The sequence below is a fragment of the Diachasma alloeum genome, unplaced genomic scaffold, assembly GCF_001412515.2.
Source record: "Diachasma alloeum isolate Michigan unplaced genomic scaffold, Dall2.0 Dall_scaffold_00206, whole genome shotgun sequence".
NCBI classification, from domain to species: Eukaryota; Metazoa; Arthropoda; class Insecta; order Hymenoptera; family Braconidae; genus Diachasma; species Diachasma alloeum.
The window spans coordinates 1666441-1738529 of record NW_021680371.1 but is presented as its reverse complement, the minus strand read 5'-3'; the positions used below and the strand labels follow the sequence as shown (position 1 = coordinate 1738529).

The 72089-nt window shown below is 34.4% G+C and overlaps 4 protein-coding genes across 6 annotated transcripts in view; 2 read left to right on the top strand and 2 right to left on the bottom strand.

Annotated features, from left to right (window-relative positions):
• Positions 1–17238: 17238 nt before the first annotated feature.
• LOC107036191 (katanin p80 WD40 repeat-containing subunit B1) lies at positions 17239–47423 on the bottom strand. Of its 2 annotated transcripts, XM_015253969.2 has the most exons (9): positions 46941–47423; positions 46368–46843; positions 43185–43788; positions 39755–39808; positions 39161–39478; positions 33233–33974; positions 28810–28884; positions 21938–22057; positions 17239–20439 (listed from the first exon to the last, which is right to left on the bottom strand). In XM_015253969.2, exons 1-9 carry the CDS (start codon positions 46972–46974, stop codon positions 20307–20309), a joined length of 2556 nt encoding a protein of 851 aa, XP_015109455.1. In that variant the 5' UTR covers positions 46975–47423; the 3' UTR covers positions 17239–20306. The 2 variants fall into 2 exon arrangements, with proteins under 2 accessions (XP_015109455.1, XP_028981788.1); XM_029125955.1 differs by lacking the exon at positions 39755–39808.
• On the top strand, positions 46458–51713 carry LOC107036193 (UPF0598 protein CG30010). Of its 2 annotated transcripts, none has more exons than XM_015253973.2 (4): positions 46458–46578; positions 48524–48572; positions 48823–49028; positions 51115–51713. In XM_015253973.2, the coding sequence occupies exons 1-4, from the start codon at positions 46561–46563 to the stop codon at positions 51364–51366; spliced, it is 525 nt and encodes a 174-aa protein (XP_015109459.1). In that variant the 5' UTR covers positions 46458–46560; the 3' UTR covers positions 51367–51713. The 2 variants fall into 2 exon arrangements, with proteins under 2 accessions (XP_015109459.1, XP_015109458.1); XM_015253972.2 differs by lacking the exon at positions 46458–46578 and adding an exon at positions 47460–47884.
• LOC107036192 (angio-associated migratory cell protein) lies at positions 51362–56823 on the bottom strand. Its single transcript, XM_015253970.1, has 6 exons — positions 56732–56823; positions 56406–56583; positions 55457–55713; positions 54364–54508; positions 52828–53392; positions 51362–51559 (listed from the first exon to the last, which is right to left on the bottom strand). Exons 1-6 carry the CDS (start codon positions 56735–56737, stop codon positions 51490–51492), a joined length of 1221 nt encoding a protein of 406 aa, XP_015109456.1. The 5' UTR covers positions 56738–56823; the 3' UTR covers positions 51362–51489.
• A 9616-nt stretch (positions 56824–66439) lies between these two features.
• The window catches only part of LOC107036146, a 10173-nt gene continuing 4523 nt past the window's right edge, over positions 66440–72089 (top strand). Inside the window, exons 1-4 of the mRNA XM_015253893.1 lie at positions 66440–66582; positions 66665–66770; positions 66829–66911; positions 68428–68532. Coding sequence (XP_015109379.1) covers positions 66561–66582; positions 66665–66770; positions 66829–66911; positions 68428–68532 — 316 coding nt within the window. The 5' untranslated portion in view covers positions 66440–66560. The remainder of the gene's footprint in view (positions 66583–66664; positions 66771–66828; positions 66912–68427; positions 68533–72089) is intronic.

Here is a 72089-nt window from a genome sequence, read left to right as displayed (position 1 = left end):
TGGAAATTGAAAGGAAGAAAAAGAAACGTTGCTGAGATCAATTCGTTGAAGAAAAATGTAAAAACAGTTGCAGAATAATCAAGTATGGATAATGGCATTTTTTCTATAAATGAGTATACACTGTTAGAGAAAAATGAAATTTTATGGGCAGTTGACTACCAGTTTTCAGGACAGTGTCACTGATCGCGATTTAGGGAAAAAAATCATGAAATTTCAGCTTTCACTGAAAATTCAGTAAAATTCTAGAATTTTAAGCAGCATAAAGACGAAAATTTGGTAGTTTATTTGAATTTCCAATCTAATGGAAATTGAAATCTGAAATTTTATAATTTTTTCCACGTTTTTTTCAAGAATATATTTACCAGAATTTTCTGGTTTTCTACTCATTTTCAGAGAAAAATGGAACTGAAATATACAGTTCTGTTTTTTCCATAAAATTCTGAATTTTCAATGACAAGATTTCCTGAAATTTCAGTGGAACTTGCACACGATAAAAATTTCCGGAATTTGGCATGGAAAATTCAGATAAAAATTCTTAATAGTGTAGCTTATACTTTGAATCTGGAAATTGAAAGGAAGAAAAAGAAACGTTGCTGAGATCAATTCGTTGAAGAAAAATGTAAAAACAGTTGCAGAATAATCAAGTATGGATAATGGCATTTTTTCTATAAATGAGTATACACTGTTAGAGAAAAATGAAATTTTATGGGCAGTTGACTACCACTTTTCAGAACAGTGACAGTGAATGCGATTAAGGGAAAAAAATCATGAACTTTCAGGTTTCACAGAAAATTTAGTATAATTCAGTAGCGAAGCGGTAAACCGGTTTAAATCGATTTTGACTATTGTCCAGTTTTCGACGAATATTTCGGAATCTAACAGAGATAGAAAAATGTTTATCATGACCTTTTTTGTAGAGCAAATTAAGGGTTATAAAAAAGGTCATGAGAAAAAATTTGCGATCTCTCTTAGATTCCAAGATATCCATCAAATACTGACCAAAAGTCAAAATTGACTTAACCCGGTTTACCGCTTCGCTACTGAATTCCAGAATTTTAAGCAGCAAAGAGACAAAAATTCCTTAGTTTATTTGAATTTCCAATCTAATGAATATTCAGTGCCAAACTACATTGAGTTTTCAGTGAAATCTGAAATTTTATAATTTTTTCCCCCCTAAATCGCATTCAGTGTCACTCTCCCGAAAATTCGAGAATATATTCACCTCGTCTCCAACCAAATCCATTCGTTAACAATAACCAATCCTTTCTATCAGTGTAAAGTTCTTCAGTTNATATAGTTCTGTTTTTTCCATGAAATTCTGAATTTTCAATGACAAGATTTCCTGAAATTTCGGTGGAACTTGCACACGATAAAAATTTCCGGAATTTGGCATGGAAAATTCAGATAAAAATTCTTAATAGTGTAGCTTATACTTTGAATCTGGAAATTGAAAGGAAGAAAAAGAAACGTTGCTGAGATCAATTCGTTGAAGAAAAATGTAAAAACAGTTGCAGAATAATCAAGTATGGATAATGGCATTTTTTCTATAAATGAGTATACACTGTTAGAGAAAAATGAAATTTTATGGGCAGTTGACTACCAGTTTTCAGGACAGTGTCACTGATCGCGATTTAGGGAAAAAAATCATGAAATTTCAGCTTTCACTGAAAATTCAGTAAAATTCTAGAATTTTAAGCAGCATAAAGACGAAAATTTGGTAGTTTATTTGAATTTCCAATCTAATGGAAATTGAAATCTGAAATTTTATAATTTTTTCCACGTTTTTTTCAAGAATATATTTACCAGAATTTTCTCGTTTTCTACTCATTTTCAGGGAAAAATGGAACTGAAATATACAGTTCTGTTTTTTCCATGAAATTCTGAATTTTCAATGACAAGATTTCCTGAAATTTCGGTGGAACTTGCACACGATAAAAATTTCCGGAATTTGGCATGGAAAATTCAGATAAAAATTCTTAATAGTGTAGCTTATACTTTGAATCTGGAAATTGAAAGGAAGAAAAAGAAACGTTGCTGAGATCAATTCGTTGAAGAAAAATGTAAAAACAGTTGCAGAATAATCAAGTATGGATAATGGCATTTTTTCTATAAATGAGTATACACTGTTAGAGAAAAATGAAATTTTATGGGCAGTTGACTACCAGTTTTCAGGACAGTGTCACTGATCGCGATTTAGGGAAAAAAATCATGAAATTTCAGCTTTCACTGAAAATTCAGTAAAATTCTAGAATTTTAAGCAGCATAAAGACGAAAATTTGGTAGTTTATTTGAATTTCCAATCTAATGGAAATTGAAATCTGAAATTTTATAATTTTTTCCACGTTTTTTTCAAGAATATATTTACCAGAATTTTCTGGTTTTCTACTCATTTTCAGAGAAAAATGGAACTGAAATATACAGTTCTGTTTTTTCCATAAAATTCTGAATTTTCAATGACAAGATTTCCTGAAATTTCAGTGGAACTTGCACACGATAAAAATTTCCGGAATTTGGCATGGAAAATTCAGATAAAAATTCTTAATAGTGTAGCTTATACTTTGAATCTGGAAATTGAAAGGAAGAAAAAGAAACGTTGCTGAGATCAATTCGTTGAAGAAAAATGTAAAAACAGTTGCAGAATAATCAAGTATGGATAATGGCATTTTTTCTATAAATGAGTATACACTGTTAGAGAAAAATGAAATTTTATGGGCAGTTGACTACTACTTTTCAGAACAGTGACAGTGAATGCGATTAAGGGAAAAAAATCATGAACTTTCAGGTTTCACAGAAAATTTAGTATAATTCAGTAGCGAAGCGGTAAACCGGTTTAAATCGATTTTGACTATTGTCCAGTTTTCGACGAATATTTCGGAATCTAACAGAGATAGAAAAATGTTTATCATGACCTTTTTTGTAGAGCAAATTAAGGGTTATAAAAAAGGTCATGAGAAAAAATTTGCGATCTCTCTTAGATTCCAAGATATCCATCAAATACTGACCAAAAGTCAAAATTGACTTGACCCGGTTTACCGCTTCGCTACTGAATTCCAGAATTTTAAGCAGCAAAGAGACAAAAATTCCTTAGTTTATTTGAATTTCCAATCTAATGAATATTCAGTGCCAAACTACATTGAGTTTTCAGTGAAATCTGAAATTTTATAATTTTTTCCCCCCTAAATCGCATTCAGTGTCACTCTCCCGAAAATTCGAGAATATATTCACCTCGTCTCCAACCAAATCCATTCGTTAACAATAACCAATCCTTTCTATCAGTGTAAAGTTCTTCAGTTAAAACTTCCCAAACCCCCGAAAGCCAACAAAAACCCAAAGAATCCGAACGGTTTACCCGTCGGCACTCCGTCAAAGGGCATCCGTCGCGGACGACGCGACAAGAAAACGCGCTGAACGCCTTCACCAAACGCAAACATCTCGTCGCAATAAAACAGCGCCTCTCGTCGATAATAAAACCCGCCGTATGGGCACACGTGTTTGTTTGCTAGTCTACGACGTCTGGCACAACTATCCGGAGTATATTACGGACCATCCCGGAAAGTCGGAGAAAAAGTTCTCCGAAGGGGAGCGAGAGAGCGAGAGAGAGCGCGAGGGAGCGCGTGGACGAGGCGGATTCTCCTTCCGCTTCTTTGCCACGAAACGCCGAACCCTTTCCACGACATTGGGCCCCAGTCCGTGGAAAAGCCAGAGAATTTTTAAACACCCGCAGAATCCCTTATGTGAAATAAAATTGGCTTTACGTAACGACGGTTTAACGATCTGACGCCATGACGTAGACATTCTTTTTATAAAGGGGGAAAGTGAAATCATCATCGTCGAGTCGTTGGTGTCTTTAGAGACTTCGTAGTGGGCGTTGATGCAAAAAAAAATCAGAGGGACCTAGCGAGGAGAAATGTATTGGCATCACCTGGTGCAATCATCCATCAAGAGTTATTATAGGGCTGAAGATGTCGTGCGAGGGTGGCGGGTTAATTTGTCCGCGTCACGTATTTTTTTCTCTCGTTTCTTTCATCGGAAAGGGTAAGCTCCCTCTCCCGATCGCTGCGATGGAACAGAGCGGAGTAGAACAGAACAAAAATGGAAGAGACTTGAATTTATGAGTAGTAAACGATGAACTGCGCTTGAGGATCGTAAAACGCACCCGGCGCATCCTCCATCGATTTCACGGTGGAAATCAAAAGAGTTTATATTCAGTTTTAGGTAACAGGGGTGAGAATTGAGTCAGAGAAAAGGAGAGGAGTTGAGGGGGCAGCGCGAGAGGGGCATAAGGTTCGAATTTATAATTCTACAATTCTCGTTTTAATCAAGTCTTTGTAGTCGCTTTGTGCACAAGCGTTGGGCATTGTTTTTAGTTTGGCAGTTTGTGCCTTTCAACATATCACGCCGGACCTTTGTTTTTTATAATCAGCTTTTACGTGGATTGAGAATGGGTAAATAGCATTGTTTGGGGGAGAGACAAAACGAAATGGAAATAATTAACACTAGAGGGATATGCAGTGAATGTACACACAAAATGTTCAATTCATCCTTTCTTTTAAATAAAAAACTTCCTTTATTTGATGCACAGGGGAAAAAAGTTTCCAGTTTTTCAGCCAAAATTTTTGAATTTCAGAACGAGGTTGTACTGATATTTGATGAGCAAAAAATCGGGGAAACAGGTAGAATTTTCACTTCTTTTAAGAAAATCTTCCCTGCGAAAATTCGAAATAATCAATTTCCTTTTTATAGTTGGAGAAAGAATAATTTTTCACTGAAAAATATCATACGGAAGATGAGTAATAAAAGATATAATGAGTCTAACATCCACCATTTGCTAATATTTAATTGAAAGTTCATTTATTAATCCAATTAATTGGATTGATTCATTTATTAATTAATTAATTCAGAAATTAATTAATAAGTAGTTTCTTATTTTATTTAAACAGTTATTGTTGCTTGCATCAACAACACATGAGGATAGAAAGACTCAATAACTTTTGAGCATACAATAAATTAAGTCATTTATAATGTTCTACTCTAAAAAATGAAAATTTCGTGAAAACATTTCTTATTTGACTAAATAAATTAATCAACAAATAATTTTTTTTTTATTTAGTTATTGTTGCCTTCATCAACAATACATGGTGATAGAAATACCTTATGAGAATGCAATAAAATAAGTCGTTTATAATGTTTCCGGAAATCCATAGCAACTAACTTTCAATGAATCACTGAATTAAATTTGAAATACATCGTCATAGAAATTCCATTCGTAAGCAAATTGCTAATTCATTAACAAAAATATATTAACGATGTTATGACGAAAGAAATTTTCCACCTGTCTTACATTACAACTAAAATAATAATGCAATGTAGATTGATAAATTCAGAATATAGTGAATTTTTTGAAAAATTTTATAATATATCGTTTTTCCGACATTCCACTCTAAAAAATGGAAATTTCGTGAAAACATTTCTTATTTGACTAAAAAAAATTAATAAATAATTTTTCTTTGATTTAGTTATTGTTGCCTTCATCAAAAACACATGGGGATAGAAATACCTTATGAGAATGCAATAAAATAAGTCGTTTATACTGTTTCCGGAAATCCATAGCAACTAACTTTCAATGAATCACTGAATTAAATTTGAAATACATCGTCATAGAAATTCCATTCATAAGCAAATTGCTAATTCATTAACAAAAATATATTAACGATGTTATGACGAAAGAAATTTTCCATCTGTCTTACATTACAACTAAAATAATAATGTAATGTAGATTGATAAATTCAGAATACGGTGAATTTTTTGAAAAATTTTATAATATATCGTTTTTCCGACATTCCACTCTAAAAAATGGAAATTTCCTGAAAACATTTCTTATTTGACTAAAAAAAATTAATAAATAATTTTTCTTTGATTTAGTTATTGTTGCCTTCATCAAAAACACATGGGGATAGAAATACCTTATGAGAATGCAGTAAAATAGGTCATTTATATTTTTTTCCGGAAATCCATAGCAACTAACTTTCAATGAATCACTGAATTAAATTTGAAATACATCGTCATAGAAATTCCATTCGTAAGCAAATTGCTAATTCATTAACAAAAATATATTAACGATGTTATGACGAAAGAAATTTTCCACCTGTCTTACATTACAACTAAAATAATAATGCAATGTAGATTGATAAATTCAGAATATAGTGAATTTTTTGAAAAATTTTATAATATATCGTTTTTCCGACATTCCACTCTAAAAAATGGAAATTTCGTGAAAACATTTCTTATTTGACTAAAAAAAATTGACAAATAATTTTTTCTTTGATTTAGTTATTGTTGCCTTCATCAAAAACACATGGGGATAGAAATACCTTATGAGAATGCAATAAAATAAGTCGTTTATACTGTTTCCGGAAATCCATAGCAACTAACTTTCAATGAATCACTGAATTAAATTTAAAATACATCGTCATAGAAATTCCATTCATAAGCAAATTGCTAATTCATTAACAAAAATATATTAACGATGTTATGACGAAAGAAATTTTCCATCTGTCTTACATTACAACTAAAATAATAATGTAATGTAGATTGATAAATTCAGAATACGGTGAATTTTTTGAAAAATTTTATAATATATCGTTTTTCCGACATTCCACTCTAAAAAATGGAAATTTCCTGAAAACATTTCTTATTTGACTAAAAAAAATTAATAAATAATTTTTCTTTGATTTAGTTATTGTTGCCTTCATCAAAAACACATGGGGATAGAAATACCTTATGAGAATGCAGTAAAATAGGTCATTTATATTTTTTTCCGGAAATCCATAGCAACTAACTTTCAATGAATCACTGAATTAAATTTGAAATACATCGTCATCAAAATTTCATTCGTAAGCAAATTGGTAATTCATTAGCAAAAATATATTGACTACGTTGTGACGAAAGGAATTCCCCCCTTGTTTTCCATCAAAACTGAGGTAGTAATTAACAAAACTCACTAGCGCGATAAATAAACCCCTTCCGATTTCGAAATTTCAGTGCGGTCTCCCCTCAATCATTCAAAAAGCGGCTTTAAAAAAACAACTGGTGATTGATCCAAAGTATCGTTTCCAAATTGGCGTGTAATTATCCCTAGAAAGTCCGGACACGTGGACTCCCGGAAATGAAGTCGTGTTTGCTTCTGTTTACACAGGCTTGACCCTGTCGATTCGGATATAAAGCTCCTCAAGAGGCTCTACTTGTGCTGGAAGAAAAACGAGACTGACTGCAGATGTTTATTTTCGATTTTGACACTCTTGCTGGTCTCTCGGCTCGCGTCGGTCAGGGGTCAGCAAAATATTTCTGGTAAATTTCTCCCTCGTTTCCAAAACATGTCCATTATTTGACTGAAAATCCAAACAAGCCCTCGTTTTCTCAATCGTAAAATTATTCAGGATCATTCGTCATGGACTATTTCAGTGTTTCTCTCTCGATTACACGGTTACTTTGGTACCGTCAATGAAGAGACTAGTGAGCCCAGAAAGACAGAAAAGCAATCAGCCCTGGACGTCCAGAGAGCTCTTGTAACCGCACAAAGGATATCGCTCGCTTGCAGATGCAACCGTTGCACATTTTTTTTTCTCTTCAATTTCTTTATTCTTCTCTTCCTTTTCCTCGAGCGATCCTCGCCCGGCGAATTGCTCGGGCGTTACTTTTCGAGGGAACAGTTTCTTTTATTTATCTTCTTTGTATTTTTTTTTCCCTCTCTCAGTTTTCGCTTTTTTTTTAGTCTAACTTCCTCCCTCCTTGTTCTTCGGGAGTGACCGCAGGAAATTTTTTTCTCCCGGGGTATCGATTCAAGACGCCGGATAATTTGATATCGATAGGGTAATTCAATATCCTGTTGAGAGAAGGTCTTCTCTTGTCTCCTGTTGATGAAATAAAAAATACGCTAAGGGTAATTTGAAATTAAGGGGATCCAAGCATTTTTGTAGTTTGGTGCAGAATGCACTGTAGATTCAATCATTTTTAATTAGCAAAGGTGTCAGTTAAATTGCGTGAGAAAAATATGAAAAAGTCAGAAATATTGAGCGTCATTCAAATTACAGTTTGCACAGAATTATCATTTTTTCAAACATTCGTTGTTTATAAATCAGTAGCGAAGTGGTGAAAGGGTATAAGTGAATTATGACTATTGACCAGTTTTCAATCAATATTTTTTTTGTAAATTCAATCCTGCTCTGTCTACATCGTCCACATGTTATTCCCTCAAAGATATTTCGCGAATTGTTCGACAAGTGAAACATCAGAAATTTTCAAACGAGAATAAATTCATTTTAAAATTGTTGCTGAAGGATTTAATCCATTCAATATTTCGATTCGTATGATTGATAATAATATTGGAGACAATTTATCTCCGGAAATATATCAACTCTTTTTTCCTTGCTAGAGCAGTAGGGAATGAAAATGAACTGTGTTTTAAACTCGAAAATAAGGAACAAGTCAAGGAAAGCAATGCTTTCGTTGAGTTGAACGCCAGCTGTGTGAAAGGTCCTTGCTTTGAGTCTCAAGTTTTTGGCGTTTGATGCACGTACCAAAGCAGAACTCCGGCATCCATCTGGCGCGTGCGTGATCTCCTTGAATTATTGAAACGGCTCAACAAAAGTACTCCGAGAATCAATTTTTTTGAAATTTCTCCTTGCACGGAACTGAATCATTGGGAAACTGAAATTACTGTTGAACAAAACGTTCTTACAGAGTGAAAAAAAAATTCAACGCCGGAACTGAAACTAGTTTTTCTCAAAAAATAAAATTAATTGAAAAAAAATAGGGCAGAAATTATTAAACTCGACGTGTACTATACATGACATTTACAAGAAGTTCATTTTAAAAAATTGGATTATTCCAAAAATTCATTCGGTATGTAAAAATAAGGGGGAAGATTATTTAACCGCAGGAATTGTCAATAGTAATTTATACATAAAAAAATTTGTATTGCATTATTAACAATTTTTAGCGGAAATTTCCGGTGCAGTTCTTGGAAATTGTTATTAAGTGACAGCTCCGCTGAATTTTCAAGGAATTTCACACTGAAACCACAACGCGATGAAAAAATCGGTGCGAAATGCATGTTTTAGTTCAATTTTTTCGTGAGAATTAATATAAATCTGAAAAATGCAGTTAAAGAGACACTGTTAAAAATTTTTGTTTGAAATTTTCGGTACACTTTACGGACAACCACATTTCGCTTCGGAATTACGGAAGATACATAATTCTTATTGAATACTTCTCTCCGTGTATTATTAATTATTTCCATTTTTTACATGACAGCCCAACTTGTTCAAGAATACAACGATTAAATAAAAATTCAATTTTGTTCAACAATTATTGGTTTTTTAAATAAAAATATCTCATGCGTTTAGATAAAACATCTCATAGTAGGTCTTTTTGATTCTCTATCGGGAAATTTCTCATTTTCTAGAGGGAAGAATTTCGATTAATTTTTAAACAAAAAAATATCTCACGCGTTTAAATAAACTATCTCGCAGGATTAGAACATCGAACAATCGGTAAAATACAAGGCTTCCACTCGGAAGCAAAACGAATGTATGCACGACGAAATAGTCCAAAATGAATGACCAAGTAAATGAATAAAGAAATAAAATAACAACCCATTTTCGAGTGCACGTGATCAGAGCCATCTCCCTCTACTGTTGACCCTCTCAGCGTTCTTTTTAACATTCGTTTCTAGTTTCTTTTTGCGTTTCCGCCCCTGCGCTCACTCTTCACAATTTTTCTCCCCTCGTAATACGATACATCCCCAGCGAAATGCTAAAAGGGGTGCCTTTTCAGAGAGACACCCCAGCCCGTCGTGCGCGCGAGACCGTGTACAGGGTGGGGTTGATCAACCCCCCTTCAGGAGCACGGCCTCCACCAATCCCAGCCTCGGAAATCCCGCCCCATTATGCTGCTCACCCTCGGTGATTCTTTCGTGTGTAATTAGCCAATGGGATCCACCCGGGCTCTCCCCGGGGGATGACAATTTTCGTTTCAGCCAATCGGTTTAGCCCTTCGGGATATAAATAATCTACGAAATTCCGGTTTTTGTTTATTTAATGCGCTTTGGGGACGCGCCATGTTACTCTCTTGAATGGGACAAAGAGAAGGATTTTTGGCGTGTTCTTTAGTTCACGGGAAATTTGCGAAAATTGGCATTCGATATTTCGGGGACGCAGGGTGAATCGGCGGGTATTTGGGCGAATAAAATTCCTTGAATAATTATCGGTGATCCAGCACATGGAGCTTGATAATAAATTGAAGCTCCAGAAGGTTTGTAAAGGCTAATTCAATTGTTGAATATTTTAGTGTTACGCGGAGAAAGAAACGCAGGGAAAATTACGTGACAAAAAGCTAAAGTGATGTGAATCAAAAAAAAATTTGGAGGGCAAAATAAATTTTGCCTCTTAGGTTTGGAAATTCTAGGGATCGAAGCGTAATTTTTATATGTTGAAACTAATGTCTCGTGATGTCTCATTTCGCGAGGCATGAGACATCTCATGAGTCATGAGACATCACGAGACAAAACTTTGGAGAGATGATCTCGGTCTCATTGAACATGGAAATCTTTGCTGTCGTTTCAGTCTAAACATACGCAATATCGACTCCTCTCGTGATGACACCGAGTCAATTTGTCTCATCTCGGCTTCCAGTTGTTCGCGTTTTTTTTGTAGAATACCGAGATTTTATATTAAAAAACATGACAAACTTGAGACCGAGACAAGATAAATTGACTGGGAGTCATCGTGAGAGGAGTCGATATTCTGTATTTCGAGACTGAGACGAGAGCAATGATTTGCGTGTTCATTGAGAACAATGACAGGCATATCCATTAATCATAATTACCATTAAATTGTGAAGTTGTCAATTTTTAACATAGAGCCTTCAATTTTTGAGCTACAAAAGATTTTCTTTTTCAAAAATTTTTGAAAAATGCGTGGAACAGCAATTACGAGCCAGTTTTTTGGAATTGGACTCCTACACAGCTGATTTCGTTTTTTTTTCATATAAAAAAGTTCGCTATTTGTGTAAAAAATGCCAAAAAGCAAATTTAGCCATGCAAGAGGTGAATTTGAAAAAAACTAGCTCGTAATTGTTATCCCACATATTTTTCCGAAAATTTTGAGAAAAAAATCATTCATAGCTCAAAAATTGGAGGCCCTGGACTGTTTTTGGCATTTTAAGCATTTTCGGACAAACGAACAATAAAAAAATTTTTTTTTTGCACTAATTATTCGTTTTTAGATCTATATAATCGATCGTCAACGTATGAAAAGTCTCACTCTAATAACCCACGGCTTTTAAAACTCACAGTAGTCTCCCCTTAAATTAACCATCAATTTGTACATTTAAATTTCGAAATATTCTGTTAACCAATAATTTAGGTAGGAAGATTGAGGATTATTTATACTTGATTCAAGTATACTTGAATCAGAATATTATGATAACAAAATTAGGATCAAAATATAAAAGTAAAATTACGATTATTTATACTTGATTCAAGTATATGTACTTGAATCAGAACATTAGGATGAAAAAATTAGGGTCAGAATATAAAAGTAAAAAAAGTGGGTGTCAGGCAATGTGGGTCATTGAGGGCTAAAAACGGTGATCAAGCATAATATATGACTTATATTTAGACCCTCATTGGCTGACGCCCACTTTTCTTACTTTTATATTTTGGCCCTAATATTTTGACCCACTCTGACCCTCATTCCTTCACCTTTACATTCAGGCTCTCAGCTTTTGACTCTAATATTCCGACCCGCATTTTTTAACCTCCACTTTTTGACCCTTATATTCTCACACTTGGTGTCTCACCCTTATGTTATACTTGAGAGCGTTTGGTACAACCCTGGCTGATACGAAATAATCATCCTCGAATTGAAACCCCTAACCCCCATTCGAGTATAAACTAGTGGATTGGGCTGTTGGTCGCTCGCTACGCTCGCTCCCATTGCGGATGCGTTGGTAGCGGATGTATTCATGTGGGTCTGACCCGTCGGACGGGTCGCCCCAACAACTTCTCGATATTATTATTCCTCCCATTTTGACTAAAAGAATCCTTTTCAACTCTCAATACTCTCTTTATTTGTTCATGAGAAACCCTTGTCTGTGTTCGTTGCTTTTTTGTCATTTTGAGATTTTCTTTCCGAGAACACTCAAAAACCACTAAACAGATATCAGCCAAAATCTAATCCGCTCTAAGTTGAATGAAAATCTATCGATTGAAAAAAAAAAAGTCAAATCGGACAATTCGTTCACGAGAAATCGTCAACCAAAATTTTGACCACGTACATACCTAGTAACACACACACACACACAGACCGACATTTTGTTTAAAATTGTCTAGGAACATCGAAAAGACCTTGAAACATGGAGATTTGATGAAAAATCGATTTTTGATTTTCAGGGCCATTACAATAACTTCCCTGCCGGGAAGTTAAATATACTTGAATCAAGTATATTTTATTCTTCAATCCGGTTTATGCATATACTCAATTCTGGTACAAAATATACTCGATTCAAGTATTTTTTTCCGTGTATGCAAGAAGTATTATTATCTCTTTTATTTTTTAAATAAAATTTCCCCGTTTTGCCAACAAAGTTGGTTGATTTACCACTTCTCAAAAACAAGAAAAACCACTGTTGAATTATAATAGACACTAAATCTTGTTCATAGATTCCATCATTGATAACAACATAATAATGAAATTGGACGTGGACCCTTCGATGAATGCGCCAGTGAATTCCGTGAAGCTCTAGAAATGTCCATTCAGGATCCGGTCAATGCAGATTTACATAAAATAGTAACTTTTTCTCCTCATTCATTTTTTATTTATTTATTTATAGATTATTCAAGTCAAGACAGCCGAGGCCAATCACAAGACTTGTAAATAGTGTGGAAATATCAAACGCATTGCGATTAAATATTCACATTAGGTAGTAAATGTAAGATGTAACATAATAAATGGTATCTACAAGTGTTCAGCAGCAAGGGAGAATATGAAGATAGTAAATATAGAAATGTGGAGATGATCATTATAAAATTAACATCAATATAGTATAGTTCGATACGATTGCGGGAAAGTGTTTTTGGGCTCGTGAGAGGTTTATAGCACGATCCGAAGGCAAGTGATATAATCCCACGAGTATAAAAATATTTTTCCCGCGAGTATCGAACCCTATTTTTCATCACAATGTGTGGGAAGTGGGGTTTTGCGCACGCTGAGCGTGCGTAAAATGTCATTTTACACACAGCGTGATGAAAATAGGTTTTTTGTGATACCTGCCTCAAAAGTGCACTTTTAGAAACGGATAAGTGTGCGTAAAGCGGTTATTTTCCACACGGCGTGCGTAAAGTTCAAGAGCGTGCGTAAAGTTTTTTTTGTTCACGAGTGCGTAAAGTTCAAGAGCGTGCGTAAAGTGAACTTTACGCACTCGTGCAAAAAAAACACATTACCCCCACTACCGTTTCAAAAAGTGAACTCGGCAGGTACCACGAAAAATAGGATGTGTTACACGTGTGTGTGAAAAAGTGGAACTTTACGCACTAGTAACACAATATACTATTTACCGTGACACATGCCTTATTTACTAGAGAATCCATAGAATCGTTGAAAATATCAACATCGGGGTACAAACTCAATAACAAATTCAAAGCAATACCTGCCTGATGCATTGGAGAGGATAGAGCCAGGTTATTCTTTGGTTTGGGAAGATGAATTTTTTATTTAGGGCGAGTGACTAAACGTGAAAATTTCAAATTCACGCAACCCAGCAATTCAGGACAGTCAATATTGTTTCGAAGAATTTTTATTAAGAATATAATCAATATCTTCGCCCTCTGTTGTTCAAGACTTCCAATCTCTTTCTGCAAAACAGCATTTTTCTTCAATACTGCATCGTTTATTCAACGAAAAATCAGTGGTATCACTGTGACAATTAAGTACTAGAGTATTAAATATTGTTATGATTTTTTGTATTCACCATAAGCTATGAAATACTACCACCTAATCCCCTTTAAAATAGTGTCCATACAAATAAAAAAAAAACGCAGAGATGAGAGGAGATAGCGATTGATGGACTCCCGGAGAAGTGAAAAAAAAATGAGGTTGGAGAAAAAACTTAAAAAATTTGAAGCAGTCGAGTGGGTGAGTTTAAATTTACGTTACTGACAATAGCAGGCCATTGCAGAGGATAATAAAGAGACACGGGAAGAAGAGTCGTGTGTATACATACCGGTATCGTTTTCTCGGGAGTTAGGGGGAAATAATCCGCTTACGATGTAGTTCTACCTCTCAGGAGTCTCTGTCCTCCCCCGAGAGAGCCCATAGAGGATGATCGGATGGATCATTGTTCGGCGTTTTGTGAGAAAACAGCATTTTCGTCGCTCGAGGTGACGACAAGAAGGGACTTAACTTATCTCCGTCACAACAGCGATCTCTACCGATCTCATCTCCCATACATTTCTTTTGGAGTTCCTTCGTCATCGCATGTATATTTTTCTGCTCTTTCGGCACTTAATCCTCGTTTTACTGAGCACCTGATTCATTCGACAAGTTCAAAAATACTGATTGCGCGGAGGAAAAATCACTATGTATGAAAAAACTTATTATGGAACATAATATTAAATAAATAAATTTTGCATCTTGAGAGACTCTCGAGCTTAAGCAATATCGTGGTTTTCAATGGTAACGTGACAGTGTATTTTTAACCGTGAACTATTCGATCAGAAATCTTCAATAATCAATAGAAAAATAATTCACGTATCGGTATCGTAATTTTTCACAGGATTCAGATAAAAATTACGGAACGCTGCGGAAAAATTCAGAGACAATTCCGTAAAATTTCCTACAACCACATTTCGCTCCGGAATTACGGAAAAGATACGTAATCTTTATCAAATCTTTCTCTCCGTGTGGTGCACGCTATATTCTTTACTAAAAATTTCTGATTATAAGGAAAATAGCGCAGTGTTTTATCAAAAAATAAATGAAGCCAATAAAAAAGTCTACAATTTTTTCTCCATTTCCCTCCATTTTCCAAAAACTGATCTACACGTAAAAGTAACACATTCCGCTTTATTCCTCCACTATTAAGTCGATCTTTCAATCAAAATCACAAATTAATGAATCGCTTTTTCATTTGAAACTGCCCAACATAATTGAAAGTCTGCGGATACTTGAAAACACGCATTTGCCGCGTATCACGGTATAAATCCTCGCATGCCAAGTAAATCTATATCATTAACCTGTTGGAGTATAATAACATATAATGCAACATTTCCCTTGGCACTCGATTGACAAGAAAAAACTGTTTCACTCGGTGAGCAAAGGGTCACACCCCTTTACCACCCGTTCATGCAATAATCCTATGAATACGAAATCGCCTGGGCAAACAGAACGCGGCACGCGCCGGCCTCGGCGTTATGTGCTCGCGATATTTCACGGATTTAAGCGATGGCTTCATTCAACTTTTTTTTTTCACGCTCTCTAATCGCTGACACCATCGAGATCGATGCTCCATGTTTTTTTCCAACTTTTTGTGATGTAAACACCCAGGAATTGAATCCAACTTCTCTTCCGTTTTGCCGTGTGCAGTAAAAAACATTTCACGTGATGGATGACTGATTCTTTATCGGATTCATTCGGGGAATAGTGAGATGATTTTTTTCTTTGCCAGTGGACGCTTTTTTTCATCGAACTTCGATTTCGAAATTTTGGGTTGAATGGCGTTGAATGATGTGAAAAGCTGGAACACTATTCAGCTATTCACTATTTGCTATTAGCTATTCATATTCACTATTTGTTATATTAAGTTATTTTATTGTTTTCTTTCCTATTTTTCTTTGCGGTTAGATTAAATTAAATTTATTGGATTCTATTCCCATTGTAGTATACAAATTGTGGGAACAGTTTTTCTCATTTTCAAATGAAGAGATATTTATGTTAAATAATATCAGTATAATATAATAATTCCTCTCAATGAAATCAGATCATGAAAATGAAAAATTTCAAAACAGATTTTTTTTTAATGACGAAAAAATATCAATATATTCCCTTTCTATGATCTGATTTCAATGGAAGAAAGTGAAAAAAACAGATACGTGATCAGCAAGAAAATAAAAATTTCGATTTTTCAATGTCTCCGAAAAGTTTTAAAATTGATATATTTTTTCAAATAATGAAAGAATACCCATCAATTCAATTTCTACCCTCACATTTTGATAGAATGCACTAAAGAAATAGCAAAGAATAAAAATCGGAGACGAAAAATTTTATCGGATTAGTATAATGTAATGCAATAATTACAAAGATTTGACCCTTACATTATTGAAGGTTTAAAATATGTTGATTCAATTCTTCAAATAATATAATATTAATAATCTGATTTTTTACGAATAATGATGTATTCAAAATTTAATATGAAACTGTAAATTTACTACTAAGTGAATAATTCAAATTTCTTGAAAGGGGATTTTCGATTACACAGGTAATCGCCAATCTTCCTACCTCGAATTATTGATTGATAAAATAGTTGAAAATTTGAATATTTGAATTGATGACACTTGAGTATTCAAAAAATGTCAAGAGTGATGTTATCTAATTAAGGGCTACGAAAGTAACCGTAATAAAATATCACAAATATGGCTATCCCTGCTCCAATTTCCCTCCTTGAGATCAAAGTGTTAATCAAATTAAATATTTAATAGTATCATATTCGATAATATTCAACTCTCAGCAACAAATTCTACAATTGAATATAGTCTTCATTGCAAAGGGGGAGAACTATATTCTTTATGAAATAAGAACTATCCCATTTCATAAAAAATCAAACTAATTTTCAACATTTCACCGAAAGTCAATTATCCATTCTCCCCTTTTAAAAATATGCAATTGTTTAGAATAAAATGACCAAATTCTGGGTGAGGAAATTATTTATTACATTTTCTTCATTTTCCTGATTTCCACAAATTTTCATGGAAAAATTGAGCTGAAATTCATAGTTTCCATGAGTTTTTTCCCTAAATTGAGAATTTCAGTAAAAAATCCCATAAAAATATCATAAAAAATTGACTTCATTTTCAATATTTAAACAGAAAGTCGAGTATCCACTCTCCCCTTTAAAAAAAATGCAATTGTTTGAAATAAAATGACAAAATTCTTGGTAAGGAAATTATTTAATATATCTTCTATCTGTTTCTCATTAATTATCATTGACATTTTCTTTACAATACGATTGGTCGACTACATTAAAATATTATTACAATTGAAAAAGTTGTTAATTTATTAATGCCATTCGACAAGCTCATGATGAGGATATGTACCCACGCTAACCCCATGGGGGATAAAAAAATAAGGAACCCAAGATAAAGATAATTTCAGGAGATCGTTATTGAAGCCCATTGAATTAACACATTATCTACATTATTCAAAGGCGCATTTCATAAATTAAATGTACACACGTTTCACACTTCTCATCCCCTCACCGGCAGTAAATACTCAAAACAATAAACTGAAAATAATGAATATCAGAGTGAGAAGACGGGATTTACAGTCTCGGAGCAAACAACGGAGTATTTCATTAATCAATTAAAATTGAAATCAAATGTGATGCAATTGTTTCAACATGCCACTGAAAAATTGACAGAACAAAATCAAAACAAACGATATAAATATGACAGGCACGCTTTAAGTACATAGAACTCGCACTCATTATTTCGTTATTATAAAAATTACTTATTGGACGGACTTTACGAGTTGACTCGTATTTTTTCACATTTTGTTCATCGATCATCATCATACTGAAATAATACTATTATAATTGAAGGAATATTTGTTCTGGAAATTCAAATATGCTGAAAATAACATTTACTCTTCATTCAATATTAATTTAATCGATAACTTCAGCCCTAAATTTTCTATTTAACAATAATATTCAAATAATGGAGCCAATTTCCCAGAGTTCGAACCCCTTGAGGGATTTATTCTAAAAGTCAATTTTAATAGTTTTACAAAGAATTCTATATTCATTAATTCAAAAAGACCTTTTTGTTTTTATCGTAATTGAATACAATTCCTTTGCAGTAACTCTAGATGAACTAATATTACTTCAAGATTAATAATAACATACGAGAATAAATCAGCTTTGAAACATTTCACATTTTATTCGTGGATCATTATTATACTGAAGTGTTACTGCTTAAATTGAAAGAATATTTCTTCTGGAAATTAAAATATGATGAAAGTAACATTTACTCTTCATTCAATATTAACTTGATGGATAACTTCAGCACTCAATTTTCTATTTAACAATAATAATCAAATAATGGGGTCAATTTCCCAGAGTTCGAACCCCTTGATGGATTTATTCTAAAAGTCAATTTTAATAGTTTTACAAAGAATTCTATATTCATTAATTCAAAAAGACCTTTTTGTTTTTGTCATAATTGAACACAATTCCTTTGCACTAACTCTAGATGAACAAATATTACTTCAATTTTAATAAATCGCCTTTAAATCATTTCACATTTTGTTCGTGGATCATTATCATACTGAAATAATACTATTATAATTGAAGGAATATTCGTTCTGGAAATTAAAATATCACGAAACGCTTACTCTTCATTTAATATTAATTTGACGGACAACTTCAGCACTCAATTTGCTATTCAACAATAATATTCAAATAATGGGGCCACTTTCCCAGAGTTCGAACCCCTTGAGGAATTTATTCTAAAACTCAATTTTAATACTTTTGCTAACAATTCTACATTCATTAATTCAAAAAGACCTTTTTGTTTTCATCGTAATTGAATACAATTCCTTTGCACTGACTCCATACGAACAAATATTGCTTCAATTTTAATAATAACTCAGACAATGCATATCAGTTACTCACATACGAGAATAAATCACCACCTCTCGTCATCGGTGACCATTAGTCTTCTGAATTTACATTAAATTAATACACAGTCTACAATAACTCCAATCATCAATATCTTTTTACACGCAGTACCGACAGAAAACAGCTGATACCGTGGAATAGATAAAAAGTTTATTAGGAAAACAGTTATCTCTTTTTACTAGATTTCTACCACTTTTTATCTAAAGTAAAAAAAAAACAGGAATATCGATTAGACTTGAATCATGCTTGATCGGTTGTAAAGAAACTAGAAAAGGTGACGGAAAAGAGGAGAACGATGATCGATTTGTCTCGCATTATATTTCTCATTTTCTCGAATCAATCGACATCGGAGAAAGAATTTGAGAGCGTACCCGCGTAATTTGTCAAATCAATCAATCGCAATCGGAATCTCGTGATTGTCTCATTTACTTTATCTGTTTGAGTTCACTGGGCTCATATTTTTGTTCACTGCCATTCACAATACATAAATAATTAAAAATTACATTTTAATATTTTATAAAAAAACCAAGGACTAATACCTCACATCAATCATGATTCTATTAGACTGATTAATACATAATTATTTACATAATACCAGCGACGCGATTGGATCAGCAATCGTTTCAACGTCCCAAAAATACATTTCAATTATGTTCATCTCTACATTCATGCAAATCATTCATCTAAATGTCTTTAGGCATAATTGTGGAATTGGAGTGGAATAAAGAGGTAAGTTTCGAGTTTGTTATCATCTGAGGATTTTACCTGCTAGTGGACTAATGATTAAAATACAGGATTTATTATATTACGGAGAAGATGCTCATCGGTAATGCCGCCTGCTCTTCAATAGTTAATTCATTACTTCAATGATATGATAATTTTATTGGAAATTCCTCCTTTTATCCTCTGACTTATCTCTTTCTTCTACTTCATCACATGATTCTCACAGAGACATGGGGCAAAATGGTATCCGAAAATAATCAACGAATTAACGTCATTCTGTCCCTCATCTTCCCTTCAGTTTTGAGCGAAAGACATGTCGCTTATTCATTTTCTCGTTCTCATTCTGTTATTGAGTCTTAATTTTCGTCACTCGGTGTATGGCGTAGCCAGTGACTGCAGTAATTAGTAAATTAATAGTTTACTTTAATTGATTCGAAGATTAGTGTCTTAGATTCTCATGGAAAGGGACTAGCCGGCAAGATTATCGGCCACACTGGCCACCAATTGTCTGGGGCACACTGCTTGCAGATTATTTTTGTTTATGTCAGTCTCGATTCACGTGCTTGGCAATGTTTGCACTTGAACGTGGAAGATCGACGTGGCATCGGCGATACGACCGCCTGCAAACGCCTCGGTCACACCAGTGTGTTCATTAAGACATTGAGCTCACGGAAAGAGGCACCCATTTGACCGGAGGATGACTGTTTCTTCTGGATTATCGGCCTCAGGGCTTCTAGTCTCTCGTAACATGACAAACACTTGTGGTATCTGGGGAAGAGAGGAGGAATTCTTCAGTCGGTTTGGTCGAAATGAACGTGCTTTCTTGTTTATGCACCCGGAGAAATGATTCATTTGAATTAAGGGGAGACTACTGTGAGTTTTGAAAGTCGTGGGTTATTGGAATGAGACTTTTGAAGATCGATTATATAGATCTGAAAACGAATAATTAGTGCGAACAAATTTTGCTTTATTGTTCGTTTGCCCGAAAACGATTAAAATGCTAAAAACAGTCCAGGGCCTCCAATTTTTGAGCTACAAAAGATTTTTTTTTTTAATTTCCGGAAAAATGTGTGGAACAACAATTATGAGCCACTTTTTTGGAATTCGACTCCTACACAGCTGATTTTTTTTTTTCATATAAAAAAATTCACTATTTGTGTGAAAAAATAAAAAATAACAAATCTAGCCATGTAAGAGGCGAATTGAAAAAAAAATAACTTGTAATTGTTATGCTACATATTTTTCCGAAAATTTTGAAAAAAAAAAATCCTTCGTAGCTCAAGAATTGAAGGCCCTGGACTGGCATTTTAAGCGTTTTCGGGCAAACAAACAATAAAAAAAATTTTTTTTTGCACTAATTATTCATTTTTAGATCTATATAATTGATCTTCAACGTATGAAAAGTCTCACTCCAATAACTCACGACTTTTAAAACTCACAGTAGTCTCCCTTTGAAATATTTAAAATATATTCTCGAGTCTTTCAGAAATATTTTGAGGGGTATTTTACACGAATTGTGCAATTTTTTATTAAAAAGAAATTAAATTAGCTGTGTAGAATTTGCATTTCAAAAAACTAATTCGTAATTGTTATTGTACACATTTTTTCAAAAATTTTTGAATGATTAGCTACAAATAAATAATGATTGGTGAGCAAATTTTTTTCTGGGCAAATTAGTCTTCTCATTTCGCTACAAAATTACTCAATTAATAATCCTATTCAATTTTTTCTTTCGTAATCAACTGAGAATTCTTTTTCGCAAATCAGAAAATCATGAGCTGGATATCCTTTCAACATCCCTTTTCCTTAATTGAAATAAAATTCAATTGCAATCCATGAATCATGAATTACGATGAATTAATCTTCATGAATGATTATTCATAAATAAATAATGATGAATTAGTCTTCTGATTTCGTTACAAAATTACTTAATCAATAATCCCATTCAATTTCCTCCTTTCGTAATCAACTGGGAATTGATCTCTTCTTCAACTCGACAAAATTGAGGCGTTCGCATTTCCAAATGTGAATAAATGCTAATACGAATATTTCGATGGCTAAAAATTCATTGAAAGAATTATCTGCATCAAAATTATGAATATTGATTCCCCCCAATATTAATTAATCAATTCTTCTCCTCAAATCTGAAAATCTTGAGTTGAATACAATCTTAACGTGCCTCATCCTTGATTGAAATAAAGATCCAATCGCAATTCTTGAATAATGAGTTATGACAGATTAATCTTTATGAATGATGGATCATTACCTCTCCTCACGTGAAACATCCACTCCAATGCTGTGCAGCGGCGCCTCAACGTTCGACTTGATCACCGGGGCAAAGTTCCGTAGGATCAGCTTCAACGCAGCGGAACCGACCGTCACGTACCTTTCATCAAAACAGAGAAAAAAGTATAGAATTTTCACGATCGGTGACCAGTCAACTAGGGAAGATATTTATTGCTTGTGAAAGAGGGTATTTCGCACCGTGCGTTACACATTTCCTCGGGAATACACATGTAATACGCGGGCCCACCCACTGTGCTACGCCTCGTTATTTGATAACCCTTTTATTATCCCGTAACGATACTAATAAATAATGTGACACACGCGAGGCGTTTACGCATTCGATCCGCTCGAATTTTGACTCGGCGATAAAGGGTTTGTGCGGAAGTATTGCAAGATGGGGGACATCCGATCACCGTGACTGATTTTAATGGGAGGCCATGAATTTTTCGGTCGATCCACCGAGTTCTGAAACGAAATTTTTTACAGGGTATTTGTCATCGAGCCGAGATTGCAGTTCGAACGATTTTTCTGGCGATAATAGGAAACTTACATGGAGCTCAGTTTTCGTAAATTTTGTTATTCACTCAGTCTATATAACTCATAGATGGCTAAACGAAAAGAATTGTGAAGAAGTATTGGTTAGATGGTTTATATTAATTGATTGAAAATCGGAGGTTTTTGAATCCCACACAAAAAAAATAATTTGAATTTGGGACTTACGATGCCAAATGAGACTTATGGAAGTCTTAAATTGAGACTTTCGAAAATCTTAAGGGGATACGTCGGTGAAATTTAAAAATCTTCACTGGGCCTTGGGACCCATTGAACAGTTTGTGATATATGGCGGAATATGGGAATAACTGGGGAAAATCGTGGACGCGATCGATTTTGCCCCGTGTAACCAGGAAAAACGTCATTTTTTCCTGCTTTTACTCTCAAAATGCTCCTTGCGCTGTAGTTTTCATACGATTCTCGATTTTTTTAAAATGTTCGTTACACTCCCAAGTAATACTCCATACAAGTAATTCTCCTTAGTAATACTATAGAAATTCGTGTACGTGAAAGAACACATCGATTCCAATCAACTTGAATAATAAAGTGCTGAATCATACAAAATTTATCAAATTGTCAGGCGCGCGGAGCGCGCCTTCAATCTCGTTATAGAAATTGAAATTTACACTACATTGGATTCTGAACAGAGCAGATTGGAGAGTAATTCGAGCAGTTGCTTGAGTTCTAATCATTTTCCGTGTCATATCACACTGATATTAAAATTTGGTTGAATTTTCCGGAAAGTCCTTGACTTCGATTTAAGAGGAAAAAGTCAAGGGACTTTCAAGTTTCTCTGAAAATTCAAGTAAAGTCCCAATTTTATAGCGGCGGGAAGACGGAAGTTTCACAATTTACATGAATTTTCAAGTGAAAATGAATTTTCACTACCAAATTCCCTGAAAATTCCAAGGAATTTGGAATTCAAGGAGAGATTTCTCTGAATTTTCCTAATTTTTCATTAATTTTCCCAGATGAATTAAACTGAAATTCACAGTTCCCAGGGATTTTTCCTTGAAATTATGAATCTTCAATGGCAAAATTTCAAAATTTCCTTGAAAATTCAGTGTAAATGTAACTTGTTAGAAACGTCCAAGACTTTTACCGGAAATATCAGTGGAAAATTCATAACAGTGTAGATTAAACCTTGAATTCCCATTGAATGCTCGGATGGATTAGTTATTAAATATAAAAGGAAAAAATGTAATAAGAAATTTGATGTGAAAACGTTCAAACATCAAGTCGATCTGATCAAACATCAGCGCGATATCGCAGTACCTCATTGACGAATGATTTCGAATGAAAATGTAAAAAGACAGTGAATTCCACTGACAATGATCACTTGATGTTAATTGGCCTCATTTACTCCTCACTGAATCGGAATTAATCCGGGAAAATGTGCATTCAATGAATAATAGGATTCCACTGATTTTCCCTGCGATTACGCCGTAAAACACAAATCGCTTCCTGACACTGCTGTTACTTCCTTGCTGGGGATTCAGTACATTCAAAACATTGTATTATGTATGGATTCTATCGTGCTGGATGAGTTTAATAATCAATGAGAAATTCCACATTTCAAACGATAAAATGAAGATTCGATAAACTTTTTATTCATTAAATTTGACGAGAATATTATCGAGATAATTGTAAAGCAGGATTTTGGCTGCCAATTGGCCTCAACATCCTATTAAAGTAGCTTTTCTCTTGCATGGAAAAAATTTAAAAAAATTCATACGCAGTCAGTATTATCTAAATTAAATTTCACAAAATATTCATATTTTTTCAAACATTTCCCTCTTATAAATAAATAATAAAACTTGTTTGCAAAACGGTGGATTATTTTTTATGAGGTGTCAAAAAATTTATTGATTTTTTCGCATCTAATGAAAAAAATTCAGATTTTAATCTTTGATTACAATGGAGATGTTGATTTTCACATAAAGCACTGGGTTAAATCCTGATTTTTAAACATTTCTTCTTTGAAAACTCAAAACAATAATTAAATTGAGAAAAGAATTAGAATCCCGAATCTAATCGAGTTTTCTGGAATTTTTTTGCAGTTTTCAATAATCTTTGAATTTACCATAAGGGTAGAGCTTTAAGTATAACAATTCAAATATTGCAATTTTCACCTATTTTATCAATCAATAATTTGAGTTAAGAAAATTGACGATTACTTGTGTGATCGAGAATCCCCTTTCAAGAAATTTGAATTATTCATTGATTAATAAATTTACAGTTTCATATTAACAAATTTTAAATATATCATTATTCGTAAAAATCAGATTATTAATATTATATTATTTGAAAAATTGAATCAACATATTTCAAACCTTCAATAATGTAAGGGTCAAATCCTTGTGATATTACAGAAATTTAATATTGATGGGAATCCCTTGGGCCAAGTGTCCTCTCCTAGTCCTAGTCCTTAGAGAAATGCGAATTTCTCAGTCATCAAACACCCCAAAAACATACTAGTGTATCTAAAGAGGGTTTCGAATGTATTCATCGTTGTCACATCTATTTTTTTCTCACGCATTTGGGTCATGCAGAGGCCGTCGGCGTGGCGAACGAACCGTGAAAACGTCGAGTAGTTATGCAAACTCAAATACGCCCAAAATGTCCCATTCAAATGTTGACATACTAATCAAACCGACAGATTCATTCCACACTGATTCCCTCAATTCTCTTGAAAAACAATGAAAAATCATAACAAACTTTGAAAAAACGCCGCAACAGCTGTTAACCAGTTGGTAATTAGTAACATTCCCATTTTTACGGGCTCCTGTCATGATTGACGCTCAGTACGGTAAAAGGGCTAATTTTCAGGCTGGCTGACTTCAAAATCAACCGGATGCACCTCGACTGACATCCCCGAGGTGATTAAACGTCGTTTTACGTTTTCTCGGTGGAAACAAAAATTATAAGTATTTTTTCGAGCACGTTTATGGTGTTTCGTGTTATTTGGTGAGTCAAATGGCGGTGGGCGGGAGGAAGTGCCTGTTAAATTCTGGGGCAACAGCTTGTGACTGCGAACAATACAATAATTCATGTTTTCGGAAGCAGAAGAATACAACAGAAGAAATTAATGTAAACGAACGGTTCAGTAATGAAGTGGTAAAATGTAACAGAACGAGTCAATCCTCACGTCTCGTTGAGGATATTGAAGTACTCTGGTAATTGTTTCTCCGTTGAAATGATTTTTCCTTCCGAGTGGAAGTCTTGAATTTGACGGATTTTGCGATTTTCTAATTTTGATTGCAAATGGTCTAGATAACGGTCACGGGGGTCAGGTTAAGGGCCACTGGGGTTAGATTAAGGGTCATGAGGGTCAGATTAAGGGTAATAAGAGTAGGAATAAAGGTCACGAGGGTCATATTGAAGGTCATGAGGGTCAAAATAACGGTCATGAGGGTTGGATTAAGGGCCACAGGGGTTAGATTAATGGTCATGAGGGTCATATGAAGGGTCATGAGGGTTAGATTAAGGGCTACTGGGGTTAGATTAAGGGTGATGAGGGTCAGATTAAGGCTCATAAGGGTAAGAATAAAGGTCACGAGGGTCAAAATAAGGGTCACGAGGGTGAGATTAAGGGCCACAGGGGTTAGATTAATGGTCATGAGGGTCATGAGGGTTAGATTAAGGGCCGCTGGGGTTAGATTAAGGGTGATGAGGCTCAGATTAAGGGTAAGAATAAAGGTCGCGAGGGTCAAAATAAGGGTCACGAGGGTGAGATTAAGGGTCACAGGGGTTAGATTAATGGTCATGAGGGTCAGATTAAGGTCCGCAAGGGTCAGAATAAGGATGATGGGTTGGTGAGCAGAGCGAGCAGGGGGCATAGCCCCCTTGTATTATTATAATATGATATTATAATATTAATTATAATATTAATAATATAAAATTTCTGCGTAAAATAAATTGGTGCTGACACACCTCTCCACTACTTAAATAAAGAAACAAAACGGACCATAAAAACGGATGAACAACTAAACAAATTAACTGAATGACGGAAATAAATTGCATATAATAGTCAGTTTTATTATTATTTGAAATAAAATAGAATGTCAGTCGAAAAAAGAACGAAATAAAATTGTGGAACACAACACGTGGCGGAGTAACACAATTTATCTCCTTGAAGAGCATCGTAAAAAAAGGGGTCATCGGCATATGCACAGTGGGACGAGCCCTTCAAAAGAGTTCGATGCGTCCTCCGAACAATGGCGCTCGCGTTCAGTTTGAATTTGCATCTGTCACGGTCTCACATTGTCTTGGCTAATTTTCTCCACGCCCCCCCTATCCCGAGTTTTCAAATCTCGACGCAAATTAGCTATTCCCATTTTAGATTCAAAATTCACACGTCAGACGAGTGGATATGTGTGTTTTTTTCCTTCTTTAATCTTTTAATGCGAAACGGGAGCTCTTTCGAAAGCTTCACGTCAGTCAGCGAGAGAGATATCATATTCATAGTGAATTGTTTCCCCCCACACTCGGGGTTTTCAATGGCGGATGGACTGCAACAAATATGCAGATGATGGTAGGTTGCGCAACTGAGTGGAACGTCGATATCGCCATAAATGGAAAGCCACCCACCTTCGGGCCAGTGTGCTCTCGTAGAAAAAATTATTTTTATTGAGATGTTTTTTCCTTGGAACCAGTGTTATATACTTGAACCAATTTCAAATCAATAAAATCTCAATGGTGAATATCAATTATTCTTTTTTGAGATACATTTACTTGGATCAGATGCAGAAGGAAAAGTTCAATTTTTTTAGAGAAACTTTCAGAATTTTGAAATCAAGATACAAAAAAATCAACTTGTAACCACTCATCGCGGCATTAGCTACAAAAATTTAGAAATAGATCATGTTTTAAATTCAATAATATTACACCAGTCTTTTTGCCTTGTCGCCCACTTGAATTTCATGGTCAAATAGGAAAAAAGCGTGTTATCTATCCAAAGATTTTACATCGTAATAATAAATTCAGAGGGGAAGAAGTGAACGCTTATGAATTGAATTTAGAATTTCAATTGATTTTCATCGATGTCGATCCATTGTTTTTTAGTTCAAAAAAATTAAAGTAGCTCTACCCTTACGGTTAATTCAAAGATTATTGAAAACTGCAAAAAAATTGCAGAAAACTCGATTAGATTCGGAATTCTAATTTTTTTCTCAATTTAATTATCGTTTTGGTTTTTTAAAGAAGAAATGTTTCAAAATCGGGACTTAACCCAGTGTTTTATGTGAAAATCAACATCTCCATTGTAATCAAAGATTAAAATCTGATTTTTTTTTTATTAGATGTGAAAAAATCAGTAATTATTTTGACACCTCATAAAAAATAATCCATCGTTTTAAAAACAAGTTTTATTATTTATTTATAAGAAGGAAATGTTTGAAAAAATATCAATATTTTGCGAAATTTAATTTAGATAATACTGACTGGGTATGAATTTTTTCAATTTTTTTCCATGCAAGTTAGTTGAAAAATTAAAAAAATGAAAATACCCAAAAGTACAGCGTAGCCCGGCCGAAGGGTAGAAGAGCTACTTCAAACAAAAAATGTCGCCTGGTTTTTCTCCCTAAACAATATTATATTCATTTATCACAAAAATTCAATATTTTCGAAAATCAAGATAGGAAAAAATCGACTTGTAATCATTCATCGCGTCATTAGCTACCAAAGTTTAAAAATAGATAAAGTTTTTAATCCAACACCATTACATTATGTTTTGCCTTGTCGCCCACTTGAATTCTCATGATCAAATAAGAAAAACGCGAGTCATTTATCCGAAGATTCTACATTGTAAACAAAATTCAGAGGTGAAATAGTAAACGCTTGTGAATTGAAGTTAAGATTTTCTTTTTTTTTCCTGATGTCAATAAAAAAAAAAAAAATATCGTCTGGTTTTTCAACCTAAACAATATTATATTCATTCATCACAGAATTTCAATATTTACCAAAATCAAGATGTAAAAAAATTGACTTGCACCCATTCATTGCGTCATTAACTACCAAAATTCGACGTTAGATAAAGTTTTCAATCCAAAACCGTTGCATCACACAAAAATACTTGGAAAAACAGCTATGAATTCGGCATGCAGACTTTCTCTCCATCGCCAACGCAGTGTAAAAAAAACCGAACGCAATAGGATGAAAAAAATATTATGATGAGTCTGTGGTTGAAGGATAAACCGCAGAACCACTGGGGAAGATTCACGCACGACTCTCGTGGTCTCGTAACTTTCAAGCCATCGTGACTTTGAAGATTAAAAAAAATTCAGCATAAACTTTACTTACATTTCATATTTGCTTTGAAGGAGCTCGGCTATTGGCCTCAGGAGAGAGTTACACATGTCTAGATTCCACATTGTTCTAGAACATAATAAAAACACATTTGTCATGCCCCTCCTACATGAAGCTTTAGCCGGAAGTGAAATAAAAATGAGTCTTTATTGAAGTGCGATGTTGAGGATGACTCGGGCATCTCATTGGACGAATGTTTGAGGCCTTCAACAAAGAACTTGATTTTTTCTTTATCGAGAGCATCAAATGCGTATTAAAAATTCATCATGCTTTCGTCATATCAGGCTAGATAACTATCTGCGGATTATTATCAGCATTTAATGCACGGGGAAAAAAGTTGCAGAAAAGTACCGTGCACTGAAAGAAAAACGAACAAGTCCTGTATGGGCCAACAAAATCGTTTGTTGAAAATTACCAAAAAAATTACAGGCGGCTGTATCTTCGATACAGCTATACTTGTACGTGGACACGTCCATGGTCTTTCCTTCTTTCTCGAATTTCCTAGAAACTCCCTTGCATTCCCTCGAATTTTCTGGAAACTCCTTGAATTTTTTCGAAATTTCAAGAAACTTCTCAAATTACCTCGAACTGTCCCGAATTTTCTAGAATTCCAATAGATGGCCCTGCACATAAGGACTATTTGCCAAAATGATCCCCCATATTGAAACCATAGACGTATCCACGCCAAAAAAATTAATTGTTTATTGTTCGTTTGCCCCGCAGACGTGTAAAATGTTAAAAATAGTCCACAGCCTCCAAATTTAAGCTACAGAGGTTTTTCTTTTATTTTTGAAAAAATGTGTACAATAACAATTACGAATTAGTTTTCTGAAATTCGACTCCTACTAATTTCTATAGCTAATTTCGTTTTGTTTGATATGAAAATTTGCGTCATTCATGTGATATAGATAGAAAAATTATCCTTAAATATTTAAAATATATTCTGGATTCTTTCACAAATATTTTTCGAGCTATTTTACATGAGTAGAACCATTTTTTATTAAAAAAACGAAATTAGCTGTGTAGGAGGTGCATTAAAAAAAACGAATTTGTAATTGTTATTGCACATATTTTCCCAAAATTTTGAAAAAAAACCCTTCGTAGGTCACAAAATTGGAGGTCCTGGATTATTTTTAACATCACGGACGAAAAAATTTAATAGAAAAACCTATCGAATTCGTTAGAAAATTCTATTGAATTTCTATTGAACTGTTCTATTAGTTTTTGGCCGATTCTATTGAAATGTTCAATAGAAAATATTCAGTCGGAAAGTCAATAGAATTCAATTTTTCTATACAACTTATTCTATTGACATATTTTCTATAGAATTTCCTCGGCTCAAATTTTCTAAGTTTTTTCGTTTGATTTTCTTGATGAGAAGAAAAGAAAAATAGAATGAAAAAAACTTAGAAAATTTGAGTCGAGCAAATTCTATAGAAAATATATGAAAAGAATAAGTTATATAGAAAAATCGAATTCTGTTGACTTTTTCTATTGAATGTTTTCTATTGAACATGCCAATAGAATCAGCCAAAAACTAATAGAAAGTGTAATAGAAATTCAATAGAATTTTCCAGCGAATTCGATAGGTTGTTCTATTAAATTTTTTCGTGTGTGATTTTAAGCGTCTGCGGGGAAATGAACAATAAACAATTAATTTTTCTGCACTGATTATTAGTTTTTAGACATATATAATCGATCTTCAATGCATGAGACATCTCACCCCAATAGCCCGCGAATTTTAAACCTCATAGTAGTCTCCCCATAATATTTCCAGAAGAGGGAAAATTGATGAGACCTTTACCTCGCTTATTTTCTCCGTAGGACGGCGATTCTCTAACAAATGTAAAGAATCTTTCCAATCTGTCTCAGGCGGAGATTCATATTTATTCCTGATATGAGCCCGATTTGAACAAATACGAACGTCTGCCTCAGTCTGATCACACCGAAACAAATATCTGAAATCCGTCCGAGACAGATCCTTCATATTTCTTGAAAGATCTTCGTCCGACGGAGAACATGATCGAGTCAAGAATCCCATCTGTTTTCGCTTCAGATTTTTTCCGAGTTTACAAGTAAAAAATTCCGAAAGAAAATTTCGCATCACTTTTACGTTTTGTCACGTAATTTTTCCAGAAGTTTTTGCTCTGTGTGAAAATGAAATGAGATTTTAATCTCCTCAGAGTCAAGATCCAGATATTGGAAAATGAGTGATTATTGTGAACATGCTCCACACCGACATAGCATCTCCTCGCCAAATCTATTTTCTCATTGTGTTAAGAAAACGGTATGTCAGTATCAAAGTATGCCTCGTTATGCAAGGTTGCGCGCCGCATATTCGATTTTTACATTTTTATTCACACAAGATCTATGCGCGCGCTCTCGCGCGCGCTGCTCTATTCATTTGTTGAAATGAAGAAATGGAATTCATTGAATTTCATTTTCTCATGAATACCTTATAAATATTGATAATGAATCAAAGAGAATTCGACTAATGATTGAAGTGAATAGCGAAGTAGAGTAACAGAATCTATGAAGAATTTTTCATTTGCAATTAATTATCTTCAATTTTTTTAAATAATCGGTCTCCATAACAGGACAGAATTTATTAATTTCACCGATGATATATATACATATGAAATATATATATTATATGACGTGAAAAAAAAATTGACCACTGAAGAATTTGAAAATGCCGTGTTTTTTTTTGTGAATAACTTCGTGTTACATATTGACCAATCAGAATTAAGGATTAGCGGTCCGGCAATTTCGAGATATTTCGATATAAAACAACTTCACGTTTCTTTCATCTTTAGTAAATAGGATTATGGATTACTAAACTTCGACAATTAGCACTTGGGAGGCATGAAATTCTGTACTACTAATATGAAATTGGGGGTCTTGGCAGCATTCAACTATTTCTTAATTGAATTATTCTTTATATTGTTATTTTCACTTCAAATAATTTTTTTCTGCTAAATAAAACATTCTTGAAGGTATGGAAGCCATCATATCCCCATTTATGTGATTCTTTTATTTTAGATCCCACCACGAAACTCGAATTTCCCTTAACCGTCCAGCAATCGGCCTGTTCACCCTATTTGCTTGTTTCAATGTTCGCGTCAAGGATTCCGTCAGTTTTCGCTTTAGATTTTTTCCGAGTTTTTAAGTAAAAATTCCCGAAAGAGAATCACTTTTACATTTTGTCACGTAATTTTTTCTGATTTTTTCTCTCAGTGTGATGATGAAATCACATTTTTATTATCAATTTTTAAAAAATCCAATTTTCTAAATAGAAAAAAAAAATTCATGGATTAACTCAAATTATCCAAATCTGTCAAAACACGTGTTTATCTTCAAATTTTTGAACTTATCGAGTCCCTTCGATTCGAGTGACTAGTATAAAATTGTGACAAATGACACATATGTATATTATTCTCCATCAATAAAAACAGAATGTGTCTTCTTTACAATCCATGAACGACCCCGACATCCTCTACAAATTCAATAGTGAAGTGATAAAACGCTGTGACTTAATTCAGCTCAGGGTTTTGTCTTAACAAAGTCTCTTGGAATGCAAAGTAAATAACAGGATTTTTGTCTAAGCCTCTATTGTACCTCTCATTCTACGCCGAGGAAAAAATATATTTTTTCCAAATATCCATTTACTTGAGAGAAGTATTTATTTTTCAATATCGTATTTCTCCAACTGACTCACTCACAGGCAATTCTCATTAGGTTTAAATTATGACAAATATATTGTTTTAGAAGATGATCATGTTAGTTATGACCTTGAGTGAACTCCCTCAATAATTATCAACATTAAAAAATTAGTCGGAATTCTTCCCTTTAGAAAATGAGAAATTCCCCGATAGAGAATCAAAAAGACCTACTATGAGATGTTTTATTTAAACGCATGAGATATTTTTATTTAAAAAACCAATAATTGTTCAAAAAATTGAATTTCTATTTAACCATTCTATTCTTGAACCAGTGGGCTATCATGTAAAAAATGGGGATAACTTAAAAAATTTGAAGTCCTGGAACTCGGTCAAAGTTCATTAATTTCCACGGTATATGAAAAACGTGGGTTTTTTCAACTTCTCATCATAGTAACGCAGAAACTATTGGATGAAAAGAAATGAAACTCCGTATTGAAGTAGAGTAATATTCAATCTAACGAATGAAATTGGCTCCACAGTCGTGCGATTTTTTTTCATGAAGATGCAAGCCTCCAAAGTTTACGGACTACATTTTTGAAAAGGATAGACTCATTTCGCTCCACGATTACTTGACTTGTTTGGTAATTTTCCTCCAACGTTTTTCTCCATGCAAGGATCAATTCTTAAAAATTAGAACTTTTCTCTCCGCATTAAAAAAATTGTAAAAACTGCATGTAATGATGGAAAAAACTCACGGTTTGAGTGTGAGCACCCCAAGCAGATCGACGATCACCGAGAGATCGTTCATGGTAACAGCCGAGTCAATGGCCGATTTCACGTCCTTGCTGTGCCACAATGAATAAATAATCTGAAGCGACCTGTGCCTGTTATTCAGCACAGTCATCATGGACTCATGACCCCGCATAATGCTGTTGATGACCTCAGCCTCGGACATCTCGGGGAGTCCCTGGCTGCATCCCAGTCTAGCCGGGCCCCCATAGCTGTTGGGCAAAAAATCATCAACATCCAGGCCCACAGCTTTATCAGGTGACATGGGCACAAAGTCATCCTTCTCAGTGGGCTCGACATTCGGCCTCAGCTGGGCAACTCTGATCTCCACTTTTGGATTAGGTGGCACCTGCGCTCGATTAATTTTCTTTCCCCCTACCGAGTTTCTCGCCGAGAATGCCCCAGAATTTATGAAATTCCTGGCCATCGAGGTACGAGTTTGCCCGGTATTCGGCCTGTTCAAGGCCGGATCAGATGGACTGTGTCTAATACTCGTATTAATTTTCACTGGGAAATCACTCTCGTACCCCTCACCCTCCTTGCAACTTGTCTGGCGTTTTAGAAAGTGTTTCGGTGAGTCTGGACTGGGAGCTCGACTCTTCGACTTTCCATCACCCATAACTGGTGACACTGCTGCCATTGGAGCTACTCGGGATGTCAGCGTTGAGTTGGAACGCTGGGGACCCATCGGTTGACTCAAGTGATTCACTGAAAAACGAAATGATTTTTTTCCTTCAATTCCGTCTCACTCGTGTCGAAATGTACTACTTCCATGTAGGGTAAACAGGTCGATTTCTGGACGGGGGTTAGTTTCCGGACGATTTCAACTTGCATTGATAAATAAAATGAATTCGATCAATAAAATGAAAATTGTTATGATTATTTCATCTTTCAATAATATTACTTTTTCAACGATTTTTTGATTGTACCGTCATAATTTTTGGAGACTCCAGGGCTATGGGAAACTGAATAGCAATTGGAGATCATTTCAGATTATCAAAATAAAAAAAACAACCAAGATCACGGTTGAAAGATAATCCACCCGGGCCTTAATTATTTTTTGTTCTGTTATTTTCTTTTCAAATATTTTTTTTCTGCTGATTAAAACATTCTTGAAGGTATGGAAGCCATCATATCCCTATTTAGGTGACTCTTTTATTTTAGATCCTACCAGGAAACTCGAATTTCCCTTAACCCTTCAGCCTGCTACCCAGAATAGAGCTTGCATGAAGCTCAATTCTTTCTAATTCCCCTATTCACACATTCCTCATAACATAAGGATAGCTAAACGGCGGAAATTATGGAGAAATATTGATGTGTAGATACATAGATATGTAGGTGATAAATATGAATTAATTCCTCTGCACTAATTGGACAAAGTTAAGAGACGATAAACAGAGATGTAATTACTATAGTCTAAGATACCACCACTGATAGTAAATAAATCACACGTGAGAATTTTACACTTTGAATAAACAGAGACAAAATCGAGAGATTGAAGTGATTGAAGGGTAAAGTGAGATAAGTTTACGTGAAAACAAGTTTGTGATAAACATCTCAGAACGTAAGAGATACAAATAGACTTTTATGAAGACTTTTTTTATAAAAGAGAATGTAAGCTACAAAAGAAGAATTTCCAAAAATTCCGGAATCTGCATTGTTTCTAAGATATTTAGAAACAGGTTGTTATATCACAGGAACTGCTGGATCAAAAAATTGAACCTATTTGTGCAAAATTGCACTAGGCAATATTCAATTTGAGAGATATATTCAGCAGCGATCGGCCGACAATCATTACATTTGTAATATTTTGTAATATTATCAGAATTTGAAAGTTTCCATTACTATGATTTTATTATCTTACTTGAAATTTGAAAATATTAAAATAATTCGTAATTTAAATTTTCTATTAACCGCTGAGTAAATAATTTTAAATTTCAGAAAAGGATTTTTCAATTATACATGTAATCGTCAACCTTCTGAGCCGATTACTGGTTAATAGATTATTTCGGAATTTGCATATTCGATTGATGATTAATTTGGTAATTAAAAATTGTCGAGTGATATTATCGGTTAACAGAAGCTAAATTGAACTTATTTTGAAATTGATGATTATTCTGATCTCTGAAATTCAGACAAGTTAAAAATCGACAAATAAAATTTGTCGATTACTGGTTAATAGATTATTTCGGAATTTGCATATTCGATTGATGATTAATTTGGTAATTAAAAATTGTCGAGTGATATTATCAGTTAACAGAAGCTAAATTGAACTTATTTTGAAATTGATGATTATTCTGATCTCTGAAATTCAGACAAGTTAAAAATCGACAAATAAAAATGTAGATACGATAGTCTGAGATATACCACCGACTGTGTAAATACATCACTTGTAAAGCTCCTGCACTTTGACTAATTAAAAAACAATCGAGAGTTTCCAGCCATTAAGCGGTACGACGAGAAAAGTTTGCTTGAAAACAAGTTTCTGACAAACATGCCGGAACCTAAGAGAGACAAATAAATTTTTCCGGAGACTGTTTTTTTATAAAGCATGATGTAAGCTACAACAGAAGTAATTGCAAAAATTTCGATATCTCTGTCGTTTTCCAAGGTATTTAGAAAAAAATAAACTCAAATTGATACAATAAGAGGCTATCAATGCACCGTTGGGTTTTCCATTGATATCTTTGAGTCCAGAAGAAACGGAAGCAATATTTTTTCCGGAAGAAATAGAAATTTGGTATTTCGAAGCATTTCCTATTTCAAACGTATTTCAGCACCTAAAACGTTCAGAATATTGGACCTATTCATGCAAAACTGCACAAGTAAAATTTAATTTGAGAGATAAATTCAGACAGATTAAAAATCAATAAAAAAATATAGATACGATAGTGTGAGATACTACCACCGACTGGATAAATAAATCACATGTGAAATTCCTGCACGTTGATTAAATTTAAAAAATCGAGGTTCTAGTAATTAAGTGGTAAAACAAGATAGATTGAAAACAAGTTTCTGATAAACATCTCAGAACCTAAGAGAGACAAATAAATTTTTATAAAGACTTTTTTTCATAAAGCAGAATGTGAACTACAAAAGAAGTATTCCCTAAAATTTCAATATCTTCATTGTTTTCTAAGATATTCCGAAAAAATTGAACCAAAATTGGTACAATATGATGCAATCAACGCAAAGTTGGGTTTTCCATTAATATCTTTGAGTCTACAATAGAAGTATATGAAAAATGGAGAAATATGCGAAAATCACACGGTCGTATTTCAGAACGGAAAATGCTCAGAATATTAGACCTATTCATGTAAAACTGCACTAGTCAGACTTAATTTGAGAGATATATTCAGACAGGTTAAAAATCAATAAAAAGATGTAGATACGATAGTCTGATATACCACCACCAATTGGGTAAATAAATCACAAGTAAAACCCATGCACTTTGAGTTAATTTTTCAAAAATCGAGAGTTGGCAATAATGAAGTGGCAAAACGAGAAAAGTTTACTTGGAAACAAGTTTCTGACAAACATCTCACAACCTGAGAGAGACAAATAAATTCTTATGAAAGCTGTGTTTTGTAAAGCGGAATGTAAGCTGGAAAAGAATTATTTACAAAAAATGTCAACATCTCCATTGTTTTTTGAGACATCTAGGAACAATTGAACTCAAATTAGTACAAAAAGATGAGTCAATGCAACGTTGGGTTCTGAATAAATATTTTCGAGTCTAAAGGTGATAGGAAACTATTCCAGATGTTCGAACACATTTTCTTTGATGCTCGTGTGATCATCATCCGTAATATGACAATTCAGCTGTCGATACGTATTCAATCGATTAAATTGATCTTCTTTTAATCGCTAATACTCTAATATTTCTTTTGAATAATTACGGCGTCGAAAGAGAATTTCCATAACGAGATTTTTGTAAAAAAAAAAGATTGTATTAAAATTTAGCTATCTCCCTTCAATCTCGAGATATTCTCCAAAAACGTCTTGACAAAAAATAGTCCTTGAGGAAATTTCTCTCTCGCTCTGGGATTCATCAAAGTTATTCAACAGAAACTGACCTTGAATTGGTGAAACGAGATGATTCATCTCGGCTCCACAAAATTTCTAACGAATATCTTCGAACGTAATGGTAATAGCAAAATTCTCCTAAGAATTGTTTTTAGTCAGCAAGAATTGTTTTTAGTCAGCATAAGGGCCACGAAAAATATAATCTCGAGAAACTCGCCATCTCCTTCCAATTCATTTTAAATAACAAGTGGATAAATGTATTAAATAACAAGTGGATAATTGCATTTTTTATGACTGAGTACAGTTATTGTTGCTAATAAATTAGCAATTTGCTTCCGAATCGATTCTTTTTTTTCTCATTTTTATTTTACTATTATCTTCTTCTCGTTTTTAATGTCATAGTGTTATCATCAATTGAAATGTCATCAAAATCTTTGCCTATTATTTTGTTCTCTCAAATGATTCTATATTCAGACCTTCACAAGATTTGAATTGGGTCTTGGGCAGGGTTTAATTAAGGTTCAAGCAAGGTTTAGTCAGGATTTAACCGGAGTTCAATCCCTGTTTAGTCAGAAATCGGGACTAATACCAGAGTTTAATGGAGATCGAGATAAATAAAATTGTCAAGCTCTGAGTTAATAGATATTACTAATGATTCTTTCAGTAGTCATAAAAAAACCATTTTCTCGTTCAAATCGAAAAAACAACAGCAACGAATAGTGGAATGAAGATAGTATTGATATACCCGTTTTGAGCCATTAATAATTTCGTTTTGATGACAATTTTTTGCGTGATCGTTAAAAAATCGATTTTTAGAAAAATGTAATTTTTTTCAAAACTTCATGAAAAATTTAAATTTGATTGATCTCAATGTATACAGCTTATTAAAATCTATACTCATGAAAAAATGAATGGAAATTTGATAGATCCCTTATAAGAAAATTTCGAAAACAAATTTTTTAAGACTAGATACATATAAACATACATCACTAAAAATCTTATATTCGGACTCAAACATTGGAAATTTAGGAGAGAGTGGGGCAAAATGAAACAGTCAAAAAACGACTGTTGACGTAATTCGAGCAGAAAAAATGTTTATCAACCATTTTTTTTCTCATCTTTTGTTTATCAACTTTTGTCATTATTGGAAGTACTGATGAGAATAATAATTTTTCATTCAGTAGAATGGAAAATTATTGAGAATTTTTAACTGGAGAAGATTTTGTCAATGCATTAATAGAAAAGAAAATGAAACAGCAAAAATCCAAAGACCCGAGGAAGCCCCAGGGGGCGACCCAGAGGGGGAAAAAGGAAAATGTGATGCTGAATTTCAATCGAATGAAAAAAGAAAAGTGCAATCGCTCTGATCTAATCAATTGAATTACAGATGAAATATTTCATATTACCTGAAAAGAGAACTTTGGATAAAATTAACGAAAATTATTAATATTGTCGTCTCGATATAAGAAATATATGAAAAACCTTCGGGAGCTTCGAATGAAGAGAGAACATCGACTCAGCGATGACTACACTATACTATAGGGCTTTCGAATATTAGTGATTTTTTCGCACCGCCTGTTCTTTTCTACCGAATAGAAAATTATTACTCTCATCAGTACTCCCAATAATAAAAAAAAGTTAATAAACAAAAGTTAATAAAAAAAATTTTCTTTTGCTTGAATTGCGTCAAATAGTCGTTTTTCATTTAATTTCTGTATCATTTTGCCCCACTCTCCCCTAAATTTGAGCAATTACAAAGCTCCCATTCGGAGCCAAAAACCGAAAGTCCAAATGAAGCTCATCTCGTTTTACGACTTCACGCCTGACTCAATAAAAAACAGGTTCTCCCTGAAACAATTTTAACATACCTGAAGATTTCCTCCCAATGACTGGCATGATACTCTGCTTCATAGGAGGCACTTGCGCAAAATTCTTGGTATTTTTCGCAATATTGTTGGCCTGCAGATTGGCCTTTATCTGACTGGTTGAGGTGAACGTGTGCCTCTGCAGTGGTGGTGACGATTTTATTGGATTGACACGTACTGGCACTGGCTTTGTCATTGATAAACTCGGGGGCTGGGCAGACGATGTCGGAGAGAGATCATAGTCATTGTCCAGTGTTCCCGTCGTACTTAAACTCGTCATTGAGGTAGAGAGGTTTTGAATAATTTGTGGTTGAGTTGGATCTGCAATCACATCGATCATGACCCGATAAAATTCACAAATTGATCAATGGTTCGTGCATCTATGGATGAATTAATGAGGAGGGAGATCACACGCATAAAAAAATGAGAATGAGCATGAGAAAATTATTGACGAAGACCTTGAAGAAATGGAAAACAGATGCTGTTATCCAGTCTCGCGAAACAATGCATATTATCCTGATTGTCGAAAGGCGATAGGACATGCAGCGGTATGACTAACGGTAATACTGAGCTTTTGACCTGGCGACGACAACTCACCTATCTCTTGAGGCACCGGGAAAGCCTCGGGTTCCGGTGGCGGTGTGCGATTCACTGAAACATAGCGTGCAACATGCTCATTCAACAAAAAACAAACCGTTACGGACAACTCCGGGTTCATTAGACATTGAGGGATTGCATTATTTGTTGTATTATTATCTCTCGAATTAGCACGATAAGTCGTGCAAGGCTACACACAGTGGCTCTAGACAGTTTTCCAGTGCTGAAGACTGTGATTATGAGAATACGATGAGTCGAAGGGTTTTTCAATCATTTCAGTGGTGGAGTGGTCGAGTTCTTGGTGGAAGAGAGTATGGCGAAGGGCCAAAAATGCAATGAAAATTCTGGAAAAAATTCGGAATTGAGGTTTTTGCATCTTGAATCCATCCAGAAATATTTGGAATGGCGATTGAAACGGTTTTCGAGATAATTGAGGGTATCCCATAGGCTAAATCCAAATAAATCAAATTGTTGATTTGTACGGATTTTTATCTAATGAGGAAGTGAATCAAATGAGTCAATTTTGTTCATCTGCTTTTTGATAGGTATCTTTAAATTTCGTGAACCAAGGTTAGGGCTATAAAGGGCCCCTCAACAACAATGGGAATCTATTGTGTTTGAGGCATTATATGGCGAGAGTCTATAATGAGAGAAATAAATAGTTACTCAAACAAGTCTTGTTTTAACCAGAAAAATTGCTTAATTTAGTGCAAAATTTGGAAAGATGAATTTGAAAAAAAAAATTATTTATTATTTTTATTTATTATTCCAGAAATATATGGAATGGGCGATGACAACGGTTTTCCAGATAATTCAGGATTTCCGAGTATCTTTCACAGTTTGGTAGAGACCACATTATAATTTCAACCATTTTTAATCATTGAATTTGTCCATTAAATGGCGGAGAAAAAATTGAAAAAAATCAGGAATATTCCGCGTTATTCAAATTACATTTTACATAGAATTATTATTTTTTGAAATATTCGTTGTTCATAGATGAATAATTGCAATTGTTTAAACTTTTGGAAATCTCATTTTCTTAGGCATGAAATCGATTTCTGGTAAAATTCTGAATAGGAATAAATTTGTTACGATTCCGAACAAATGATTTTTATGGTGTAAAATTAATTGCTTATAAATTATTTATGCTCGCAATTTTCAAAAATTGCTTTTTGTTAATTTTTCCATAAATATCTCTCCAAAAGAAAACTCTCATTTTTTCAGATTTTTTAAATGTTTTCGGACGGTTCAATATCGAGATTGAAATTCAGACCTTCAAAGTTTAAATAATAAAATCATTTTAAAATGTCTGGAAGCTTTGGTTCAAATCGGGCTCAAATGAAAGCTCTGATGTTCGACTAGAAAAGTATAAAAGATATTTGTAAAGACTTGACGTGAAATTAATCGAAATTATTACAATATCTTCATAAAAAAACTCAACTCGAAGGTGATTAGATTGACTCATCGAGTAACGACATCCTAATGCTAGTTCGTGATAAGTACGTTTCCAATGTAATAGAGGTGACGCAATTCTCATAAGAAATTTATTTGTAGAGGAAAAAGAAAATTATGAAAAATGTCATGACAATGACACCACGTCCATTAGGGTTCAGAGATATTCTTCTACAAATTCCCTCGAAAACAAGTGAAATGATTATTCAGTAATGAAACGCTAATTACAGCTTCTTATAAATAGGCTCGCATGTAATGGAGATTGTAAAATCATTTCTGTATTCCTGTTTATACTGGGGAGTGAGGGGAGTCATATGTAAAAGCCTGGAAGGTCATACATGTCTGAAATAAAAACTCGAATATTGTACTAGATATAGAAAAACTTGTTTTTTTCCTATGAGAAAGGTTCTTATGAGAATTTAGTAGCGACGCGGTAAAAAGGTTTCAGTCGATTTAGGCCTCAGCTGAGTTTTTGAGAAATATCTCCCAATCTAAGGCAGATAACGAAATTTGTGTAATGACCTTTTTTGTAGATTGAATTGAGGGTTGCATAAAGGGTTTTCACAAAACTTTTGCTATCTCCCTTAGATTCAGAGATATTCATTGAAAATTGGCTAATAGTAAAAATCGACTTAACGATTTGGAAGTACTTTGGCTATTTTTTCTCCAGTGAAAATCAGAGCTTTCTTTTGTGCTGTGTTTGACCCTAACTTCCTGGACATTTTACAATGATTTTATTATTTAAAGTTTTCAGGTCTGAATTTGAATCTCGATATTGAATCGTTAAAAAACATTTTTTAAATCTGAAAAAAAATTATGAAGTTTACTTTGGAGGAAGATTGATGAAATAATTAAAAAATCGCAATTCTTGAAAATTATGCGCATTGAGTTAAAGCAATTTATAAAGTTAAAGAGTTATAAATAAATTTCAATAACTTATTTATAAATAACAAATGTTTTCAGAAATAATTCTGTACAAAATGTAATTTCAGCGCCGTTGAATATTCATAATTTTGTTCAAATTTTTCTCACGCAATTTAAATGACAAATTTGATGATTGAAAATGGTTGAATCTATAGTGCGGTCTTCTTCTGCTTCACTACTTTCGTAGTCGAAGATCAGAGCCCCATTTGACCCGAAATTTCCGGAAATTTTACAATGATTATATTATTTAAACTTTGCAGGTCTGATTTTAAATCTCCATACTAAATCGTTAGAAAATATTTGAAAAATCTGAATAAATTATACAGTTTACTTGTGGAGGAAGATTGATGAAATAATTAAAAAACTGCAATTTTCCGCCATAAAAACCATTTGTTTGAAATCGCCACAAATTCATTCATATTCAGAATTTCACCAGAAATCTATTTCACGCCTGAAAAAATAAGGTTTCCGAAAGTTTAAACAGTTTCAAGTATTTATTCATAAACAACCAATGTTTTAAGACATTATAATTCTCTGCAAAACGTAATTTGAATAACGTTGAATTTTCATAATTTTTTTCAAATGTTTCTCAGGCAATTTCATTAAAATTTTGACAAATCAGTAGTGAAGTTGTAAACCGGATTAAGTCGATTTTGACTTTTCGTCAGTTTTTGATGAATATCTCGGAATCTAAGGGAGATAACAAAATTGTTCTCATTACCTTTTTTATAACCCTCAATTGGCTCGACAAAAAAGGTCATGACAAAAAAATGTCTATCTCTTTTAGATTCCGAGATATTCGGCAAAAACTGGCCAATAGTAAAAATCGACTTGACCCGGATACCGCTTCACTACTAAAATTTGTATATCCTTAAACCATTTTACCGCATCGCTGCTGAATTCAACACCCTTTACCCCAGAACTCTACTCATCGAAGACTCCTAAAGTGAAATTGACTCGCCCGACTCCCTAATTTCACTCCTAAATTGATTGATTTCCCTCCCCTCGTTCTCTCATTCCAATAATCACAGGCAATTATCAGTGTGAAACTTACATGATCGATGAGGCTGGAAGATATCCTGATAATCCGTGACATTTGGGATTTCCGCAAGTGTTACTTCGTCCTCGGGGTCTGTCCCAGATTTATCCTCTTCAATCGTCTTAACATTAATAGATGCCTTTTTCGCTGGGGTCTCCCTCGAGAAACTCTTCCTCGTGGGATTCCCATGAACAAATTGCGAGACATTACCGAACGGTTTAATCTGCTTCATATCACAGACAAATGAAACCACGGAGGAGCCACTTGAACTGGCACCAATCAGTTGATTCTGGGCTATTGCAATGTCCTGAACTTTTCCCCAGCCCGTTGGCACTGTGTCCAACGTTCTCGCTGGCTCCCAACAGTGGACCTTCAGGACATCTTGACAGCCAGCGAAAAGACATTCTCCCCCCGGGCTGAAGAGGAGACATTTTATTGGAGCCACGTTTTGTTCGGTTGATGACACCAACTGGAACGACTCGAGGTCCCAGAAGTTGACAGTTCTGTCAGCACTGCCACTGGCCAGTAAAAACTCGTGGGGATGGAATTCCACGGTTGTCGCTGAGCGCTTGTGCTCGGTGAATTCTTTCAGCTGTCTTCCAGCACGCAAATCCCATAGCTTAAATCAAAATAAATCAAATTGTTGATTCGTACGGATTTTTATCTAATGAGGAAGTGACGTAATCAAATGAGTCAATTTTGTTCATCTGGTTTTTGATAGGTTATCTTCAATTTTCGTGAAGCAAGGTCAGAGCTATGAACGGCCTCACGGGAATTTCTCTATTTATGGTAGATTTAGAGATACCTTAGGGACAATGGGATCTATTGTTCTTGTCTATTGAGTGTCTATTGAGAGAAATAAATAGTTTCTCGAACAAGTTTTATTTGAACCAGAAAAATTACTTAATTTAGTGCAAAATTTGAAAATTTCAGGAAGAAATGTCGTTTCTAGTATTACTTCTTCATTATTCGATACTTCCATACGCATTTTGCTCCCGAAAAATATTCGTTTTAAGTTAAACAAGGGATAATAGTTTTTCGTTGCGGCTATTCAATAATCACAGACAAGTAATTAATCCTTTAACGAAATAATAATGAAGATATGATAGCAATCTTGTAACTTGAGGACAAAATATTCCTTGATAAACTGCTCGGTATAAGAGATCTTTTCATTCTAGAAAGACACTGTCTCGTGTGAATGATTCGCCTTTTGAGCCAAATTTTTCTTTTAAATTCGAATTATTCAATCAATTTTTTTTTGTAATTTTTAACTGCCAATTGTTTTGGCCAAAGCAAAAAGTGTTTGAGAACCTATTCGCTTTTCGCTCAGTGTACTACAGTCATCAGAAGCCAGACTCGAAATAATGTAGACTGATTTATTCAGAAACAACATCGTTGTGCCAGTTTGCAATGAATATCTTTGAATCCGGAGGAGATAGCGGAATTTTCGAAGAAACCTTTTTATCGTCCCGACTCTGCTCTCATCTCGTAACTATTCGATATCTCTTTTAGATTCCTAGTCATTCCAGATATTTAATCAAAACTCAGAATTGAGTGAAATTTTTGATTTTTTAGCAAATTCCCGGTGACAGGTTTTATTGAATATATTCCGATCTGGAAACTTGGCGAAATTTTCGAGAGGACATTTCTCTGTAGCTTTTATCTCGCTCTAGAGATATTCCCCAAGATCTAACCGAAGTTAAGTTGAGTTTACTCATTTTCGTATTTTAGAAGAGAATGGGGCAAAATGGTCAATTTTGACTTTTTTTATGATATTCGTACGTCAATAACAAATTCATTAATTAAACTCAGTCTAGACTCAGTTCGAAGGGGAAGAAGAATTGCACTTTAAAAAAAATATAACTCATCCCATTTCGCTACTCCCCTCACATTTCTAAATATTTCAGATATTTAATCAAAACTCAGTGAAACGAACTGAGTGAAACGAATAATTATAAAGCTATATAGTAGAAAAAGTTTGAAATGAATAGATCCCAATCTAGAAGGCCGTCGAAATGTTTTGAGAGGACATTTTTATTGGTCTTTATTTGGCTGTACAAAAACTCTTCATTAAAATTTCGCAACGTTCCTTCAGTATCGAGATATTATCCAACATCTGATCTCAGAGTTGAATTAACTTTTCATGTTTTGGGGGGGAGTGGGGCAGAATGGACACTTTTTATAATATTTAAAAATCAAAACCAAATTCATCATTTTCTATTCTCAATCTATATCTTGTTGTTTTGTTTTTCTTTTCCCACAAAATTTCCTATGAAAAATGCTGTGATTGTATGGAAACATATGTAAAGAGCCGGATAATCGGCTATATATGGATAAATAAATATATAAATATATATAAAACCAAATTCATCAGTTGAACTCACTCTAAACCCATTAAAAAGAGGAAGAAGAATTGAGATTTCTTTAAAATATAACTCATCCCATTTCGCTACTCCCCTCAGATTTCTAAATATTCCAGATATTTAATCAAAATTCAAAACTAAGTGAAACGATTAATTATTCAGTCAGATCGTAATAACAGTTTTGGATGAATATTTTCCAATCTAGAACGTTGGCAAAATTTTTGAGAGGACATTTTTCTTAGTCTTTATTTGGCTGTACAAAAATTCTTCATTAAAATTTCGCAATGTCCCTGCAGCATCGACATATTTTCCAACATCTGATGTCGAAGTTGACCGGTTCTATCTCATTTTCATATTTTATTGAGAGAGTGGGGCCGAAAGAACACTTTTAACTTCTTTGATAATGTTCATAACTCAAAAACATCTCTACCACTTCCTTTCTTCAGATCAAAATACCCAAAAATCCTCAAAAAACTGCACACATTCTTCGTAAATAGTAGAATAAATATCTGAAAACCTAATGACTCTGAACACTAACCGAGAAAACAAAATAAGAATATTAAGATTAAGAGAATAAATAACACAGAATAAATCCTGGTGATTCACTCACTTTAAACAATAAAACTAAAGAATAAAAAACTCCAAACAAATTTATGAATTGAGCTCAGTCCATCCTAACTCCGAAGATAAAGAATCGTCTTTTCTACTCAAAAGAATCACCCCATTGAATTGAAACCTGAGTGCGTCATGCCACGAAAAAGCCAAAAGACCTGCTGCATAAATTTCTTAGAAACCCTTGAAGAGGTCTTAATCACTGCTAAAACATGATAATTACCTTAATCATCCCCTCCTCCCCAGCACTGGCGATCCACTGTCCATCAGGACTGAACTTCAAGCAGTTGACAGTCTCGTTGTGCCCCTTGTACGTAAAAATACAGCCCTTCCTCCTAATATCCCAGAGTTTAATCCCAGTATCGAGGCTCCCAGAGGTCAACAGCTCTCCATAGGGATGAAAATCGACACACCTGATGCCAGCCTTGTGCCCAGTGAGTGTCCTAGCCAACTTGGCATGCTCCAAGTCCCAAATCTTGAGTGCACCAGTCTGAGATCCAGCGCAAACAAGATCCTCAGTCTGGCTGAACCTCACACACTCGATTGGTGTCGTATGGCCACTGAGACTCATGATACATTTTTCTTTTCCAACAGCCCATAGATTAACCTTCTTGTCATCACCACCAGTCACCATAACACGTCCTGACTTGTGACCCAGGGCCAGGCAGTTGACATTAGACGTGTGAGCAGCAAGTTCCTCTGAAAATTTCCCAAAACAGTCGATCAATTAAAAATAAATAATCTGTAAACTGTTTAGCTCTGTTATTTGGCTTTAAAAAGGACTCTATTGACTTACGGAGCTTCCAGGATCTCTTCGTAGACGAAGCCATGATCTCAATCCTGCTGTGAAGCACAAAATTTATCCGCACAATTCGAAAATTCAAATATTTAAATTTTTGAAATCGAACTAAACTCCATTTCCCTCGATGAATTTGCACTCAACATCTTCCACACCTGATTTATCCTCACTCCTTCGGTGTTTAGAATATCTATTAGTGACGTAGAATAACCGTGAAAAGTGGAGTCATGGCACACACGAGGACGAGTCCTTCACGTACGGTTTTTAGCGATTGATGAAAAAAAAACTCGTTACCACTTCTTCTCGGTAAAACTTCTCTCCCCCATTTACTCAGTTGCATCTCATTTTTTTTCTTATTATTATTGAATCTTCACGTCCTATGTCCATCTGTGGGTAGCGACCGAAGTCGTGTGCAAGTTGGTGTGACGTTGAGGGAAAAATATCGCAGTTTTTAACCTCAACAATCGATTCAGGTTAGGTGGCGCTGTTCACGACAATGAAAAAAAAGAGTGAGAAAATGAGTTGAAAAAAAACATTTGTTCGAATGTCGGGTGACGCAAAATCACCTCTTACCGAATAAAGACTGAATTTGTCGTCATATAAACAACGATTAACAGATCTTAATTGGAATTACGGACGTCCCGTTAAGGATAAACTACGCAGGGGAATTTGCAACTGCGGTTTAGTTCGTCGCTTGAGGATTTTTTCGAAATAAAACACTGATTTGATCAAAATCAGCTGATGGGAGGCTGAACTGTTGAACTTTCAGTTTTGTCGGTAGGCGGTGAAATAGGCGCGGGTGGCTTTGATCACATATAATGTTTCGTAATTTTTCGCGTTTTCGAGGTTTCGGAGTCAGGAATTATGTCAGTTATGTTCAGGGACAGTCGCCGAAGCACGGGATTCGAGAGTATTTTTATTATGTTGATCATCAGGGAATGGTACATTCATTTTTTCTATTTGTTTCATGTCGCGACCATAATTTTTGCTTCCAAATGGAAGCTTTGGAATGGCTCAAATTTAAGTTCTCGATTTTTTGTGCTAGATCGACTCGTTACGCTCCAAAAAGTCCGATAATACCATTTTTGGACGAATAGCATTTAAAGGAAATCATATGTACAAATATTTTTCAACTGCGAACGAGTTAGTACATTACTCAAAAACATTTCAGTAGCGAAGCGGTAAACCGGGTCAAGTCGATTTTAACTATTGGCCAGTTTTTGACGAATATCTCGGAATCTAAAAGAGATACAAAAATTTCTCTCATGACCTTTCTTATAACCCCCAGTTGACTCTACAAAAAAGGTGATGAGCAAAATTGCGCTATCTCTCTTAGATTCCGAGATATTCATCAAAAAGTGGCCAAAAGTCAAAATCGACTTGACCCGGTTTACCGATTCGCTACTGATTTATACACCTGTAGATTCGCCTAAGACAAATCTTCTGCTGTCGAATCTTTCGCTAGTTTCCACTTCATACTCTCCCTCTCTATTTTCATTAGTCACGACCAATCGCCCCGTTCAATTAGTACTATTTAAATCGAGAAAATTTTAATTATTTTTACCTCTTTGCACTTTCAGCTATTCCTCGATGATGCTAGGATGAAAAACTTTACATCCTGTTTCAAAGGTACCTATTGTCACGCATAAAAAGTAGTTGCTTGGTGCATCAATTAACCAGTTGTCAATCAGAAGAAATACCGGTCGAGCAAAACGACGAGAAAAAAAACACTCATTTACATCATTCTAAAACGAACTTTACACTGCACATTCATTTTTCCTCCTGGACTTCACTCATCCAACGTGTGTTTGGAAATAACTCGTTGAATTATCATATTACGAGGCGTATGTTCCATACGATTTTCATTGATTAATTCCAGAGAAAAAGTTCCTGGCATTTTTCTTCAGACGACTGAAGCGAAACGATACCGATCGATATACTGAGGACTTTCCATACCTGTCGCTGTGTGGAAGGGAAAGGAATTTCGTACGCTGCGATGATTTGCCCATAGTCTTCACCCACGTGTTACAGAGTCCAGAACACCTGGATTTATTTAGCTATGCTCATGCTGGCGATTTACTTGTCGTAAGTGTCTTATCGAAAAATTGCAAAATCCCTTTCGAAAGTAAAAAAATACATTTTTCAATTCCGCAATGACTTTTCTTCCTATTCCCGAGCCATTAATTCCACATATTTTTCAGTGTTTATTCTTATTGAATGTTTTGGTATGTGAGTAAGCTGTGACTCCACTCCAATCATTCAGAAGTCTTCAGTTCAATGGTGAAGTGATAAAACTGGATGAGTCAATTAATCAGTTTTTTATTCTTTGCTCGATATCTGAGGATTGAAGAGAGAGTGAAGTATTTTTGTAACTCGTATTCTACTTTTGAATGAAGATCCTTGTGGACACACGGAAAAATTCAATAGGAAAACCTATCGAATTCGTTAGAAAATTCTATTGAATTTCTATTAAACTTTCTATTAGTTTTTGGCTGATTCTATTGACATGTTCAGTAGAAAACGTTCAATAGAAAAAGTCAACAGAATTCTATTTTTCTATATAACTTATTCTTTTCATATATTTTCTATAGAATTTGCTCGACTCGAATTTTTTAAGTTTTTTTCATTCTATTTTTCTTTTCTTCTCATCAGGAAAATCAAACGAAAAAACTTTGAGCCGTGGAAATTCTATAGAAAATATCTCAATAGAATAAGTTATATAGAAAAATTGAATTCTATTGAATTTTTCTACTGAATATTTCAATAGAATCGGCCAAAAACTAATAGAACAGTCCAATAGAAATTCAATAGAATTTTCTAACGAATTCGATAGGTTTTTCTATTAAATTTTTTCGTCCGTATAANCCATTCCCCTGTCTCTTTTAGATTCAGAGACATTGAGGAAAATATGAGGTGATTTGAAAATATCCAAGTCACAATTTGCTCTATTACAGCAACATATGATAATTTGTGGATAACAAAATTTTCATCAATTTTTTGAAAAAAAAATGAAACAGAATCTTTCTAAGTCAGAAAATATTCATGTAACATAAAACAAATAATAATTTAAAAAGTTATGGAGAAAATGCAATCGCCATATGTGAAAACTTCGAGTCTGCCTTGTTTCAGAATTTTCTTTGCATTCACATTCCGCTATAATATTGTTATATTTATTAAAGTAATCACTCGAGAGAAATCGTAGAGACGTATTTTTCAGTTCTTCAGAATCGAAGATAAAAAAAAGAGTAAATCCGTCCTGAAGAAATCTCTCAACATTAGAATCACAATCATCAGTCTTTTATTTTACAAAAGAGGGGAAGAGGATAAATTAAACCATTCGATTTCGTAACAATATTCTTGAAAAAATCCAAGGCGAAATGTCCTGCTTTTGATTTTTAATACCTTAAGGATATCCAAGTATCTTTTAATTTGGTACAGACCACCCTATAGATTCAACCATTTTCAATGATCAAATTAGTCAATTAAATTGCGTGAGAAAAATTTCAAAAAAATAATGAACATTCAAATGATATTTTGCACAGGATTATCATTTTTTTAAACATTCATTATTTATAAATTAAGACTTTAAATTGTGTAAACTTTTGGAAACTTTATTTTCTTTAGGCATGAAATCAATTTTTGGTAAAATTCTGAATATGAATAAATTTGTTACGATTCAGAACAAATGATTTGTCCGGTGGAAAATTGATTTATAAATTATTTATAAAAAATGCTTGTAATTGTCAAAAATTGCATGTTTAAATTATGTCATAAAGCTTCCTCCAAAAGTAAATTTTCATTTTTTTGTCAGATTTTTAAAATGTTTTCTAACGGTTCAATATCGAGATTCAAATTCAGACCTGCAAAAATTTTAAATAATATAAAATCATTGTGAAATGTCCGGAAACTTAGGGTCAAACGGGGCGCAAATTAAAGCTCTTATGTTTGACTACAAAATTAGAAAAGCATTTCATTCGAGAAAAATTTCCAAAATACTTGAATATTCGTAAAGTCCGCAGAGTAAAATTCCACGAATTTCGTGACAATGTCAGTCTTTTTTTTCTAATTTTTTAGAGACTAAATTCCTCAGACTCGTATGGTTCATTCACCCAATGTTTCATCTCAAAAAAATTAGTGATCATCTCTTCAATTGAGTATTCCTGTCTTTCAGGTACCTTTCCAACCGGATAAGATCTTTATGAGCACAAATTCCGGTCGAGTTTATCACCCAGCTCCAGAGGCAACAGGTGGTATTGGCCTAGTTCGCTCCAAACTTGCCATTGAATTCAGCAGCTCTTTCGAATTCCTAAAGGGAGAAGAAAGTGATCCAACGCACTTCACGTGGAAGGGAACACGATACACCCTGGATACCGCATGGTATCGGGATAAAATATCAAGAGGAGAACGCACGTCGCAGCTTTAATAAAAACAAATAGATTTTAATTGTATATAGTCAATGGGGGATACAATATATTCTTTGATATATTTTTGTAACAGAATGTTGTTTTTTGAATTTGAGCTATTGAGACCTTCACGATCGTCCAAGTTAATATTCGGAGATATCAAATATCCGTGCAGTTGAGTCATCTGAAGTCGTCAAAATTCTGCATCCATCCCTGGAACAAAAAAACAAGTTTTAGTTTTTTTCGAATGAGTTTCGACATGGAATTTTCTGAATAAAAAGATGATGAATTGTATACGTCGGGTAAAATCTATTTTTTTTTGAGAATTTTTTTGAGTTCAATAAAACAATAAAATTCGCTAATGAAAGTGGGCGATGATCAAATATATCTCAAGGGAAATGACAGAAACTTGAAAATTGTAAAGAAAAAATTTACATCAAAAACCCTCATTACCCTTATTCTGACCTTCATGACCCTTATTTTGACCTCTGTGACCCTTAATTTGACCCTCGGGACCGTCATTCTGACCTTTGTGGCCCTTAATTTGACCCTTACGACCCTTATTCTGACCCTCGTGACCCTCAATTTTGAGTACCAAATTTTTACCACCAAAAGTCGATTTGGATTTTTATAATATAGAGAGACATATATTCCCGATGAATCGTTTGACGTTTTCTCTAACCTCTTTCTCAAACCTCCGTTTTCAACTTTGTTTGGTCGAATTTCTCTAAAAATATTCACTAGAAGGGACGAAAAATAGCATGTGCGCCTCTGGAGGTCAAAAGCCCATCCTGACCCGCGTGTTATTTTTGTCCGAGGCGAAGCCGACGGCCTCCTTTCTTCCCTCGGTACACAACGTACTATTTTACTGAGGATCAATTGAGCTACAAGATCTTCCAATATTTTCCGGCAAAATTAATCGTTCACGAGATGAATACCCAATTAAAAAATATAAACCTTGATGTAGAGGGTAAAATGGATACGTTTGACTTTCTTTAATGTTAATGATGGGTTGAAATGTTGATGAAATAGAATAATTTTGTTTTTCAATGCAAAGAACAATTCAGTAGCGAAACGGTAAACCGAGTTAAGTCGATTTTGACCGTTGAGCAATTTTTACGAATATCTCGGAATCGAAAAGAGATAGAATAATTTTTGTCATGACCTTTTTTGTAGAGCCAATTGAGGATTACAAAAAAGGTCATGAGAACAAATTTGCTATCTCTCTTAGATTCCGAGATATCCACCAAAAATTCCGCCAAAAGTTAAAATCGACTTAAATCGGTTTACCGCTTCGCTATTAAATTCTTTCTCTTCGGGATGAGCCTAAACTGAGCTCAATTGATAAATTTGTTTCTGAGTTATGAATAATTTTTAAAAAAGTCTTGAGTGTTCATTTTACCCCACCCTCCCCTAACATGTTTTAGCCTTTTTTAACTCAATAATTTTCCACACTGAACAGCTGAAAAATAAATACTAACCCAGAGATGAAAACATCTAGAATATCCTGGCCATGGCCACTAAAAGACTTCACAAGCTGAGCAGTTCTGGCGTCGTAGCACCTCAGAACTCCATCCAATCCAGCAGAAAAAAGAATGGGGCTCGTTCCTTTCCACACGAGTTTGCTGACTCCACCCTCTTGCGTGATCTTGTGCCTAACCATCTGCTTTGAGACATCCCAAATAAATATTTCTCCACTCAAAGTTCCGGTTGCAGCGAAATGGAGCTCAGGATCCCTGCAGAACGCCACAGCTTCGATCCAATCCTCCGTTTTTGATACTTCACTCGTGCCCTCTTCCGCACTGGCTTGTTTGTTCTCCTGGAGATGTTGGAGGACTCCGACTACTTTTCCAGTGGCTACTGTACTGAGAACGGTTTTCCCATCGGTGGCAGCAGATACTATCAATTTACTGTCGAACTGACAGTCTAGGTCGGTGATGGGAGCTGAGTGGGCAATATTAGGGAGGATTGTTGTGTGAATTGTGCCTTCTTTTAGGTCCATCACTCTGATGGCACCGTCTTCGTATCCTGCGACGAGTCTCTGGCCTGATAGAAACAAATGTTAGATGTTTAGGAAAACTAATGCATTTTTTGCTTCCGAATGGAAGCCTTGTAATCGATGATTTTTACGATCTCGTAATTTTGCTTGGAAATGATGTAGAATGTCATGAAACGTGAAAATATGATGTTTTTAGAAAATGTATGTATGTATGTCAGAATCTGTATGCCGATTTTTTGAAAATTTGTTATGAATCCCCCCGAAAAAAAGGACTAAAATTTGAGCTAACAATCTGAAATTTTGTCGGATAATTGGTATTACTTTGGAGCATTTTCGTCTCTATATGACTTAAAAATTCATAACAACAATTTATAGTATTTTGTATTTGATGAAATGTCATAGCTATGACAGAGGTAGAAGTTAAAATTTGGTAAAATTGCAGCTCTTATGACATTACAGGATTAAATTGTATAGCTCTGACTGAATCAGAGGTCGGTGTGGTTTATTACCAATATGAATAGCTTTTTGAGTAGTTACCATCTGCGAAATTGTACGGATCCATTCGGAAGCTTATTACCAATGGAATAGGTAGAAAAAAAAGTAAATGTCACATGGCTTCTGCCAAAAAGGCTTACAACCCTGCTTGTTTCATATCGGAATCGACAATTTAGGAGATAAAGGCTAGAAGAGTCTAGAATATTCTGAAATATTGTCGGAGCACCTAGAGAGTGCATCAATGATGAAAAGGTCTCGTAGGTAAGCTCTCAAATCAATTGAGAAGTTTTTATAAATTTTTACGGTAATTTTACAATAAGCGTTTCCTTTTTTTATTTAGCGTTAGCTTCTGAGTTAATTAAGTCAAGCTCGTTTTTCACGCATTAGAATGGGAAGAAGTTCATTGGATTCCAATTGTTTAATCGGGAGACATTTCAAATTCGAATAGGTTTATGCGGACATTTATGTGGGCATTTTATCAAACAATTGTAATTGTAATTGTGGAAAAAGTCGCGTCACTCACCATCTGCACATACTGCCGCTGTCTCAGTCTTCTGCCCATTGCCTTGGAATATTTTACACTCGCCAGTGGGGATTCTCCACATGTATATTTCACCTGCTACACTACCAGCGAATAAAACATTCGCTTGTTTATGCCACCTTAACCACTGGAAGAACAGAAACGATTAATTTCATTGAGACCGAATGAGTGGAAATAATTTGCTAAAATACGCTATTGAATCATCTGTAATGAATACATTTCATAAAAGGGTTATGGATTCGAAATCATTTTTAATTGAAGAAAACAAAACAAAAACCAAAATTAAAATATAACCAACCGAAAAAATATATAAACAAATTTTTGGTGCAGAGTAAATATTCTGAAGTTGTAAAACATAATAAATAAAACTATAAACACGTAATAAATCTCATAGCCCGTTGATTGTTGAATCATCTTCCTTCATGTTCCTAATAAGGAATTCAGGAGAAAATGATAGAAGACAGTATAAGTTGAAAATTTATCACGCTGGAGAAATTGTTTAATAGTTTTTTCTTTCCGCCCCCTCTCCTCAAAATATCATTCCCAAAACAGTAAAATAAGAAACGAAAAATTTGAATTGAAGTATTTCTGCCACTTCACACTATAAATAGAATAATGAAATTTTAGAAGATCGACAATTTGACTTGAAGGGAAGAAAAATCATGGAATTTCAAATTTTACTATAAATCCATGGGATCCCAAATTTTTTTAGCAGATTTACTTTAATTATCGATCTAAACATGAATTTTCAATTGACTATCCAAGATTTCTTTCAATTTTCGTAAAATAACGGAACTGAATTTGATTTTTTCCATTCATTTTTTCATTAAATTGTCGATTATTCAATGACAAAATTCCTTCAAATTTTTGGAAAGCTGAGATGGCTAAGAATTTCCAAGAAATGTATCGGAAATTTCAGCCAAAAAGTTATAACATTGCCCAATAGGAATATTGAAATTAAAAAATTACAAAAATATTGAAATTCAGAAATTTTCTCCACAGTGTTCTGGTAGTTTTATATTTACTATCTACTCGATTGAATGAATTTTTACAGGAATATTGACAGAATGCTTACAGCTGCATCACCAATTTCAAAATCCCACGCGACAGTTTTATCACTCATCCTCCAAACTTGAATAACTCCACTCATGTCTCCAGTGGCTAAATAAGTGTCGTCTTTATTGAACTCTGCGAAAATTATGCTGTCTTTGTGCCCCGTGCATTCGTGGATCACCTCCCCAGAGGTTGTGTCCCAGACGTAGGCCATGTCGTCTTCTCCACCTGTGGCTGCCAATTTTCCATCTCTAGTCAAGGATCCGCAGAATACAGATTCTTAAAAACGAAATAAATCATTAATAAAGTAAAGTCTGGATTACCTCTCTCTCTTTTTACTAAGTGGTAAAAAATGGGGATGTCCACGTGAAAAGGGTTCACTTTCTCGATATAGAGTTTTTTTTACTATATTTTGTTTTGTTTTACAGGTTCCGAGCAGAAAAAAACAAGTTTTTCTATTGAATTTTTCCATACGTTAGGGAATGCTGAAGGAATTTCGTAACGAGTCCTAAATAAAAATGCTGAATTAAAAGGAACAAAACTGTTGACATTCTCTTCATGATAAAATAAAATACCAAAAATCTAACGAAACTTCTAACATGATTTTTGTAAACGCTCAATAGAATTCCAGTGAAGATTTAATAGAATTTTCCATTAATACGCTGTTTTCCGTTAAATTTTGTTATATGTGCATGCTTTCATTCCGAACTACAAAATGGTCCACAGAAAAATGTTCCCATCTCTTTTAAACTCAAAAATATTTATCGAGAACTCGTCTTGAAGATGACTTGACTCATCTCGTTGCAGCACCTCATTAATAATTTCAAGATTTCTCCAAATGAAAAAAAATATATCAGGGGTCAATTCCACAGATTAACTAAAGATTAACTAAGTGTATGAAATTAACCAAGGGATAGAGATATTGTTTTCGTGTAAGTAACACTAAGTGCAATATTAGTTTAGAAGTTTACTTTGATGATTGTTGAAAACAGCGATGGAATCGTCCACTTCCGGATCTTCGTCTTCCATGGGCTCCCCATTCTCCAGTTCGTCAATCACTTCATCCACGTCCCCCACGTAGACCATGTCCTCCTCGTCGAGCTCTTCTTCAAGACCCGGGGACATCGGAGGAGTGTCTGTGTTGTGCATCTGCAACAATTGACAGGTTAATTAGTTCCAAGAACGTTCAGCTCCACTCGTTTCGGAGCAGAGTCTCTTTCACTCAAGTTTTCAATATCCACAGTACGTAGAACAACGATGCAGTGGTTATTATTGGGTTTGAATTTGATGGAAATACCTTCATATGGACGTAAATAAATATTTGAAAACACTGGATTTTTGGAGTAAGGAGCAACCACCACGTGAGAATGAGCTCAGTTGATTAGGCGTTTTTACGGGTTTACAACGCCACCTCGATCGGCTGAGGTGTTCCATCGATAAAACAGGACACCCCTGGATTTCAATTTTGATGAAAGAATAGGGAAGACTTGTTTTAAATTTCTTAATTAATTAATTTGTACTATTTTATTATTAATTGATTAATTTATATTATTTCATTTCATTTTCTTTCCATTTCCGTCTTTACAATTACACTAATCTAATTTCATTCATTCTTATTCTTATTATATACCTATATTTTTTTCCTTAATTCACAAGGTACAACATTGAATGAAGAGGAATTATGTTAAAGATCAATCAAGTCTTTTTTGTGATTAAAACAAACACAAAACAAAAGTCATTCGAAATCTCATTCGAGTAATAGAAATACCTAGCAAATTCGTTAAAAAATTCTATTGAATTTCTATTGAACTGTTTTATTAATTTTTGGCCGATTCTATTGAAATGTTCAATAGAAAATATTCAGTAGAAAAAGTCAACAGAATTCAATTTTTCTATATAACTTATGCTATTGAGATATTTTCTATAGAATTTCCTCGTCTCAAATTTTCTAAGTTTTTTCGTTTGATTTTCTTGATGAGAAGAAAAGGAAAATGGAATGAAAAAAAAATTAGAAAATTTGGGTCGAGCAAATTCTATAGAAAATATATGAAAAGAATAAGTTATATAGAAAAATCTAATTCTGTTGACTTTTTCTATAGAATGTTTTCTATTGAACACGTCAATAGAATCAGCCAAAAACTAATAGAAAGTTAATGGAAATTCAATAGAATTTCTAACGAATTCGATAGGTTTTTCTATTAAATTTTTTCGTGCGTATTATTATGAAAATGAAATGAAAAAGGAATCAGAAAAGGATAATCGGCTAGAAAAAAGTTTTTTTTTCTTTTTTCTTCAAATATTAGAGGAATACCAATCGAAATTAAAGAATGTGAAAATTAAAGGATTACAATGCTTCCATTTGGAAGCAAAAACAGAAAATTTGAGCCGAGGGAATTCTATAGAAAATATTTTAATAGAATAAGTTTTATAGAAAAATATAGAATTCTGATTTTTTCTCTAGCATATTTTCTATTGAATATTCCAATAGAATCAGCCAAAAACTAATAGAAAATTCGATAGAAATTCAATGGAATTGTCCTACATTTCGTACAGTAAATTTGTCACGATTTTGTAGGTAATTTTGTTCCAGCTTTTCTCTCCGCGTTGCGATATTAAAATATTAAGAAAAAATCTAATAATTGATGATCACTGCAGATGTCGAAATCTCTCGGTTTATTATTCAGATAATATCATTTTTATGTTCCCTCATTTAATAATCCGACCGCGATGACGCTATCATAATAAAGAAAGGTCAGAGGCGAACCTTTACAAAACTATGATTGAACTACGTGAATATGTGGAGGTATATTTTTCGAACCAACAGAATGTGAAGTGTTTATTACCAAAGAAAAAAACGATCGAGGGTGTCACTTGATTAACAATGGATAGAGTTAATCGCAAGTGGTACAAGGACATCAGAACTCACTGAGATCACTTACGTACATGGGAAGGATGCTGAGGCTCTTCCAGTAATCACTCGCACATTTATCGTTGACATAAAAGTAATGGGTTCGGAGCAAGTGGAAATACTAATGCTTGACAATAAGAGAAAGCTGAAGTGAACCAGTTCGAATCTTCAAGGTGTGCCGATGTTACAATAGGATGAAACTTTGCTACACTTTTCTCCGAAATTACAAGGAGAAAAACAATTTCACGAAATTCAGAATGTAGTTTCATGTTTAAGAACAACCGACCATTGAAGTAGAGAAACACGTTTTGTAGAATCTGACGATTTTCACATTGAAGATTGCGATGAAAGTGACAACTGTAATTTATTTGCAGTATGGAATGTTTGATAATTTTTTAAAATCTGCAATACAGTGTTTGAAAATGACTACTGAATTTAGAGTTAAAAATATTGAAATATTTTACGGCTACTATCGTCAAGTTTTTCAGGAAACTCGTGCTTCGCACTTGTGATTTTTTACGCTGAAATACTTGTTTCCTTCGTTTGTTTGCAACGAATCTATCGGAAATTCCGTGACAATTCTGAAGCTCTTGTGGTATTATCCACGAGAATTCCCCAGAATTTTGATAGAATGCCAACAGAATTTCTAGAGAATTCCAATAGAATTTTTTAGCGAATGCGTAAGGTTTTTCTATTGAATTTTTTTATACGTGGTGGGAATATTTGATGGGGTGGACCAGATTCACTTGACGGAAATTAACCAACTTGATAGGAGAACTTTGAATTTCATAAATTTTAGTCTACTATAGAGACGCAAAAAATTTATGAAATTCAAAATTCGGTTATTGATGATCTATTGCGAATAAAGTAAAGCGGATGATTAACTTTATACTTCCGCGTGTAACGAACATTTAAAAAAAGCTAAAATGTATGAAAACTAAGGCGGAAGGAGTATTTTAAATGTAAAAACAAGAAAAGATGAAATTTTTCCTGATAAAATATTGAATGGACCCCAAGGCCCACTGAAGACTTTTAAATTTCACCGACGTATCCGTTTAAGGGATCATTCTGGTTTAGACACTTAAAAAAAAGGACAATTAAATAAATTTATTTAGGCTTTTATTTATAGAAATAGTAATAATTTATTAAATAAGTCCAGTAAATATTAATACGCGCAACTCAAAGAAAACAATGTAATCGCTCAGATAGCCAGTATGCAAATGAGATAGATCGATAGGCCACGAGGTGGCTGGTAGAAAAATCCAGAGGTGTGAACGTGACCCAATTAAAATGGGGACGTTCACATGACACCTGTCCATCAAGTGGCGCCTGAGGTGCCAAAGATCAAAAGTCATCGGTCACCTGAGGCGAGAGAGCAGATCAGCTGTGAGTAGGCCATGCGTGCATGCGAGGGGACGAGCATTAATCCAGTATGCTCCAAACTCGAACACAGAAATTGAAAATAAAATATGGAGATACAACAAAGCAATTGCCAATTTGGAAGACTACAACAAACACAGAGAAAACAAAAAAAAATACTGGTGGTTACAAAACCAATAAAGATATTGGGAGGAAATAATTTATCCCTTGTAAATAATGTATATATGTAAATAAATCGACTGTTTAATTATTAAGTTTAGGATAGGGTGCCCACAAGCACAAAATAGATTTAGAGTAGTTTTTAGTAGTTTTTGAAGCCTTTCCCCTCCAGAAACATGAATAGCAACATATTGATTATGGTATACACTAATAAATAAGAATAATAGCATCACCAGTCATACCGATAGAGATCACAGCAAAGCACGTCGTTGAACGACTTTTTCGTATAAATTCGCTCTAGATAAGTAATCTTTTGTTTATTGGAGAAATGTTAAATCCACCAGTGTTCTTGTATTTGACGACTATGACACTAAACACCTTAAAAAAAAGAGGGGACGAGCATTAAAATAGAAATAACGAACTATTATGGAAAATTTTTCTAGGATGTTACTTACCTCTATAAAAATGGCTTTACATAAAATTCTTTACCTTTCTTATATATCAACGCGTAAAATGTGTAAAATGCAATTAATTTCAACTGTCCGACTTCGATGCTGAATTCTTCTCGTATGACGGAGATTTGACGAAATGGAAAGTTGTTCGCGAAGTCATTGAGAAAACAGGAAAATTTTACATAATATTTCAAAGAAAGAGGACAATGTTGTGCCCCTCCACTTCCCAAAATACGACAAAAATGCATTTCACAAAATCTAAAATGAGTTCTTTTTCTTTTGTCATAAATCTGGGATTGGATGTCCTTATTTCCTTAATGACGCGACCTTCATAACTGAAATTCCCAGACTCCAAAAATTGGGCTCCGAAAACCACAATATTCTCTATTTCTCTGTTCCTGCTGCGACGACGCCGTCCTCATATATTCCCTGGACAAAGCATTAGAAAGAACGTACAATGTTTCATGGCTAAAAGATTCTCTCCTCAAAGACGGAAACTGATGAAGATAAGCTAAATAATGGTGTAAAGAAGTAAAACAGTTATATCCACTCCCACAATATATTTTGCTCACCGATTATAGTTACGCAATAAATCCCACGCGTTTGAGAATGATAGTTGGCTAATCTTTACCAGCAATCTGAATGTATACAAACGTGACAACAATTTTCCCTGGCGCTTCATTCACTCGAAATGCCGTTTACCGTATAAGCCCTCAAGTCTGAATTATTCCATCAATGGAATACTCCATAGCCCACGTTCCTGCGAAATGTATCCCAAGCATTTGCTATTCTCCCAATTTTTTTTCCACTCCACTCGTATGAACAAGTTGAAGAACAATTCCTCCCACGTAACGCCCGCACGATAACGTCACTTATTCCTTTCGACATTAGCCGGGAAATTGTTTCCTTTTTATTTGGAATGACGCTGAATTCTAACGTATGTAATTCCTCAGGAGTTTTTACGAGTTATTGCATAAGCGCAAGAAACCATCGCCACTTGTTGGATGAGACATTTATCAAATAATAAAGTACACTGCATATTTACGCTGGAAATATACTGAACTATCACTGAAGAACAGTTTAAAGCGTTAATTGATGGAAATTTATTAGTGAAATAATGTAAAATTATTACTCTTGTAGCAGAAAATTTATGAATAAAATCGGAGAAACATACTCATTAATACATCATTACCTTTATACATTTAATTCTTAATGTAGTCTTTTCTTAATAGCTGGTCTTCCCTATGAAATCATCGGAATTATTTTGTAATTGTAATTGTCCACAATTTTGTCATTCTTTTAGCGGCGATCAATTCAACTTAGCAGCCACGTTATATTAAGGTGTTTCGTGTGAAAAGTCAAAATAATGAAACAAAATTGGAAAATTCATGGGAGAAATGTCTGAGTATACTGCATCATTGCGAATTTTTGCACATTTTTTTCAGATCTCAGTCTCAAGAAAAAAAATTATGAAATTTGGATGTTTTTGTAACCTCCAACTATAACCTCCGAGGTTACCCCACTCATAGTTGGGAAAATTTCCATGGCACTCAAAAAAATAATGAACTATTGAGGAAAAACTAGTGGGTGATAAATCAAATCTTTCTTGAGAACACGTATAAGTTTCAGATTTTTTTCAGATTTCATAAGAAAGTTATTTGAACAAATGATTCGGAAAATTATGAGTTTCGGGGCAATTACGCCTTCACGCGCAGGCGCGTGATTCGAATGTCAGTGAACATCATGGGAAAGGTATGGGTTGGACCATGGAACTGAGAGAAAGAAAACACTCGACAGGTTTACCAACTCGAGACGCATTTTAATATTATTTCAATAATTAGAGAAACATCTAATAAAAAATATTTGACAACCGCAGGTGATGAGAAAAAATCAATCAATCTGATAAATAAAATTAATACTCAAAAAATGTTCAAATGCAGACTTAAAGAGTTACTTGAAAATTGGAAAATTTCGGACTCAGGGGTTGAATCAGGGCTCGAGAGCAATAAGACTCCCTTTCCGTTTGACCCCCCGGTGATCTACACACGAAACACCTTAAACCGGCATAATTTCAGGATAAGCTTCCGATGAATATCACTGAATCGAAGGGAGATTTTTTATTAAGAATTTTTATGGCGACTTTCTTTTATAAATCTGATGTCGTTCCGCAAAGATTTCAGCTATCAACGTCCAATTATAGTATATTCAGCGAATATAAAATGTAAGTGGAATGGATATATTTCGTTCCACCACTTGAATTTATTCAGCAGATACTCAATTCATTCAATAATGAAGAGTTCAATAACAGTTTAATAATAGAAAAGTATTGTAACGATCACTTTCCGGAAATGAATATTATTTATTATCTCATGATATTGAAAGAGAATATATATAACAGGTGGATGATGGGGAATGAGGTGCTGATTCTCTTGGAATAAATATGGAAGGGGGAAGCTAAGGATCTCCAAGTACTTTGGCGGTTTTTTCTCCAGTGAAATGCTTTTCTACTCTCATACCTGAACGTCAGGGCTGTCATTTGAGCCCAATTTGACCCTAAGATGAAATTTTTTTAATCCTTCCTATTTTGATTAATTATTTAGTAGTTGAAACTAAAACTTTGATTCTTGGTCACGTATGAAAGAACTTAATAGAAAAGCCTAGCGAATTCGCTAGACAATTCTATTGGGTTTTTATTGAACTTTTCTATAGAATTTCCTCGGCTCAAATTTTCAAAGATTTTTTGTTCAATTTTCTTGATGAAAAGAAAAGAAATTAAATTAAAAAAAGTTGGAAAATTTAAGCCGAGGAAATTCGATAGCAAATATCTCAATAGAATAAGTTGTACAAGAAATTCGAATTCTGTTGACTTATCCTACGAAATATTTTTTATTGAACATTTCAACAGAATCGGCCAAAAATTAATAGAAAGTTCAATAGAAATCCAATAGAGTTGTCTAGCGAATTTGTTAGGTTTTTCTATTAAATTTTTTCGTGCGTGATTTTTGAGGAGGGTAGGGTAAAGCGGACCGCTGGGCAAAACGAACCCCTAGGGCAAAACGGACCACTGACAGAAAATTGTTAATTTTTGTGTTCTTTTCATTTCTTCAAATCAGGAACACTGAATGTGTTGAATTAAAAGTGAGTTTCTTGGATCGTAACCGTCACAGGAGGTATTATAGACAACAATTGTCGTTGAACCGCAATTTGATCAGATTCGCTAATCACTTTAACCCACAAATGACTTTGAATTTTTTACAAAATAATGATAATGGTAATTGTTTTACAAAAATTAACAATTTTCTGACAGTGGTCCGTTTTGCCCTATCCTCCCCTAAATGAATATCGTTACTTTACGTTTTTAAAAGTTTAAAATTACCTTAGAATACGCGAAAATCTTATTAATCTCCTGTATTTCTAGCTCGCGAGAATCTGGTACAACTGAGTTCTAAAATTCAGAGACTTTTTATTAAAACTTGGAACCTTTCCTTCTCCGTATATCGAAAGAATTCTTCATAAAATTAAAGTCCTTATTCGTCACCACTGCAACCAGCTTCGGCGGCATTCCTCAACTTCCCTCCCATCATGAAGACATTTCCTCAATCCCTCAGAGAGAACTTCAAGCAAAATTTTGCAAGTGCCCATAAAATGACAGGGACTCCCATTTAATTACCCTTTCAGGGTATTTATACCGCACTCACAATTAAATCCCTCCCGAGAACTTTCTCACTTCATAACAATTCCATGTTTTATAATACATTTTATTATCATAATTATTTCTCCTTGTGGGATGATGATCTGCGGTTGAGAAGAAAGTTCTGAAATGCAAGTCCAATTGAAGGAACGTGAAGCGAATTTTTCTTCCGCAAATGGTCAATACATGTACACTGAGGGCAAAATCGACATATGCACTATCAAAAAAAATGCACTTGTCCTAGTTTACCAATTATAACAGATTACACAGGATTCTTATACGGTCTGACTCATTATGCGGAATTCCTAGGTCCATGTCAAATAAACTTTCGTCAAAAAAACTTTGTCAAAACACCTGGTAACAAGACAAACTTGAAGAAAAAAAAAATTCTAAAACCTAAATTTCAAAAAGCTTGAAGAAAACTTAAACTTTCAACGTATAAATGAAATTGCAAAGGAAAAATTGAAAAAAAGTCCACACTTTTTTGGACCATATTTAGTTACCAGGACACAAAAATTTAAAAATTTAAATTTGAACGATTACAAACTTACTTCCATTCTGAAGCAAAAATGGAAAAACCGAAAGAACCGCAATGCAAAACATCGTATCCAGAATAAACAGCATCGAGTCCTGATTACAAATGATTTGCTACAAATTCATATGTACAAGAAAATAAATGCCACAACTATTCATATCCACAACACAACACTTAAAGCACAACATTCGACCCAATCCCTCTCAAATATTGCAGAGTACCAATATTCTTACAAAACACAAGACAACCGAAAGGTTTCATTGACGGAAGTTTTATTTGACAAAAGTTCAATTAACCAAAAGTTCACTTTTCCAAGTTGAATTCAACCAGGTTTTTTAAAAGAAGTTTTTTTAGAGGTGCTTCAGAATTCTTATTCCAAGCGTTTTATCCTCAAGAGATGAGATATTTAATAGTACAGTTCGTCATTAGGCCGAAAGAGTATATTCCCTACCTAGTGAGGGAAAAAAAAGAAGTCGTGCCCACGTGCAGGATGGTAAGCACGTGGATAAGGGTCATTTATTTAACCTCTCGTGGTCAGAACATTATTTTCCGTCACGGCGTAGGCGCAAAGTCAAATTTTCCTCCCGCGCAGCCCAAATGTGTACTTTGCGCCCGCCGTGGCGGAATAGTATATTTCGGGACGAGTGCCATGGGGTTTTTACTCGCGTGGAGTTGGCGTCCGAAAAAAAACCCATGGCACTAGTCATGAACGATATTTCTCCGTAGTGACTTTCACTTTTTTCAGTTCGGGGAAGGGTCAATACCAACCCCCAGACTGAGAAAAGTGAAGGTCAGTACGGAAAAAAACTTTTCTGGCGAATATGAGTTTGAAACCCGCGGCGACACGGACGAAAAAATTTAATAGAAAAACGTATCGAATTCGTTAGAAAATTCTATTGAATTTCTATTAAACTGTTCTATTAGTTTTTGGCCGATTCTATTAAAATGTTCCATAGAAAATATTCAGTAGAAAAAATCAATAGAATTCAATTTTTCTGTATAACTTATTCTATTGAGATATTTTCTATCAAATTTCCTCCGCTCAAATTTTCTTCTTTTCAAGTTTTTTAGTTTTATTTCCTTGATGAGGAGAAAAGAAAAATAGAATGAAAAAACTTGGAAAATTTGAATCGAGCAAATTCTGTAGAAAATATATGAAAATAATAAATTATATAAAAAAATCGAATTCTGTTGACTTTTTCTATTGAATGTTTTCTGTTAAGCATGTCAATAGAATCAGCCAAAAACTAATAGAATGTTCTAACGAATTCGATAGGTTTTTCTATTACGGGATCGGACGCGCGTGCTACGCACGCGCCTTTTCATCTCCTCGAGATTTTCGAGATATTTCGAGATCGATTTTCTTTCTCCTTTTTACGATAGGAACTTTTTTCGTGCGTGGAAGGCGAGCGGTAGGCGTAAAAAATAGACCAGAAAAAAATAGCTCACACATCCAAAACATGTTAAAACCCATCCAACTTATAAATTTCCCTGCCTTACGGCCGGGATGACAAAAAATAAGTCGTGTGATATGTCGATATTTCTCAGTGGACCCATGTTTACACCGTTGTCTCATGCCTCACGTGATAACGAGAGTTACTGGCTCGCAGGAGTGTCTCGTGACCTCAGCGACTGGTTCAAGGATGCCGGGTGTCAGTGCACGGGGTTACACCGGAGAAGATGCCTTCCTTCCACCAAATAGCCGGTGTATTACGACGAGTTGAGTATAAAATTCTGATGACTCCATGGTTTGATGATAAAATAGCTAAGTGAGAGGTGGGAAAGTCACTGGAGGAAAGGTAAGAGGCAATATACCGGCCAACCCATCCCTCCCCCATGGGTGCGACCAGGCGACCGCCGACTCGAGAAGACACCAGAGATGAGTCTCGTGCCGCTTAGTGCATCGACTGCTCCATTGTGATCTAGTGCTTTGTGTTCCGACAATTTACGCCGGATTAAATAAAAAATTCATCACCTTTCAGTGGGAAGAGGGTTTCCGATATGAAAATATATTTCTCTATCTGTAAGTTGAAAATAATGAGTTCGCACGGAGTTCTGTTGACTCGGAGGGTTTAATAAGGACTCCTATTTTTTCGGTGACTTAGGTGTTCTGTTGAGTGTGGAATGCATCACCGGATTGGATCCGACTTTGGACGGCGATCCGAGACGGACTTTTCCCGCCAGAAGAGCCATAGATGGATCGCGCGGAAGGTAATGACGGTGGAGGTTCTTTCAGGGAGGATACTTTATTTTATGGGAATTGTTGTAGAAAATACTATGTGCCGGAGGAGGAGGATACCTTCGACATTTATGGAGCTAGCGGTCAATATGATCCTTATAGAGATACAACAGGTAATTTTTTTATTTGAAGGAAGAATAAATAAAGGGACTGTTTGAAGAGAAATAAAATTTCATGAGCGATTCATTAGTACTTTTCACCGGCAGATATTGGCATAATTCATTGAAATTTCAGTGGAACCGTCCCGAGATAAAAATTTCAAAAAAAAGTTGCGCAAACAGATTAATGAAAATACTACGCCGCAAAATGTCAAATTTCACTCAAGTTCCAATTTTTTAAACATCAGGAAGACGAGAATTCTCTAATTTATATGGATTTTCAATCAAAACATTTACATTCAGTGCCGAATTACGCACGATTTTCAATTTCAATTGAGTAAAAATTCAAAAACATTTCGAATTTTGCTGATTTGATGTGATGAAGTGAAATATTTATTTCGTTCATCACATTAAAAAAATTACGAAAAAATTATGAAGAATATCAACACGATATAATCCACCCCTCCATTCTAATAGAAGTCACATTAATCAGGAGGATTGATATTGAATAATTGATACCAATTTTCACATGTTTCAAACTGAATATCGAACAATTTCAATGAAAAATAAGAAATATTTTCATTATTCTCCTTTATTAAAGAGAAAAGAGAAGAAAATAAACACGTGACATACTTTTACGATTTCCTTTTTATCATACAGAAGAATATTAATATTAATAATACATTAAAGCTGGGCAAAATAATGGAATCGGACTATTACAATGAAAATTCCAATTAATGGACCTAGTGCTAGTTAGAGTTAGCACTAGACTTTGCACTTCTTTCGTAATTTTTCCGAAATTTTGAGTTTAACCCTATATTGGTCACCATATGAAAGAAACCCTGCCGCGCGTCGTTATTCTTTAATTACAATTCAGTAGCGAAGTGGTAAAACAGTCTAAGTCGACTTATTTCTTAGTTGAGTTTTTGAAGAATATCTTCGAATCTAAAGGAGATAATGAAATTTTCGTATTAACCTTTTTTCTAGAGCAAATTGTGCTATAAAAAAGGGCTGAACAAAAATTTAGCTATCTCCCTTAGATTCCGAGATATTTACTAAAAACTGTCCAATAGTCAAAATCGATTTAAACCGTTACCACTTCGATATTGAATTGACTGGCTAACCGGAAAAATGAAAAAAAAAAATTAACTTTGTCAATTGAACTGTCTAAAGAATTACAGTACTTTTTAAAACAACACATTTCTCGAAATTCCTAAAGAAAATAAATTATTTCGAACAGATTATTTCAAGAAAACAGATTATTTCGAATAGATTATTTCAAGAAAACAAATTATTTTTTCCCGTGTTAAATGAAGTTGCTCATGACGCGACGTTGCCGAAAACTTGCTAAACGCGCTCGGGCAGTGTAGAGTGAATTCGGCAACGCTAGAGCCTAAATAACACGCCGGGGAATCCCCGCGGAGGTGACCAGAGTCGCAGGGTCGCCATTTAGGGACCAAACTAAGATTAATTCATAAAGTACTCTCCTCTCCCATGATTTTATAGTGAAATAATCAATGAATTTTCACAGATTTTTCAGACATCAGGACAAACGTTCCGGGTGAACCAGGAGTTGATTACCCTTCGTACGTGACGATCCCACAGACGAGTTTCCAATGCCAGAGTCAATACAGAGGTACAAATTTAATCTGTTTAAAACTGAAATTATTATTGTTTAGAGTAAATTCTTCTCTCGACATTGCTCAGTGCTGACATAATAACATATAATGTCTGATGATTATCAGTTACTATATGTACTCCCCGAATTTCGTGACCCAGACACTTTCTCAAGGCTGACAGATCCTCGGCAACTAACGACCTCGTTAATCTCTCAATCAGTGAGCGGGATGAAAGGGAAATGGATACTTGAAAAACATCGATTTTTATCGAATTATATCACAGCGTTCAGCTAATCATAATAGTAATCTAAGTCGAGTGATATTTTTGAAAAATTGAATAGAAATACTATTTGGACGGTCATACGCGTGAATAAATACCATTTCAATTGATTATTTACAATTCAATGTCAATATTAGACTCCATCCATGAAAATGAAATACAATCGCACACAAGAAAACTTAACTGGAAATTCTAGCAAATTCACTAGAGAATTCTATTTGATTTCTATTGGAATTCCATTGAAAATTCCATTAGTTTTTTAGTGATTTTGTTGAAAAACGCCGTAAGTTTTTCACGTGATTTTTAGTAGATAATGTGCAATAGATTATTTAATTAAAAAAAGTTATTTAATTAAAAGAAGTAAATAGAATTCCATTTTTCTATACAACTTGTTCTGTTGAGATTCTTTTTCACAGAAATTCCTTGACATAAATTTTCCAAGTTTTTCTTTACTCCATTTTCTTTCTTCGGTCATAAAAAAATAGAATTAAAAAAGTTACGAAATCTAGACAACGAAAATTGCATAGAAAATATTTCAGTAGCATTAATCATACATGAAAATCGAATTCTATGGATTTTTTCAATAAAATATCTACTATTAAACATTTCTATTGGAAAAACGCGCAGGAAAGCTGCAGAAATTTCCAACAGAATCGACGAAAAATTGATAGAATTTTCAATAGGCGTCCCATATAGATTCAATAGAACGTTTTTGCGACAGCATTTTTTAAAAATTTGTTCATACGTAATGTATTCTCTACGTAAGTCCTCAAACATGCAATTGACGTTCATTCTTTCATTTTACTTGACTATCCAATAAGAACCGAAATAAGGGTCCACAACTTTTTGAAGCCGCCATATAAGTCGTGATATTCAAATATTGAAATATCATATTCTATCGAGTGAATTGTTCAAAAAACATGTTGAAATGAAACTATGAATTGAGATAGTATTTGAATGAAATTTCACAAGTGCTTAATTGGCATTGGATCGGCTGTATTCCTAATTAATAGAAACACTTAGCGAATTCACTAAAAAATGCTATTGGATTTCTATTGAAATTTTTGTTAATATTTGAGAGATTCTATTAAAATGTTCAATCGAAAAAGTCAAAAGAATTCGATTTTTCTATACAACTTATTCTATTGCATATTTTCTATAGAATTTCCTCGGCTCAAATTTTCCAAGTTTTTTTGTTTGATTTCCTCGATGAAAGGAAAAGTAAAATGAGAAAAAAAATTAGAAAATTTGAGTCGAGGAAATTCTATAAAAAATATCTCAATGGAATAAGTTGTATAGAAAAATCGAATTTTATTGAATTTTTTTAAAGAATATTGTCTATTGAACATTTCAATAGAATCGGCCAAAAACTAATAGAAAGTTCAAAAGAAATCCAGCGCAATTATCTAACGAATTCCCTAGGTTAATCTATTAAATTTGTTCGTGTGTTTTTCTTGCTATTACATCATTTTCTCACAATCCACACAGTTGAACGCATAACGGTCCTCCAATTTTATCTCCGGACGTGCCGATACGATTTAACTAATACACCTTCGTCTAATTTTTATGGCACTAACTAAAATGTCTTGAGGGCGTTGATTTGACTTACACAGTAGACCCTCGTTATAGTCGCTCCCGTTATAGGGGAGGGTGTGCCTGTACCGCCCACCTATGGGAAAATGCCAGTTTTATATTTTATATTTCACCTTGAGTATAAAAAACGTATTTGTGAGACTTCTTTAACTATTGAACTCGTTATTCTCGAAGTGTAGACGCCTAATTCTCCTTAGAATCCACAAAATTGATTGAAAATAAAAGAGAGAGCCTATTGAGCGGTACTACCCGCCGTCGGGTAATACCGCTCGACACGATTCAAATGCCGCTCATAGGGTTTTGCGTGTATCGCTCGCGCCGCAACCTAACCTGTACTCGAGTGCTGTCGAGCAACTACGTGGCCGATCCTATGAGCGGTATTACCGGTTCCGCTCGGCGTCAACAAATTTGTCATAATTGTAGACATGAGTGGAGTTTTGAGTTCAAATTGGTCTCAAATTACGCGTGAAAGTACCACGAATCGAATAACCACAGTTTAATATGAGAATTCAGCGTTTGAAACTATCAAAAACCTTAATTACAAGTCCACAAATTTTGCATTGTAAAGACCTCAAAACTTCGTTACGTGTTTTTTCATATTTAAAGTGGTAAATAAAGTGAAATTTTTCCGACAATCACATTCTATCATCAAATTCTTCATGATCAGGAACAGAAAGAAATTTTCAAGTTGATGGTTGTGGAGAAAATCGGGTGAGCGGTATTACCCGCTGAGCGGTACAAGCACACCTTCCCCTAGTGGCATTTCTCCTTGATCGCTTTTTCGCCAGCGTGAAGGCCCCCACCACTCCCTACCATCTTCGACTCCCGAATGCAAACACATTGATGTTTTCTTAGATGCGTTATTATTCCGCATTCCCAGGAAATCGTAAATAGAAAATATTCTGACAATAAATTTTTGTAAAACTGGGCGCATGGTGGGGGCAGGAAAATATAGCCGCATTCGCCAAATCGGCTTCTCCTGTAGTCCCACATGCATGAAAAAATTCAATAGAAAATCTAGCGAATTTGCTAGAAAATTTTATTGGAATTCTATAGGAATTCTATGGAGTTTCTATAGGATTTCTTCTGGAATTATATTGAAAAATGCTATTTGTTTCTCGCGCTGATTCTATTGGATATTCGAAAAGAAAAAGTCAGTAGATTTCAAGTTTCTGTTTGGAATTTTCTCTTGAGACTTTTTCTATGAAAGTTGGAACGAGAATCAGCTCCCGCGACGACGATATAAATCATTCGATCGAGGATGTCCGAATTATTACGAATCGTCGCGAGGGTGTCCTGCGACTAGGGCAGCGATATATCAGCTGTTACGTGCCGTGGTAAGGTATTCGGTTGCTAAGCCAAGCTCGAACACAATACATTCAAATAATCTGAAATAATAGTATATTTCGTAACGAGTGCAAAAAACGAACTAAAAAACATCTTTTCACGAGTTACGAACAATATTTTTCATCACAATGTGGCGGAAATTGGACTTTTAGGCACGCGGAGCGTGCCGAAAAGTTCACTTTTCGTCACAGCGTGATGAAAATATAATATATAAGTAGCTTCGCAGCAAAAAATTCGGTCTAAATCCTTTTTACAACATAGAATCCCAATAGAATTTGTAGAGAATTCCAATCAAATTTTCTAGCGAATTCGTTAAATTTTCTACAGAATATTTCCATACGTGAACTAATTCTT

What these genes read in the sequence shown, in the direction of transcription:
- LOC107036192 (XM_015253970.1), bottom strand. An exon ending in TTGAAATTGGTGATGCAGCT is followed by an intron (nt 54,509 to 55,456) that starts GTAAGCATTCTG and finishes CTGTTCTTCCAG; the next exon opens with TGGTTAAGGTGGCATAAACA. An exon ending in AGCGGCAGTATGTGCAGATG is followed by an intron (nt 53,393 to 54,363) that starts GTGAGTGACGCG and finishes TGTTTCTATCAG; the next exon opens with GCCAGAGACTCGTCGCAGGA.
- LOC107036191 (XM_015253969.2), bottom strand. Translation starts at nt 46,974, where the DNA reads ATGGCTTCGTCTACGAAGAGATCCTGGAAGCTCC. An exon ending in GGGAGGAGGGGATGATTAAG is followed by an intron (nt 43,789 to 46,367) that starts GTAATTATCATG and finishes TTTTGATTTAAG; the next exon opens with CTATGGGATTTGCGTGCTGG. An exon ending in CTTCAAAGCAAATATGAAAT is followed by an intron (nt 22,058 to 28,809) that starts GTAAGTAAAGTT and finishes TTTTGATGAAAG; the next exon opens with GTACGTGACGGTCGGTTCCG.
- LOC107036193 (XM_015253972.2), top strand. Translation starts at nt 47,762, where the DNA reads ATGTTTCGTAATTTTTCGCGTTTTCGAGGTTTCGGAGTCAGGAATTAT. An exon ending in ATGTTGATCATCAGGGAATG is followed by an intron (nt 47,885 to 48,523) that starts GTACATTCATTT and finishes TTGCACTTTCAG; the next exon opens with CTATTCCTCGATGATGCTAG. An exon ending in ATGCTGGCGATTTACTTGTC is followed by an intron (nt 49,029 to 51,114) that starts GTAAGTGTCTTA and finishes CCTGTCTTTCAG; the next exon opens with GTACCTTTCCAACCGGATAA.